This window comes from Pristiophorus japonicus, chromosome 5, assembly GCF_044704955.1.
Source record: "Pristiophorus japonicus isolate sPriJap1 chromosome 5, sPriJap1.hap1, whole genome shotgun sequence".
Taxonomy (NCBI): Eukaryota; Metazoa; Chordata; class Chondrichthyes; family Pristiophoridae; genus Pristiophorus; species Pristiophorus japonicus.
Genome location: NC_091981.1, coordinates 288,845,190 through 288,906,137, shown reverse-complemented (window position 1 = coordinate 288,906,137; position 60,948 = coordinate 288,845,190). Strand labels below are relative to the sequence as shown.

The following is a 60,948-nucleotide window of genomic DNA, read 5'->3' as shown; positions in this document are numbered from 1 at the left end:
CCTCATCGGCGCCAAACCCCGGAACCTCCCTCGGGGGCCGGCGCCTCACAACTTGAGCCGCCTCGGGGAAATCCCCTCCATGCCTTTCAGTTCCGCGCGGAGGGGTTTCTTGTACGGGCTGCTCCTGCACACTTTCAACTTTGCCATCCTCGCCTGCCGTCCGGACACACCATGGTGTACCATCTTGCCGTCCGGAGGAGGCGAGGGTCCCCGATGGAGGGCACTCTACGCAGGGGTCCTCCCACTATTCATCGGGGACTTGGCCTGGAGGGTGGTGCACGGAGCAGTGCCGTGCAACAAATTTTTAAGCCGGTTCACGGACTCCCAGGCCGCCTGCAATTTCTGCGGTCTGGAGGAGTCCGTGTTCCTTGTTTTTATTGAGTGCACAAGGTTGCAGCCCCTGTTCCATTATTTGAAGGGGCTGCTCCTGAAATTCTGGCTGCACTTCAGTCCCACACTCCTGATCTTTGGGCACCCTGTACGGAGGGGAGCGGGTAGGTCCGAGGGCCTCCTTGTAGGACTGCTCCTGGGCACGGCCAAGGGTGCCATCAGCCGGTCCAGGCAGCGGGCGGTCGAGGGGGTCATTAAACCTGACTGCCTGCCTCTCTTCCGCTCTTACATCCGGTCCAGGGTGTCCTTGGAGATGGAGCACGCGGTGTCCACCGGTACGCTTGCGGCCTTCCGCGAGAGGTGGGCACCGGAGGGACTGGAGTGCATCATCACGCCCAGCAACCAAATTTTAATTTGATTTTACGTTTTAAAGTTTAATTTGTTTTAATTGCCGGTGCTTTTAGTGTCCCCTTCCCTTTTATAGGGGGCACTGGAAAAATGTGATTTTAGCGCCCAAAAAAAAAACCCCCCAAAAAATGAAAAACACAAAAAAAAAACAAAAAAAGGAAAAAAGGGCCTTGTAAATGTCTGGTGTGTCACCCAGGTCGGGTGGCACGGTTTAATGTTTTATGTTTTTGCAGGTAGACTCTAAAAGAGTTTCATGCACAAGGACCCCCAGGTCCCTCTGCACCGCAGCATGTTGTAATTTCTCCCCATTCAAATAATATTCCCTTTTACTGTTTTTTTTCCCAAGGTGGATGACCTCACACTTTCTGACATTGTATTCCATCTGCCAAACCTTAGCCCATTCGCTTAACCTATCTAAATCTCTTTGCAGCCGCTCTCTGTCCTCTACACAACCCGCTTTCCCACTAATCTTTGTGTCATCTGCAAATTTTGTTACACTACACACTGTCCCCTCTTCCAGGTCATCTATGTATATTGTAAACAGTTGTGGTCCCAGCACCGATCCCTGTGGCACACCACTAACCACTGATTTCCAACCCGAAAACGACCCATTTATCCCGCCTCTCTGCTTTCTGTTTGCCAGCCAATTCTCGATCCATGTTAATACATTTCCACTGACTCCACGTACCTTTATCTTCTGCAGTAACCTTTTGTGTGGCACCTTATCGAATGCCTTTTGAAAATCTAAATACACCACATCCATCGGTACACCTCCATCCACCATGCTCGTTATATCCTCAAAGAATTCCAGTAAATTAGTTAAACATGATTTCCCCTTCATGAATCCATGCTGCGTCATAGATTATATAATCTAAGCTTGTGTTCCCTGGCACATAGAAGGTTAAGGGGTGATTTGATTGAGGTTTTTAGGCTTTGAAAGGGATCGATAAGGTAGATAGAGATCAACTTTTTCCGCAGTTGGGGGAGGTCTCAGAATAAGGGAACATAACTTTAAAATCAGCCAGGCCATTCAGGAGTGAAGTTCAGGATCACTTCTTCATGTAAAGCGTGATAGAAGTGTGGAACTCTCCCACACACAGCAGTAGATGCCAGCTCAATTAGTAATTGCAATTCTGAGTTTGCTAGATTTTTGCTGGACAATGATATAAAAGGATATGGAGCCAAGGTGGGTGGATCGAGTTAGGAGACGGATCAGCCATGATCTAATTGAATGGTGGAACAGGCTCAAGGGGCTGAATGGCCTCCTGTTCCTATATTCTTTGTTTCATATGAACATACGGATATGACCAAACTGGTCTTTTCTAATCTGTATGTTCATATGGAACAAGGAATATAGGACAGGAGGAGGCCATTCAGCCCCTCGAGCCCTTTCTGCCATTCAATTAGATCGTGCCTGACCTCTATCTTAAGACCATTTGGCAGGTAGATGGGAGTTCAGATTGATGAAAGAAGACACTTAATGGCTGGTCTCAATGCAGAGCACAGTGAAGACTGCAATTAAACAATGTCAAGGGGGGAGGAGACACTGACCAGGAGCTTTACTAATCTCTGTATTGCAATTACTATACACCCAGAGATTCCCGACACATTTAATTACTCAGAGTTTATTTATTGAAGAAAATCTTGATGCCAGAAGATGAATACAGAGCACATCAGAGCATTTTATAGCGATTACTTGGTGAAATGCTTGAAAATATCTGGAGCAGAGGAATCGACCATTAGCACAATCTGTTATGTGGGAGGTCAGTAACAAAAACATAATCTGCAAGTCACCCAGACAGGTCAGTGGAACGGTGAAGAAATCATTTCAGATCAAACCCTTGCATTTTCTTGCGTGTATTAAAGATTCCTCTGTTCTATCAAAGTTAGAGATAACTATTAGCAATATATCAATGGAATATAAAGAGCAAGATCTTCAGGAGCTTACAGCTCCCTCCCCCCACATATTACTAGGAATAATAACCTTTGACCCCGGTGTGAACTATTCTACCCTCTATTCCCAGTGAACCAGGCTGTGATGTAGCTGAGTAAAGTTCCCAGATATCGCAGAGTCTGGGAACAGTCAGCATGTTAGTTGACAAGGTGTTTAGTGGTGTGGGATTTACATATGGCAATGAGTTCCTTTACTTATAAGCACCGTGTTACCCGCGTGCGTCCAGTGTAGAAGCAGTTAGAGCAAATACTGCAGAAGGCAAACCATTCTATTTGAAGCATTGAGCTTGACACTGAGCAGAGCAGGGTTCAAACTCTGCGGGGAACTCGCATTGGATTTCGAGTCTGACGCCTTGGCCATCGCAGTTAGATCTTTCTTCGGCAAGGGTAATAACGGTTACAGAGCCAAGGCGGGTGGATGGAGTTAGGGCACAGATCAGCCGTGATTTAATTGAATGGCAGAACAGGCTCGAGGGGCTGAATGCAATGTTCCCGTTGAGATGTGAGGCCGCACGGCACTCTGGAGTTCCCATGCAGGCCGCTTGCCGGCTTCACAGCGGGAAAAAAACGCACATGCACGGTACTTTGAAATGGGCCGTGCACACCCCCCAAAAAATGAAAAGGAACATTGGATGAATGGCCTCGCCCTGCTCCTCTGTTCCTAAGGCAAATGGTTCCGTGCTCCTGGCAAGGTGTGTGAGCAGGGGCCCGTGCACAGGTTGCTGACTATTGTATTCCATTTAAATTGTGGAGTGGCCAGTGACCCATGTTACTACAGTCAACTGGCGGATGGGCCTTTCATATCAGGTCACTGAACCTCTTTCAGCATTGGGCAGGAGGACAGTGGAGGGGTGCGGGTGGGGGTGCAGTCACTGAGTACCACTGATGGCTAAGGCCTCCTCTCCCCCGCCCCCCCCGCTATCACTTCTTTCGCTGAGTATGAAGCAAGCTCTCCATCCACAGTCGCACATTTAAAACAGTGATAAGGAGGAATTTCTTCTCCTGGAGGAACATAAGAACATAAGAATTAGGAACAGGAGTAGGCCATCTAGCCCCTCGAGCCTGCTCCGCCATTCAACAAGATCATGGCTGATCTGGCCGTGGACTCAGCTCCACTTACCCACCCGCTCCCCGTAACCCTTAATTCCCTTATTGGTTAAAAATCTATTTGTGACTTGAATACATTCAATGAGCTTGTCGTGAATCTGTGGAATTCTGTACCCCAGAGAGCTGTGGAGGCTGGGTCATTGAATATATTTAAGGTGGAGATATATTTTTGAACTATAAGGGAGTCAAAGGTTATAGGGAGTGGGCAGGGAAGTGGAGCTGAGCCCAAGATCAGATCAGCCATGATCTTATTGAATGGTGGAGCAGGCTCGAGGGGCCGTATGGCCTACTCCTGTTCCTAATTCTTAAGTTCTCATCCTTTTTGCACAACCTCCAGGTGGTCATTGTAGACGCTTGGTGCCTGGTATTCCTTTTGCATCGGCTGCTGACAAGGTGTCTTCCATGACCGGTGTAAGTGTAGATGCTGGCTGTGGCTCAATGGCAGTGCTCTTGCCTCCGGGTCAGAAGATCATGGGTTCAAACCCCACTCCAGAGACTTAAACAGAAAAGTCTAGGCTGACACCGCAGTGCAGCGCTGCACTGTTGGAGGTGCAGTCTTTTGGATGAGACATTAAGCCGAGGGCCCGTCTGCCCTCTCAGGTGTATGTAAATGATCCCACGGGCACTATTTCGAAGAAGAACATGGGAGTTCTCCCTGGTGCCCTGGTCAATATTAACCCCACAGCCAACATCACTTAAACAGATTATCACATTGCTGTTAGTGGAATTGTGCTGTGCGCAAATTGGCAGCTTCTACTTCCTAATAGTGCTTCCCCTTTAACACCAACTTGCATTTATATAGCGCCTGTATCTTAGATAAACGTCCCAAGGTGCTTCACGGGAGCTAATCGGACAAAAGTAGCTGGCAAACAAATCAGAAATTAGGACAGATGACCAAGAGCTTGGAGAGGTGGGTTTTAAGGAACATCTTAAAGGAGCAGTGAGGTAGAGAGGTTTAGGGAGGGAATTGCAAAGAAATGGCTGAGGGTTTAAAGGTCTGCAGCAACTCATTTCCTCTCACCTCCCACACCGTGCAACGCAAGTTGGGTAACAAGCTGACTTTGCTCATTCTGACAGGGTCATTGGCACAGGTCAACAGGGAGGAGGTCCTGCTTCCTCCATGCCCCACACACCCCCACGCTTCACTTTCAGGGCACAGAAAAATAATCTAGGACCACCACCCCCAGGACTCCCACACTCAGAACCCCCACCTCAGGGACCCCCAGTCCTGTGGCCACTGCCCTGGCACCCCCCACCCCATGGGATCTCCACCTCCGGAGAACCCCACCCTCAGGATCCCCGCGCCCCGGATCCTCCACACCCAGCACCCCAAACTCTGGAACACCCATCCCTGGGACCCACACCCCCAGGAACCCCACCTCGGACCCACACTCTCGGCGGCTCCACCCCTGGGACCTCACATCCTGGAACCCCACCCTTAGTTACCACCACCCCCACCCCCCGCCAGCTCCAGAGCCCCCAAACCCCAGGAACCCCAGCTCCGAAACCCCCAGCACCGGGTCTCCCCCTCCAAACTCCCCCCGGGCCTTTGTAAATGGTTCCGACAGGACGATGTCTCGCTGCGGTTTGGGGGTTTGGGTGGGGAGGCGGGCAGATCCTCCCGGTCCTGTGGGATTGTCCAGTTGCTGTGAGCACTGGAATACCAGACAAGGTGGTGAGACTCCGCCCCCACCCCATTCCACCAGCCCCTCTACCCCCACCTCCCACCTCTCAAACCCTCCTTCAGCGGGCGTCCCTTGGGCTGGTCCCTTTCCCCCTCGCTCCACTTTCCTGTATGGGGGGGGAGCCTGGCCGACCCAGGGGCAGGAGGAGGAATGTGTGAATCCCGCTGCCCCCGCCCCATTAAATTTGACCATCACCAGGGATACATGTGGCTCAGAGGTCAAAACAGTCGGCGAATTAATTTGGTGGAGGCCAATTTTAACCTCAGCCGCTTGTCGGGAAACTGATGGGATCGGTGCAATGCTGGTTTCACACCCCGCCTGCTTTTATCCAAGTGAAAATAGAGCGATATCAGGCTGGGTGTAAAACTGACATTCCTCCCGAGCCCTTGTGTTTCTTGCCCGGTGAGTCGGGTTAAGATTACCGGCGGGGCCTGCCATTTACCTGTGGCCCAGTGGGTAGCACACTTGCCTCTGAGTCAGAAGGTTGTGGGTTCAAGTGCCACTCGAGAGGCTTTCCAGGCTGACACTCCGAGGGAGTGCTGCACTGTCGGAGGTGCCGTCTTTTGGATGAGACGTTAAACCGAGGCCCCGTCTGCTCTCTCAGGTGGACGTAAAAGGACCCATGGCACTATTTTGAAGAAGAGCAGTTGAGTTCTTCCTGGTGTCCTGGCCAATATTTATCCCTCAACCAAAATAATAATTTAAAAAACCAGATTATCTGATCATTATCACGTTGCTGTTGGTGGGGGCTTGCTGTGCGCAAATTGGCTGCCGCGTTTCCCACATTACAACAGTGACTACACTCCAAAAGTACTTCATTGGCTGTAAAGCGCTTTGAGACGTCCGGTGGTTGTGAAAGGCGCTATATAAATGCAAGTCTTTCTTTTCTTTAATATCTCATTTAACATAGTTTGAGGGAGGAATTGCCCGAACAAGAAAACGCGGGAAACACGGGTTCGGTGAACTTGGTTTGAAATGTGTGCAGGTGTTGCTGCCGCTCAGTGACCTGGTAAAAGGACACTGTCCCAGCTTCGTAATCCAGCTGAACACGGATCCGGCTGATGGACGGGTATTCCCGCAGGAAGGTGTGCTTGTCTTTCTGGCAGGCCGTCAGCAGACCGCGGTAGAAGTACAAACACCAGGACTTGGTGCTGTTGGTGAAGTAAGACTCCAGCCCCCCTCGCTCTATGGTCCCATAGGCCACCCCCACCCCCCAGGTCACCCCGCCGGTCTTCAGGTCCCAGGAGTGGCAGCCAGCGGTGAAGCTCTGCGAGCACAGGATCTGGTGCATGTTCTGAAACATTTTGGAGTTTTGCCAGGAGTTCTCGCCCATGTACCCAAACATCACTGTCTTCTCGTCGTCGGAAATGTTCAGGAGCCAATAGGCTGAGTCTGGGTCCAGGGTCAGCAACGACCACTGATCTAGGGAAAGAGAAAGAAAGAAAGAAAGACTTGCATTTATATAGCGCCTTTCACGGGGGGCATTGTCCTACGAGGAGAGTCAATGAAGTACTTTTGGAGTGTAGTTACTGTTGTAATGTAGATAATGCGGCAGCCAATTTGTGCACAGCAAGCTCCCACAAACAGCAACGTGATAAGGACCAGATAATCTGTTTTTTTTAATGTTGATTGAGGGATAAATATTGGCCAGGACACCGGGGATAACTCCCCTGCTCTTCTTCGAAATAGTGCCATGGGATCTTATATGTCCATCTGAGAGGGCAGACGGGGCCTCGGTTTAATGTCTCATCTGAAAGACGGCACCTCCGACAGTGCAGCGCTCCCTCAGGCCTGCTCTGGGAGCGTCGGCCTAGATTTTTGTGCTCGAGTCCCTGGAGTGGAACTTGAACCCACAACCTTCTGACTCAGAGGTGAGTGTGCTACCCACTGAGCCACAGCTGACAAGGGTCAGGAGCTGTCGTTATGCCTCGCTGACGGGTGGCTCAAGGGTAAAGGTCGTCAGTATTTGTCTATCGCGCTGTTCCCCTCTCCCCTCCTGCCAGAGAGGCATAGTGTACTAGTGGGAGCAGCGTGGCAAATTATCACCAAATAGTGGAAGGAAATTGGAAGAATAAACATCTAGGCCAATCTACACAGAAGTTGAATAATAATTGTGGGAGATTTCAACATCCCCAAGTAAACTGGCAGGAAGATGTAGTGAAAGGAGAAATGGGAATTGGGTTTGTAGTGGGTAATGAACCAGAACAGATTGGAGAGGCAAGAGCAAGAGAGCATCTTGGCAATAGTGATCACATCATAGTAAGGTTCAGAATTAGGATTGAGAGTGACAGAAGTATGCACAGACACGACGGTTTGAATGGCCTCCTTCTGTGCTGTAAATTTCTGTGATTCTATGAAGTAGGACAAAGACTGAGGTAATAGATTGGAAAAGAACAAATGGTGAGGAAATGAGGGTGTAACTAAAGAAGGTAAACTTGGAAAAAATCTTGAAAAACAAAGGAACAGAAAAAGCATGGGGAATCTTTAAAGGCGTAATTAATAGAGAGAAATGCATTCTACTGAATGCTGAAAACAAGAACGCTAATTATGGGGCACCGTGGATGAATAAAGAACTGAGGGGAACATTGACTCTAAAGACAAAGACATAAGAAGTACTGTGATGCTGAAGGAGGCGAGGACAAAGAGAATACACAGAACTTAGGAGAGGTTAAAAAAACCATCAGGAAAGCAAAGAGAAATGACAAAATCAAATGATCAAGGAATATAAAAAAAAATAAAGTGTTCTTTCGACACATAAATAACAAAAGGAAAATGAAAGTAGGAATAGAGCCACTTGAGAATGAGCAAGATAAAGTCCAGGTAATGACAGGGAAATGGTAGAAATATTGAATAACTACTTCACCTCAATTTTTACTGAAGAACGTAACAAAATAGACACTTCACTAGAGGCTGAGCTTGAAAAGAATATTAATACAGTTGCGATAGAAAGGGAAGAAATAATTGACAAACTAGCAAAATGAAAAGAGGATAAAACCCCAGGTCCAGATGGTATGCACCCACACATACTCAAGGAGATTGGGGAGGAGCTAAAAGAGGCACTAGTTTATATATGTAAAAGTTTTATAGAAGAGGGAATAGTGCCAGAGGACTGGTCACAGCTAATATTGTTCCTGTATACAAAAAGGGAGATAGAACAAAAGCTGGGATCTATAGACTAGCCAGCTTAATGTCAGTGATAGGGAAAGTACTGGAATCCATACTAAAAGCAGTGATGGAAGACCATCCGGGGACAGAAAGTTTAATAAGAAAATAGTCAGCATGGATTCTGAAAGGCGAAGTCATGCTTACTAACCTGATAGAATTCTTTGAAGAGGGCATGCAAAGAGTAGAGAAGGGCAATGCAGTAGATGTCATATACTTGGATTTTCAAAAGGCCTTTGATAAGGTACCACACGGCAGGCTCATGACAAAGGTCAGGGCATGTGGAGTCGGGGGACAACTAGCTGAACTGATAGCAACCTGGCTAAAAAAATAGAAAGCAGCGAGTAGGGGTAAGGGTAGTTATTCAGATTGGAGGAAGATAGAATGCAGTGTCCCATCAGTGCTGGGACCACTGTTACTCATAATCTACATTAACAATTTGAACTTAGGAACAAGTACCTCAATATCAAAATGTGCCGATGATCCCCAACTGTGTGTGGGCTGGGGGGGGTGGGGGGGAGAGGTTGCTAACACTGAGGAGGAATGCAACATAATACAAGAAGATATTAGAAAACCTGCAGACTGGGCAGGTAAGTGGCAAATGAAGTTTAACATCAATAAGCATGAGGCGATGGAACTTTGGTCGGAAAAATAGAAACATCACCCGCACCTTAGAAAATAAGAAGCTGAATGGGGTAGAAGAGCAAAGGGAGCTAGAGATACAGGTGAAAAAATCATTAAAAGCAGCATCGCAGGTCAGCAAAGCAATTAAAAATGCTAACAAAGCAGTGGGATTTACTTCTAGGGGTATAGAATTCAAAAGTAGTTGAACTTGTATTGGATCTGGTCAGACCACACGAGGGAGATATTCATTGTCGCCCCGTTTGGGGACGGTAACTTTTGAAAGCCAGACAACTTAGTGCCAGGCGCTGGTGTTTCCCTGCTCTCAAAAAATTGGCTTTCACGTTCCAGGAGGGCACTCCACTTCCTTCTCGGAGCAGTAAAGGACACAGGCGGGGCAGAAACCTCAGCAGTGCTGTACATTGGGCCGTGCAGGGCTGCTACGTACAAAGGGCCCTTCCCTCCCTTAAAAGGAACAACAGTGGTCCCAGCACTGATCCTTGTGGAACACCACTACCCACCTTCTGCCACTGTGAATAGCTACCCTTTACCCCACTTTCTGTTTTCTGTCTTGAAGCCAGCTAGCTATCCATTTTTCTACTTGTCCCCTGACTCTGAATTCGCCAATCTTATTCATCAGTCTATTATGTGGTACCTTATTGAAAGCCTTTTGAAAATCTAAATAAATTACATCGACTGCATTACCCTGGTCTACTCTCTCTGTTACCTCTTCAAAAAATTCAACGAGGTTGGTTAAGCAAGACTTGCCCTTTTGAAATCCATACCGACTATTCATTATTATATTTTTGGTTTCTAGATGTTCTTCTATTTTCTCCTTTAGTAGAGATTCTATTATTTTTCCTACCACCATTGTTAAGCTGACTGGGCCATAGTTCCCTGGACATGTTCTATCCCTTTCTTAAATATAGGTATTATGTTGGCTATCCACCAGTCCTCTTGACATTACAGCTTTCTCTAATGAATTATTAAATATGTAGTAATGCCTCAGTTATCTCTTCCCTAGATTTTTTTAATATGCTTGGATGTAATCCATCCTGACCAGGGGTTTTATCCTCTTTGAGTTTGATTAATTTATTTAATATTTCTCTTTTTATTTTAAATGTGGTTATCTCATTCCTAAAATTATCAACCTGTTCTGTCTCCCTGGTAAATATTAAAGTAAAGTAATGATTTCATATTTCTGCCATTTCACTATTACTGCCTGTGATTTTATCCTGCTTATCCCTTAGTGGCCCTTTTCCCATCCCGACTTTCCTTTTCTAATTTATGTGGCTGTAGAATATTTTGTTTTATGTTCCTTGATAATTTAATTTCATAGTTTCTCTTTGCCTTCTTAAATGTTTTTTGACTTCTCTCCTAATCTTTTCATATTCTCCCTATCTTGCACTCTGCTGCTGCCTATGTACTTAATGTAGGCCTCTTTCCTTACCCTCGTTTTTTCCCTTGTCTTTATTCATCCATGGAGTCTCATTCGTATTTAGTTTGTTCTTGTTTATTAACGGAATGTATTTTTCCTGTTTTAAATGTTTCCCATTGCTGTTCTATATCATTATTTGCCAATATTGGTGTCCATTTTATTTTCCCAAGTTCTATTCTCAGCCCCTCAAAATCGGCTTTTCTCTAATCTATCACCCTGGTCTTCATCATATGTATGTCCTTCTCAGTTATTATTTGAAAACATTATATTATGGTCACTATTGCCTCGATGTTCCCTTACTTTTACTTCTCTTATCTGCCCTGGTTCATTCCCCAGTACTAGAACCAGTAGAGAATCCTCCCTTGTTGAGCTTCTTACATATTAGTTTAGAAAGGAATCCTGCACACATTTTTGGAACTCCATTGCCTTGACCCCTTTATCTCATTCATCTGGCCAGTTCATTTTGGGGCAGTTGAAATCCCCCGTGATTATTATTCTGTTTTTTACGAATTTCCCTAATTTATTGGCATATTTTTTCCTCCACCTCCCGTCTACCATTAGATCGTCTGTAGACTCCCGCATTAGTGCGATTGGTCATTTATTATCTGATATCTCTATCCGCATGGATTCTATTTCTGTCTTACTAATGGCTGTCACATTTTTCTACAGCCATTATGTTATCCCTAATGAGTACAACTACTCCACTTTCCCCTTTTCCCTTTCTATATATCTTATACCCTGCAATGTTTAATTCCCAGTCCTGATTTTTCTGTAGCCTTGTCTCAGTAATCCCTACTATATCTGGTTCCTCGCAATGTATTATTGCCTCCGGTTCCCCTGTTTTATTACGGACACTGTGCATTTGCTGTACAAACAGTCTAACTCATTTTTAATAGCAGTTCCTCTCAATTTATTTTTAATCATCTTTTACTCTCCTGTTCTATAACTTTATTTATTCCCTGCCAATCTATGTCCACCCTAGTTTAGTCTTTCCTATGCTCTCTTTTCCTGGTTAGTTTATATTTAGGCTGGTTTCATTTCTTGTAGATCCCCCTCCCCATTTTACTAGCTCAAAGCTTCTCCAGTCTCTGCACATAACTGAAGTCCCTCTTACCTGGTGCCATTCTAATAAATCTCCTCCTAAAGTGTAGTGCCCAGAATTGAACACGATACTTCAGTGAGGCCTAACCAGTGTTTTATAAAGGTTTAACAAAACGTCCTTACTTTTCTACTCTCTGCCTCTGTTTATAAAGCCAAGGATCCTGTATGTTTATTTAACAGCCTTCTCAACGTGTCCTGTCACCTTCAAAGATTTGTGTACGTGAACCCCCGGGTCTTTCTGTTCCTGCCCCTTTCACCAGTCTATCCATGTCCTCCTGAAGTCTGTTACTGTCTCTGGTTACGTTTGATCTGTTTTGCCACCAGACCCTTGTATTTAGAAAAGCGGCTCTCTCTTACTTGTGGTTCCCAATATGGCTGACTGGTAGGTGAAGGAATTACTCATCCTTTTCTTGATTTGTGCCGGTGCGCTGCACAGATTCAGGGCGAGCTTTGGAGCATCTGGGTTTGGTTGTTTCTGAGTCTCCGCAACTCTGCAGTGAAAGAGGAAATGAATTGCTTTCTTCAGTGACCACATTTCAGTTCAGAAATCCAAGAGTTGTTCCCGCACGAACCCGACACCCGCTAATCCTCACACTGACACCGAGATGTAAAACACTTTGAGGGAGCTGTCCAACTCTCTGCGCTCTCCCCATAGCCCTGGAACCTTTATCCTTTCAACCAAGTCCCTTTTATCCAAGTCCCTTTTGAAAGTTACTGTTTAATCTATTTCCACCGCACTTTCAGGCAGTGCATTGAAGATTACAACAACTTGTTGGGTAATTGTTTTATATAGTTATATAGGATCCGAGGCTGATGTCTGTGTATAGGGTCTGGGACTGGGACTGATGTCTGTGTATAGGGTCCGGGACAGATGTCTGTGTATAGGGTCTGGGACTGATGTCTGTGTATAGGGTCTGGGACTGGGACTGATGTCTGTGTATAGGGTCCGGGACTGATGTCTGTGTATAGGGTCTGGGATTGATGTCTGTGTATAGGGTCCGGGACTGATGTCTGTGTATAGGGTCCGGGACTGATGTCTGTGTATAGGGTCTGGGACTGATGTCTGTGTATAGGGTCTGGGACTGATGTCTGTGTATAGGGTCTGGGACTGGGACTGATGTCTGTGTATAGGGTCCGGGACTGATGTCTGTGTATAGGGTCTGGGATTGATGTCTGTGTATAGGGTCCGGGACTGATGTCTGTGTATAGGGTCCGGGACTGATGTCTGTGTATAGGGTCTGGGACTGATGTCTGTGTATAGGGTCTGGGACTGATGTCTGTATATAGGGTCTGGGACTGATGTCTGTGTATAGGGTCTGGGACTGATGTCTGTGTATAGGGTCTGGGACTGATGTCTGTGTATAGGGTCTGGGACTGGGACTGATGTCTGTGTATAGGGTCCGGGACTGATGTCTGTGTATAGGGTCTGGGATTGATGTCTGTGTATAGGGTCTGGGACTGATGTCTGTGTATAGGGTCCGGGACTGATGTCTGTGTATAGGGTCTGGGACTGATGTCTGTGTATAGGGTCTGGGACTGATGTCTGTGTATAGGGTCTGGGACTGATGTCTGTGTATAGGGTCTGGGACTGATGTCTGTGTATAGGGTCTGGGACTGATGTCTGTATATAGGGTCTGGGACTGATGTCTGTGTATAGGGTCTGGGACTGATGTCTGTGTATAGGGTCTGGGACTGATGTCTGTGTATAGGGTCTGGGACTGATGTCTGTGTATAGGGTCTGGGACTGATGTCTGTGTATAGAGTCTGGGACTGATGTCTGTGTATAGGGTCTGGGACTGATGTCTGTGTATAGGGTCCGGGACTGATGTCTGTGTATAGGGTCTGGGACTGATGTCTGTGTATAGGGTCCGAGACTGACGTCTGTCTGTTTGATCTGGGATTGGTGTCTGTCTGTATGATCTGGGACTGGTGCCTGTCTGTATGATCTGTGTTTGGTGTCTGTCTGTATGATCTGGGATTGGTGTCTGTCTGTATGATCTGGGATTGGTATCTGTCTGTATGATCTGGGATTGGTGTCTGTCTGTATGATCTGGGACTGGTGTCTGTCTGTATGATCGGGGACTGGTGTCTGTCTGTATGATCTGTGATTGGTGTCTGTCTGTATGATCTGGGATTGGTGTCTGTCTGTATGATCGGGGACTGGTGTCTGTTTGTATGATCTGGGATTGGTGCCTGTCTGTATGATCTGGGACTGGTGTCTGTCTGTATGATCTGGGATTGGTGTCTGTCTGTATGATCGGGGACTGGTGTCTGTCTGTATGATCTGGGACTGGTGTCTGTCTGTATGATCGGGGATTGGTGTCTGACTGTATGATCTGGGATTGGTGTCTGACTGTATGATCTGGGATTGGTGTCTATCTATATGATCTGGAATTGGTGTCTTTCTGTATGATCTGGGATTGGTACCTGTCTGTATGATCGGGGATTGATGTCTGTCTGTATGATCGGGGATTGGTGTCTGTCTGTATGATCTGGGATTGGTGTCTGTCTGTATGATCGGGGATTGGTGTCTGTCTGTATGATGTGGGATTGGTGCCTGTCTGTATGATGTGGGACTGGTGCCTGTCTGTATGATCGGGGATTGGTGCCTGTCTGTATGATCTGGGATTGGTGCCTGTCTGTATGATCTGGGATTGGTGCCTGTCTGTATGATCTGGGTTTGGTTTCTGTCTGTATGATCGGGGATTGATATCTGTCTGTATGATCGGGGATTGGTGTCTGTCTGTATGATCTGGGATTGGTGTCTGTCTGTATGATCTGGGATTGGTGTCTGTCTGTTTGATCTGGGACTGGTGTCTGTCTGTATGATCTGGGTTTGGTGTCTGTCTGTATGATTGGGGATTGGTGTCTGTCTGTATGATCTGTGATTGGTGTCTGTCTGTATGATCTGGGATTGGTGTCTGTCTGTATGATTTGGGATTGGTGTCTGTCTGTATGATCTGGGATTGGTGTCTGTCTGTATGATCTGGGATTGGTGTCTGTCTGTATGATCTGGGATTGGTGTCTGTCTGTATGATCTGGGATTGGTGCCTGTCTGTATGATCGGGGATTGGTGCCTGTCTGTATGATCGGGGATTGGTGCCTGTCTGTATGATCGGGGATTGGTGCCTGTCTGTATGATCGGGGATTGGCAGTCTTTTTATTATGTGGTGACTTTAGCACCTGAGCCACTGGGGAAGTTTGAAGCCAACAGTAAACTTGGTTGAAAATTGTCCGTTGCTTGAATTGTAAAGAGAGACTAAACGTTCTGCTAATAACCCTTCTGACAGATGTGGGCGTGTGTTCCCGAGCGGCAGTCGGCATATACTTACTTGGAAAGGAGCTGGCTAGATTTCTGTGGGGGGAAGAAAGGGGAGAAAGTTAGAGCATTGAGTGCACAGGTCAACACAGAGTGAAATACAACAAAGTTAGACTGACTTTAGAGAGTGTGGTGCATCAGGGTGGCTCACAGGGACCCAATCGTCAAACATGAGGCCCCAGCAACAACGCTGGGTGACGTTGGCCAGCCTCTGAGAAAGGCCTCATCCAACTACAACAACAACTTGCATTCATAAATAGTGCCTTTAACGTAGTAAAACGCCCCACGACGCTTCACAGGAGCTTTATCAAACACAATTTGACACTCAGCTGCATAGAATCATAGAATGATACAGCATAGGAGGAGGTCATTTGCCCAGCGTTTCTGTACCAGCTCTTTGGTAGAGTTATCCAACTAATCCCACACCCCTGTCCTTTCCTTACAGCCTTGCCCATTTTTCTTCTTCAAGTCTTTGTCCGATTTTGAGAATTATTATTGAATCTGGTTCTACCGATTTTTTAGGTAGTGCATTTCAAGTAAAGAAAGACTTGCTTTTCTTTTGCACCATTCATGACCTCAGGTTATCCCACAGCGCTTTACAACCAATGAAAAACTTTTTGAAGTGTAGTCACTGTGTAATGTGGGAAACGCGGCAGCCAATTTGCGTACAGCAAGTTTCCACAAGCAGCAATGTGATAATGACCAGATAATCTGTTTTAGTGATGTGTTTCGGGATAAATATTGGCCGGGACACTGGGGTAACTCCCCTGCTCTTCTTCAAAATAGTGCCGTGGGATCTCTTACAGCCACCTGAGAGAGCAGTTTAACGTCTCATCCGAAAGACGGCACCTCCAACAGTGCAACGCCATCTCAGCACTGCACTGGAATGTCAGCCGAGATTTTTGTGCTCAAGTCTCTGGTGCGGGAACTGAATCCACAACCTTCTGATCATAATAACTGTGGCTGAGTAATTTTATGTTACAGTTATATAGAATCTGAGAATGATGCTTCTGTTTTTTTTGCCAATTACCTTAGATCTGTGTCCTCTGGTTACTGACCCTTCTACCACTGGAAACAGTTTCTCCTTATTTATATAGAAACATAGAAAATAGGAGCAGTAGCAGGCCATTCGGCCCTTCGAGCCTGCACCACCATTCAATGAGATCATGGCTGATCCTCTATCTCAACACCATATTCCCGCTTTCTCCCCATACCCCTTGATGCCTTTTGTTTCTAGAAATCTATCTATCTCCCTCTTAAATATATTCAGTGACTTGGCCTCCACATGTTCACCACCCTCTGAGTGAAAACATTTCTCCTCATCTCGGTCCTAAATTTCCTACTCCGTAACCTGAGACTGTGACCCCTTGTTCTAGACTTCCCAGCCCGGGGGAAACATCCTCCCCGCATCCAGTCTGTCAATCAAAATCCTTCATGATTTTGAATACCTTTATTAAATCTCCCAAGGAGAACAACCCCAGCTTCTCCAATCTCTCCACATAACTGAAGGCCCTCAACCCTGGTCCCATTCTAATAAATCTCCTCCACACCCTCTCAAAGGCTTTGACATCCTTCCGAAAGTGTGGTGCCCAGAATTGGACGCAATACTCCAGCTAGGGCGTAACCAGTGTATTAGAAAGGTTTACCATAGCTTCCTAGCTTTTGTGCTCTATGCCTCTGTTTATAAAGCCAATGATCCCGTGTGACTTTTAAACAGCTTTCTCAACCTCAATGATATGTGTACATACACCCCCAGGTGACTCTATCCTTGCACCCACTTTAAAATTGCACCATTTTGTTTATATTGCCTATCTTCATTCTTCCTACATAAGGAGATATTGGGGCAGGTGACCAAATGCTTGGTCAAAAAGGTACGTGTTAAGGAGCGTCTTAAAGGCGGGGATCCAGAGGCGCCGATGTTTAGGGAGGGAATTCCAGAGTTTAGGGCCAAAGCAAGTGAAGGCACGGCAGTGAATGATGGAAATATTCAAATCGGGGAAATGCAAGAAGGCCAAAATTGGAGGAGCACAGTGATCTCGTGGGGTTGTGGGGCTGGGGGAGGTTACAGAGATAGGGAGGGGCGAGGCTGTGGAGGGATTTGAACACAAGGATGAGAATTTTCAAATGGAAGTAATTTGTTGTTTGCTGAAGGTGTACCTGGATAAATGAGAGAGGGTCCATTTGTACCAGATTCTGGGTCTCGTCATCTATCATTTTAATCAGATCCATTCTCGTGATCAATTTATGAGCAAAAGTGGCGCTCCGTGTCAACACGTTGAGCCCTTCCTCTTCAATCACTTTCAGGGCATAGTCTTCGTCTTCTTCTAGGCTCTTCCTCCACTCCGAGAACTTCTTCGATAGGTTTCCTTTCAGCTGATCGATCTGCGTCTGAAATGCCAAACCATGGCCTGGTTACAAGCTGGTCGGTTACCCGGTGAACACGCAGAACTTTACTGAACCATCAGCTTCATGCCAAGCCGCGATCACCGCTTGAAGAGCACACTGGAATCTTCACAGCTTTTTAATATTTAAAGCTGTGTGAATGCTGTGCTCATCGAGGGGAGGGAATGTGAGCGGTTGGAGACCAGAACACTTCGAGATGATCAGGCACTGCCCAGGACAGGTGGATGCAGAACAGAGCTCACTCTACACTGCCCCCATAACTCTCCCCAGCTCTGCCCTCAGGCGACAATCCTTGCTGCACTGTAGTGATACTCTTCAACTTTCTTTTAATTGATTCGTGGGATCTTGGCCTTTATGGTATCTTGGCCTTTATTGCAAAGGGGATGGAGTATAAAAGCAGGGAAGTCTTGCTACAGCTATACAGGGTTTTGTTGAGGCCACACCTGGAATACTGCGTGCAGTTTTGGTTTCCATATTTATGAAAGGATATACTTGCTTTGGAGGCAGTTCAGAGAAGGTTCACTAGGATTCTGGGGTTGAGGGGGTTGACTTATGAGGAAAGGTTGAGTAGGTTGGGCCTCTACTCATTGGAATTCAGAAGAATGAGAGGTGATCTTATCGAAACGTATAAGATTATGAGGGGGCTTGACAAGGTGGATGCAGAGAGGATGTTTCCATTGATGGGGGAGACTAGAACTAGAGGCCATGATCTTAGAATAAGGGGCCGCCCATTTAGAACTGAGATGAGGAGGAATTTCTTCTCTCAGAGGGTTGTAAATCTGAAGAATTTGCTGCCTTGGAGAGCTGTGGAAGCTGGGACATTGAATAAATTTAAGACAGAAATAGACAGTTTCTTGAGTGATAAGGGGTTATGGGGAGCGGGTGGGGAAGTGGACCTGAGTCCATGATCAGATCAGCCATGATCTTATTGAATGGCGGAGCAGGCTCGAGGGGCCGTATGGCCTATTCCTGCTCCTATTTCTTATGTTCTTATGTTCTTATGTGGGTGTCACTGGCAAGGCCGGCATTTTTTGCCTATCCCTAATTGCCTCTTTGAGAAGATGGTGGTGAGCTGCCTTATACAACTGAGTGGCTCGCTAGGCCATTTCAGAGGGCAGTTAAGTGACAACCACATTGCTGTAGGTCCGGAGTCACATATAGGCCAGACCGGGTAAGGACGGCAGATTTCCTTCCCTAAAGGACGCTCGTGAACCAGATGGGTTTTTATGACAATCCGGGTCACCATTACAGATAGTAGCTTTTTATTCCAGAATTTTTTAATTAACTGGATTTAAATTCCCCAGCTGCCGTGCTGGGATTTTAAGCTCATTAGTCCAAGCCTCTGGACTGCCAGTCCAGTAATATAACCAGTATGCCACCATTCCTGTACAATTTCCCACAGTCCGACTGAGATGTATTGAGCACACATTCGTGTGTGCATGCATGTGTCACAGGGAAAATTAGGGATTTTGACTTTGCATTATGAATCTGCTTGGTTGTTAGGGAATCTCTTCATTATGTTGTTGCTTTTGCTGCCTCTCCTTTACGTTTTCTCTCTCTCTTTCTCTACCCTCAGTCTGGCACAAGATTCAAATGTGTGTTGTTGAAAGCAACTTTTATTCACAACTGAAGTGATCTCACTGAATTGAACACGCTACAAGATATTTATTCATGAGGGCGTCGCTGGCAAGGCCGGCATTTATTGCCCATCCCTAGTTATCTAGTTGTCCTTGAACCAGTGGGAGTGGCTCGCTGGGGTCACTTCAGAGGGGCAGTTGGGGGTGTGTGACTGGAGTCGCACACAGACCAGGTAAGGGTGGCAGGTTTCCTTCCCTAAACCAGATGGGTTTTTAACGACAATCCGACAGCTTCTCGGACACTTTTGCTGATACCGCTTTTTATATTTCCAGGTTTTGTTTTGAAAGTGAATTCCAAACTTTCAAACTGGCCATGGTGGGATTGAAACTCCGGATCATTAGTCGAGCAACATTAACCAGGCCACTATCACCTCCTCCGTAAAACGAGTGGACGGATAGAAAAGAGGACCCCTCTTAACAAATTAAAAATGACAAATATTAATGAAAGGAACAGAAAGTACTGGAAACACACAGCAGGTCAGTCAGTATCTGCGGAGAGAGCGGGAGAATTAATGCTTGGAGTGGGCACCAGTCTTCAGAACTGAAACATAGAAACATAGAAAAGTAGGTGCAGGAGTGGGCCATTCGGCCCTTCGAGCCTGCACCACCATTCAATAAGATCATGGCTGATCATTCACCTCAGTACCCTTTTCCTGCTTTCTCTCCATACCCCTTGATCCCTTTAGCCGTAAGGGTCACATCTAACTCCCTTTTGAATATATCTAACGAACTGGCCTCAACAACTTTCTGTGGTAGAGAATTCCACAGATTCACAATTCTCCGAGTGAAGAAGTTTCTCCTCATCTCGGTCCTAAATGGCTTACCCCTTATCCTTATCCAAACACAAGAGGCAGATTAATAAGGAAAAGGGAAAGGGGAACATGTAAATGTCACGAATGATGTGGTATAATAGAGAATCTCAGTTCAGTTACAGACAGAAGCGTTAAGACATTAACAACGTACATTTATATAGCGCCTTTAACACAGTAAAACATCCCAAGCTGTTTCACGGGAGCGTAATCAGACAAAAATTGACATTGAGCCAAAGCAGGAGATAACAGGTGACCAAAACTGTGGTCAAAGAGGTGGGTTTGCAGGAGGTTCTTAAAGGAGGAGAGAGGTAGAGAGAGTTAGGGAGTGAATTGCAGGGCTTAGGGCCTGGATTGCCGAAAACACAGCCACCAATGGTGGGGTGAAGGAAGTTAGGTGACGCGTAAAGGGCCAGAAATGGAAGGGTGCAGAGATCTCAGAGGGTGTGCAATGGAAATGGAAGGCATGGGGGAATGGGAGGAAGTGGGTGGACATGGAACACCCAGGGATTGATAATGAGGAGGCAATTGAATTCTGAAGGTTCATTCCCTCCTCAATACAGCAGGCGAAACAAAAAGAGCGAGCTGCTCACTTCTACAGGGGTTCCAGGGTGTAATGTATTTGCTTCATGGGTTCTTTGCTTGAGAATTCATAGCAACACATTGCTATTAAGAACTAGTTGGTTTATTAACAAAGGTTTAACAATCACATGACACATTGCCAGTTCATCCACTAGGCTCACAACTGCATACCTCATCGTGGATGACCCAGACCCAACTGGCTGGGGTTTTATTGAGTCTTGTGAACATCACGTGACTGGCTAAGCCACTCACAATGCAACAGCTCTACAACTATTTTGTTGTCTCTGTAAACAAGTGCTGTCTGGTTAAAGGGTGGGTGGGGGGAATCACACTCCAAACACTTTCAAACAAGTGCCCCCTTGTTTTTTTTGTTTATTTTCTGAGGGCACTAAAAACACAAATTATACAAGTGCCCCCTGGCTAAGAGGGGGGAGGGGGCACTAAATCTGACAAACTTAAACAAATTAAACTTTAGATATTGTGGTTCAAATTAAAATTTGGTTGCCGGGGGTGATAATGCACTCCAGTCCCTCCGGTGCCCACCTCTCGCGGAAGGCCGCGAGCGTACCGGTGGACACCGCGTGCTCCATCTCCAGGGACACCCTGGCGCGGATGTAGGCACGGAAGAGAGGCAGGCAGTCGGGCTGAAGGACCCCCTCGACCGCCCGCTGCCTGGACCGGCTGATGGCCCCCTTGGCCATGCCCAGGAGCAGTCCTACAAGGAGGCCTTCCGACCTGCCCATTCCCCATCGCACAGGATGCCCAAAGATCAGGAGTGTGCGACTGAAGTGCAGACAGAAATTGAGGAGCAGCCCCTTCAAATAATGCAAGAGGGGCTGCAACCTCGCACATTCAATATATATGTGGAACATGGACTCCTCCAGAGGCAACAGCTCTACAAACCTGCCAGCATGCTCACATCACACAGGGCAACTGGCGGAGCGCACAAAGCAGTCAAATCCCCAGAGGGAAACCCTCATGTGATTCTCCACCCGTTAACATTGATAGTCAGAACATGACTGGCTGCTCTAAGCCGAGGTGTGTGCCCAGTGGGAGCTCCTGATCACAGACACACACCCCCCAATCCCACCATCACAGTATAAGTAAGCAGCTCGTTCCCACGTTCAAACATCCAGCTCGAGACAAGCCCCTCTTTAAACCCATCCCCAGGCTGTGTACTCTACCTTTACTTCAGATTCTGAGATCTCCAAGTCTTGGTGTTTGAAATGGCAATTCTGCTGAATTATCCGGAGATTCTCAATTTCTTTTCTCAATTTTTCCTACGAAGAAAGTATAAATAATTCAACGAGCAAATGATTGGCAGCGTGAATCAAAAGGCATTCCAGGGAGTGCAGTCGTCCGTGGTTCAGGCACAGCACTGTCTGTTCACTTATCACAACTATCAGCTTCTCAGTAAAGAAGCAAGAGGACTTGCATTTATATAGCGCCTTTTGCCACCTCAGGATGTCCCAAAGCGCTTCACAGCCAAGGAAGTACTTTTGAAGCATAGTCACTGTTGTAATGTAGCAGCCAATTTAAGCATAACAAACTACCACAAACAGCAATGAGATAAATGGCCAGGTCATCTGCTTTGATGATGTTGGTTGAGGAATCAGTCGTGGCCAGGACACTGGGAGATGCTCTTCGAATTAAGTCATGGGACTGTTTATGTCCACCTGAGACGGGAACTCAGTTTAACGTTTCATTCAAAAGACGGCACCTCCAACAGTGTAGTACTCCCTCAGTACAGCACTGGGAGTTACAACCTGGATTATGTTCTAAGTCCCTGGAGTGGGACTCACACCCACAACCTTCTGACTCAGAGGCAAGAGCGCTACCCCCTGAGTCACAAGGATTGATGCAGCCGCTGCAATGGCCCAAGAACCTGTTTCTGTCTGTCTGACGGGTTGGAGAGAATCTCCAGTGCGCAGCTGAGCCATACAGGAAACTCCTAGGTTCTTGTGGTGACGTCGCTCAGGGCCACAGTTCACCTCAGGGCACCTGGGTAAGGGGGGGAAGCACCCAGAATCACCACTGCCCTTGAGCAGCACCTGCTGGGACCGTGCCTGAGTGTGTACATAGAGTGAGGAGCGGAGGGGGGGGTTCCCCGGGTGATGGTGGGGGGGGGGGGGTGTGAGGGGCGATGTTGGGGGTGTGAATGGAGGGCCTGGCTGTCCCTGGGATGGAGGGTGCTATGTGTCCCGGGATAGGGGGGGGGAGGCGATATCCCGCCAATGGGGTGGGTGTCCTGGGGGTTTGGGGGGTTTGTCCCGGTGTGGTGGGGGAGATGGAGTGGGTTGGGTGTTCCAGTGATGGGGGTTGGGGGGAGAGTGAGGCAGGGTGTCCCGGGTTGGGTGTCCCACACTCCTGCCTCCTCCGGATGGTACAGCGCACTGGGATTCCATGGCTCTATCCCAGGTCCCCACACCGCGGGTCTCTGAGATTAATGGAGGTGTGAGTGGGAGGTGCAGAGCAGAGCGGAGGGACAGTCGCCCTGGGGCACTCTCAGCTTCCTGCGTCCTCTCGGCGAGAAGAAGGAAACAACCCATTGGCAGTGGCCTCAGCCCAGCCCCGCCCTGCCCAGCCCAACCCCAGCCCAGCCCCGCCCCAGCCCAGCTCCGCCCCAGACCAGCCCTAGCTCCGCCCAGCCCAGCTCCGCCCTGCCCAGCCCAGCACCGCCCCAGCCCAGCTCCAGCCCAGCACCGCCCAGCCCAGCTCCGCCCCAGCCCAGCACCGCCCAGCCCAGCCCCACCCCAGCCCAGCACCGCCCAGCCCAGCACCGCCCAGCCCAGCCCCACCCCAGCCCAGCACCGCCCAGCCCAGCACCGCCCAGCCCAGCCCCACCCCAGCACCGCCCAGCCCAGCACCGCCCAGCCCAGCCCCACCCCAGCCCAGCACCGCCCAGCCCAGCCCAGCACCGCCCAGCCCAGCTCCGCCCCACCCCAGCCCAGCCCCACCCCACCCCAGCACCGCCCAGCCCAGCCCCACCCCAGCCCAGCACCGCCCAGCTCCGCCCCACCCCAGCCCAGCACCGCCCAGCCCAGCACCGCCCAGCCCAGCCCTAGCACCGCCCAGCCCAGCTCCGCCCTGCCCAGCCCCACCCCAGCCCAGCTCCGCCCTGCCCAGCCCCACCCCAGCCCCACCCCTAGCACCGCCCACCCCAGCCCAGCCCCACCCCAGCACCGCCCAGCCCAGCTCCGCCCCACCCCAGCCCAACCCCATCCCAGCTCCGCCCTGCCCAGCTCCGCCCCACCCCAGCCCAGCCCAGCACCGCCCAGCCCCGCCCCACCCCAGCCCAGCTCCGCCCTGCCCAGCTCCGCCCCACCCCAGCCCAGCTCCGCCCGGCCCAGCTCCGCCCCACCCCAGCCCAACCCCACCCCAGCTCCGCCCTGCCCAGCCCCGCCCCACCCCAGCCCAGCTCCGCCCTGCCCAGCTCCGCCCCACCCCAGCCCCACCCCAGCTCCGCCCTGCCCAGCTCCGCCCCACCCCAGCCCAGCACCGCCCCACCCCAGCCCAGCCCCACCCCACCCCAGCCCAGCACCAGCCCAGCCCCACCCCAGTCCAGCACCGCCCACCCCAGCCCTAGCACCGCCCAGCCCAGCCCAGCTCCGCCCTGCCCAGCCCCACCCCAGCTCCGGCCTGCCCAGCCCCACCCCACCCCAGCCCCACCCCAGCCCAGCCTAGCCCAGCCCTAGCACCGCCCACCCCAGCTCCGCCCCACCCCAGCCCAGCCCCGCCCCACCCCAGCCCCACCCCAGCCCCACCCCTGCCCAGCTCCGCCCTGCCCAGCTCCGCCCCACCCCAGCCCAGCCCCACCCCAGCCCAGCTCCGCCCCACCCCAGCCCAGCCCCACCCCAGCCCAGCTCCGCCCCACCCCAGCCCAGCTCCGCCCCAGCCCAGCCCAGCCCCAGCCCAGCTCCGCCCTGCCCAGCCCCGCCCCACCCCAGCTCCGCCCTGCCCAGCTCCGCCCTGCCCAGCCCAGCCCCACCCCAGCCCAGCTCCACCCTGCCCAGCTCCGCCCCAGCCCAGCCCCACCCCAGCCCAGCTCCGCCCAGCCCCGCCCAGCCCAGCCCCACCCCAGCTCCGCCCTGCCCAGCCCAGCCCAGCACTGCACACCAGCCACAACATGTGCGTGTCAGAGCTAGGTCTTGGTCCAGTGACGAGGGTTAACCAGGACGACTGGAGCCAGCTCTGCTGCACGGACCTAGTGAGCGCACATATCGCAGTGTGGGCTGGCCCGTGCTGCCCCATGCTGCCCCTCTTCTGGGCCCCGAACTTGCGCCTCCCCTGGGCCCCTTCATGCTGTTTCAAGGTCCGTGCAGCAGAGCTGGAGAGCGACGGCTGTGAAGTGGGCAACTGGATTGGATTGGAGTACATACCCATGATCACTACTCTCTGTCATCTACCTCCTAAACAATACTCTACGCATGTCAAGAGCTTGCCTATACTTTCATAAATTTTCATTTTTGCTAACGGTCTCTTGTGTGAACATAAGAAACATAAGAAATAGGAACAGGAGTTGGCCATTTGGCCCCTCGAGCCTGCTCCGCCATTCAGTAAGTAAGGCTGATGTGATCTTGGGCTCAGCTCCACTTCCCTGCCCGTGTGAAGCCTCATGGAATGCCTTCTGGAAGTCCATATAAATAATATCCATAGACATTCCCTTATCTACCACATTAGTAACCTCCTCAAAAAAGTGAACTAGATTAGTTAGACATGAGTTACCCTTTACAAATCCAAGTGCTCAGTTTCTCTGTCCCTAATAACAGATTCTAGTTAACAGCTGATGTTAAACTAATAGTTCTATAATGTCCTAGTTTCTCTCTCCAGCCCTTCTTAAAATATGAAGTGACATTGGCAATTTTCCAATCCAAGGGAGCAATTCCTGAATCAAGAGAACTTTGGAAGATCATGACTAAAACATCAACAATTTCCTCACCTTTTAATGTCCTTTGGTGGAAACCATCAGATCCTGGAGACAATCTCATTATTTTACTTATATTAAATCTAGTTAGTTCCTCCCCTCGATTTACGTTCAGTTTCACTGTATCGACTGTGAAGACCGATACAAAGTGATTATTCAGTAAGTCTGCCAACTCCTTATTTTCAATGACAGTATCACCTGTGTGTGTCTTTAAGAGGCCCACATGACCCTCAGCCACCCTCATTCTCTTAATATTGTCCTTCACACCCCTCGCAAGTTTTTTCTCGTATTCCCTTTTTGCAGCTCTCACTATTTTCTATGCAGTTCTGTATATCTCTCCCAGACTGCGGGATCTCCACTATTCTTTATATTTATACAAGCCCTTTCCTTTAGTTTTATATCAGCTCTCCCTTCCCTTTTTGATTGAGGTTTACATAAGAATATAAGAACAAAGAAATTAGGAGCAGGAGTAGGCTATTCGGCCCCTCGAGCCTGCTCTGCCAGTCAATGAGATCATGGCTGATCTTCTACCTCAACTCCACTTTCCTGCACTATTCCCAAATCCCTTGATTTCCTTAATATCCAAAAATCTATCGACCTCAGTCTTGAATAGACTCAAAGACTGAGCCTCCACAGCCCTCTGGGGTAGAGAATTCCACAGGTTCACCACCCTCTGAGTGAAGAAGTTTCTCCTCATCTCAGTCCTAAATGGCCGACCCCTTATTCTGAGACTGTGACCCCTGGTTCTGGACTCATCAGCCCGAGGAAACATCCTCCCTGCATCTACCCGGTCAAGCCCTGTAAGAATTTTGTATATTTTAATGAGATCACCTCTCATTCTTCTAAACTCTAGAGAATATAGGCCTAGTCTAGTCAATTTCTCCTCACAGGACAATCCTCCATCCCAGGAATCAGTCTGGGGAACCTTTGTTGCACTCCCTCAATGGCAAGTATATCCTTCCCTAGGTAAGGAGACCAAAACTGTACACAGTACTCCAGATGTGGTCTCACCAGGGCCCGATATAATTGCAGTAAGATGTTTTAACTGCACAAGTCGAGCTCATGCCCATTGCAAGGTGTGAGCAGGTCTTATATTGTAACCCAAAGCGCTCCTTCAACCTTGATCCGACCATTCCCATTCCCGCCACTCACCTTAAGTTCAACTTGTGCCTTCACCAGGCTCATCAGTGTATGGGATTTGTGTCTGCCTGTTATTGTACAGGGGCCGCACACACATTCTCCATCGTCTTCACAGTAAAACTCCAGGACCTCGTTGTGCTCGTGGCACTGTGTCTCTGGGAGATCGCCCGTGGCCTCGATGGGAGCGTCCCCTTTGCCGGCCTCCTGTGGGTCTCCTCCGGCCGAGGGAAGGTCGGCAGCGGGGGCAGGGTGGGCAGCCACCCCCACCTCCGGTTCCTCGGGCTCGGCCGGGTCACACAGCCCGGGGCTCGGCCCCAGGCCGGGCTCGGAGGCGAAGGTGACTCCGCACCCCGGGCAGCCGAACTCGTTCTCGCCCGTGGCCTGGGCCTGGACCTCCTCGCTACACTTTGAGCAAAGGCTGTGGTCGCAGGGCAACTGCACGGCGTCCGGGGACTGCGAGAGGCACACCACACAAGCCTGCTCCTGCGATGAAGCCCAGCCCTCCATCCTCACCGGGACCTTGCGGAGAGGTTCGGCACGGCACGGCAGAGAGCGTGCAGTCCAGAGCTGGGGAAAGGTCTGCGGCTTACAGGCAACTGACTGGGAGGGACTGGAGACCGGCTGTTACAGTTTCAAGGTTCGCTCTGGCTGGAGATTAACCCTTTGTCGGCTGCAGGAGATAGAGCAGACTGCGATCTCACAGCTCCCCCCCCATTCCCCCTGCACAATGGCTCCCTGGGACTGGTACAAATTTAAAGGGGGTCCAGGAACAGGGAGACCTGGGAGTGGCAGTACACAAACCTCTGAATGTGGCAAGACAAATTGATAAGGCTGTTAAAAAAGCACATGGGATCCTTGGCTTTATAAATAGGGCACAGAGTACAAAAGCAAGCAAATTATGCTAAACCTTGATAAACCACGAGTTAGACCTTAGCCGGAGTATTGTGTCCAATTCTGGGCACAACACTTTAAGAAGAATGTCAAGGCCTTGGAGAGGGTGCAGGGGAGATTTACTGGAATGGTTCCGGGGACGAGGGACTTCAGTTACGTGGATAGACTGGAGAAGCTGGGATTATTCTCTTTAAAGCAGAGATGGTTAAGGGGAGATTTATGATCTAATTGGGTAGCTCTTTCAAAGATGCAATACAGGCATGCTGGGCTGAATGGCCTCCTCCTGTGCTGTATAATGTCATGATTTTGATGGTTTTGTTCCTGGTGATGGAAGTCAGGGCTATGGGCGGTGCTGTCAAAGTGCTGCTCACTGATCAAACAGGGTACCTGATGCATCAGTCAGCATGGCGTGACCTTGCCTCTCCCTCCCACCGCACTAAGCCTCACGGAGCTGCATCCCTGGGTACGAAAGGCTGCTAGATCCCCAACCTGGACGTCAGTAGGTGACCACGCTTGTGGCTTGATATAGATTCATAAAATCTTGGAATGGTGCAGCACAGAAGGAGACCATTCGGCCCATCGTGCCTGTGCCGGCTCTTTGACAGAGCTGTCCCATTAGTCCCACTCCCCCTGCTTTTCCCCCACGGCCCCGCACATTTCTCCTTTTCAAGTAATTATTCAATTCCCTTTTGAAAGTTACTATTGAATCTGCTTCCACTTTCAGGCAGTGCATTCTAGGTCGTGACAACTCGCTGCTTAAAAAAAATTCTCCTCACCTCCCCCTCTGGGTTTTTTTGCCTTCAATCTGTGACCTCTGGTTACTGATCCTGTTTCGCCTTATTTACTACCCTGGTGTATCTCCGGAGGGGCCCTCCCAGAGTGACATGTGCCGAGGCGGTTTCACCAGCTCCTCCTCTTCCCTGCCAGTCTGAACTGCTTCACTGACATACCGACACAGGCTTGGAGCAAACTCTAGTCCTCCAGCGTTGCAATGGTCTTCAGAGACGTTTCCAAACGTGGGTCCTCCAGCGTTGCAGTGGTTTTCCTGGAACATCATGGGCCGCCCCGACCTGTGTGAGAACACTACCGAGCTGGAGCGCCGGGCCCTGGAGCATCGTGGGCGGAGGCGCGGCGAATGAGGGTACGGGGCCCAGAAGAGGCGTGGGCCCAGGGGCAGCACGGACCAGCCCACACTGCGATGTGTGTCTGTGCAGCAGAACTGGTCTCCAGTCGTCCTGGTTAACCCTTGCCGCTGGATAAAAGCCAAGCTCAGTCAAGCCCGTGTGGTGGCTGATGTGCAATGGTCACCACACGTTAAAAAATTCCAGACACAGGCATCTTCCACCCCCCCTCAATTGGAGTTCAGGACCTGGAACATCTCGTCCTTCATTGAATCATCTGTGAACACATGTGGAAGCAAGTCTTCCTCGTTCGAGGGACCACCTATGATGATGATGATTTACTCTATCATCACCGGGGTTCCCCTCTCAGTGACAGTGGAGCGCCAGATTGTCTGGAACACAGAGCTTCTCCCGCTCCCCCATTGGCGGTGGGGTGGGGGAGGGGATTAATCCGACAGCTCAAAGCAGGCTTCAGTGTCGCTTATGTTGCGTTGGAGAACAAACGATGAGAACCATTTGCTGATTCCCTCTGTGAAGACGATGCCCATTAACCGTTGACAGGAATGTTCAGTGTTAACCCCCGCACGGAGAGGTCAAGGCCCTGATTGCAAAACAAATGACTTTCATTTCGCTGGAGTCAGCAGAAAGCTGGGCGAAGTAACACTTTGGCCCGAGACACTATCTGAGCCCCTGAAACAACAGCAGCATCTGATAGCACAGTGAAACATTTATCAGGCCCAACAGTGTCCTGGCACTGGTCTCCTCCAGAACACACAACTCTGATAAGGTGCCACAGATTTAGTTTGTAACGTGTGAGCGGACACACAACACTCCCCGCATTCTTCATCTTTACAGATGCTCAGCAGTGGCCCGGAACTGGTTCAGTACTTGGGGCCCGAGTGATGGTTCCACTGCCTGGGTCCTAAGCTTTGGAATTCCCTCCTTAAACCTCTCCACCTCGCTCGCTCTTACTTTAAGATGCTCCTCAAAACCCACCTCTTTGACCAAGCTTTTGGTCACCTGCCCTAATATCTCCTTCTATAGCTCGGAGTTTTACTACATTAAGGCAAGTTGCTGTTGTGTAGTTAACTTTGATTCTGAAGGTTAAAAGACTCTGGTGCCCATTACCTTTCATTAATGGATTCAATGGTGTGCCAACCTCAGCCTTGGATCACTAGTTTTATATAAATTCACCAATAACACAATAATTTACTCTACCAGAGTGATTGCAGCTCATCTAAGAGGAGAATAAATGAAAGTAGTGAGCATGAAGAAAGCTGTAGACTGCAGGAAGATATCGATGAACTGGTCAGGTGGGGAGAACAGTGGCAAATGGAATTCAATCCGGAGAAGTGTGAGGTAATGTATTTGGGGAGGGCTAACAAGGAAAGGGAATACATATTAAATGGTACGACAATGAAAAGTGTAGAGGAACAGAGGGACCTTGGAGTGCAGGTCCACAGATCCCTGAAGGTAGCAGGCCAGGTAGATAAGGTGGTTAAGAAGGCATACGGAATGCTTGCCTTTATTGGCCGAGGCATAGAATACAAGAGCAGGGGGGTTATGCCTGAACTGTATAAAACACTGGTTAGGTCACAGCTAGAGCACTGCGTGCAGTTTTGGTCACCACATTACAGGAAAGATGCAATTGCACTGGAGAGGGTGCAGAGGAATTTATGAGGATGTTGCCGGGAGTAGAGAATCTTAACTATGAGGACAGATTGGATAGGCTGGGTTTGTTCTTCTTGGATCAGAGGAGGCTAAGGGGCGACCTTATTGAAGTGTATAAAATGATGAGAGGCCCAGATCAGTGCTGGATCCCTTGCTTTTTGTTATGTATGTAAACATTGTAACTGTGTAAGACTTACCACCAGAGGGCGCAACAGTTGGAGACCCAAGGGTCACCTGCACACCTCGTGCAAAGGAGTATAAAAGGTTGTCTGCCAAGCTGCTTAGGCACTCTGGAGCTGTATTAAAGAGACTACGGTCACATCAGTTTTAGCTCACAGTACTCAGTCTTGTGGAGTTCTTCCATACTTAACAATTGGCGACGAGTAACAGATTACGAACTTTCATGCGGTCATGGCTGCTGTTGGTATTTTAGAGAGATTTGTAGAGGGTGATGATTGGGAAGCCTTCGTTGAGTGTCTCGACCAGTACTTCGTGGCTAACGAGCTGGAGGGAGACAATAAAGCGATCAAGCACAGGGCGATTCTCCTCACCGTGTGTGGGTCCATAATATACGGCCTCATCAAGAATCTGCTAGGACTAGAGAAACCAGCGGAGAAGACATATACAGAGTTGTGTACGCTGGTTCGGAACCACCGCAAGCCAAAGGAGAGCGTCTTAATGGCCAGGTATCGCTTCTACCGCTCTGAGGGCCAGGACGTGGCGAGTTATGTCGCCGACCTGAGACACTTTGTGGGAACTTGCGAATTTGCTGGATTTTGGGGGAAATTCTGCGGGACATTTTTGTGCTTGGCATCGGCCACGAGGTCATTCTTCGCAAGCTGCTGTCCACCGAATCCCTAGACCTGAGCAAGGCCATCACTACAGCCCAGGCATTCATATCCACGAGCGATAATACCAGACAGATATCTTCCCAGCATCGAAGCTCACCGGCAATTACTGTGCATAAAATAACTTCGCTAGCAGGCAGAACTACATATGGCAGGGCCTACACGTCTGCAGGTGCAAGACCTAGGATGACTCAGAATCCGCCATTGGGCATGAATGCAAATCTATTAGCACCAAGTTGGCTTTGCGGAGGTAATCATCGAGCCCATTAATGTCGATTCAAGCACTATGTGCAAAGGCTGCGAAACAACGGGGCCCCTCCAGCGAATGTGCAAGTGCGCAGCGACTCACCACATGGCAGAGTCGGCAGAGGATGATCGATCCGGCGCGGATCACGCAGAACAAACAAGAGAGGCAACTCAACCCGAGGACGAAGTGTATGGGGTACACACCTTCACCACCAAGAGCCCTCCTATTATGCTGAAAGTCAAATTGAATGGTATTCCGGTATCAATGGAGTTGGACACGGGGGCGAGTCAATCAATTATGATCCAGAAGGCTTTTGAGAAACTGTGGGACAACAAGGCACTAAGGCCCAAACTGAGCCTGATTCAGGCAAAGCTGCACACCTACACCAAAGAGCTCATACCAGTCATTGGCAGTGCGGCAGTTAAGGTATCGTACGATGGAGCTGTGCATGATTTATCACTGTGGATTGTACCAGGCGATGGCCCAACGATATTTGGCAGAAGCTGGCTGGGAAAGATTCGATGGAACTGGGAAGACGTTAAAGCACTATCTTCAGTGGATGATGCCTCGTGCGCCCAAGTGCTGAGCAAGTTTCCGTCGCTATTTGAACCAGGCATCGGCAACTTCACAGGCGGCAAGGTGCAGATCCATCTAGTCCCCGATGCAAGGCCCGTTCATCACAAGGCTCGAGCGGTTCCATATATGATGAGGGAAAAAGTCGAGATCGAACTGGACAGACTTCAACGAGAGGGAATCATATCGCCAGTTGAGTTCAACGAGTAGGCCAGTCTGATTGTTCTGGTGTTGAAAAGCGATGGCACGGTCGGAATCTGCGGAGACTACAAGGTAATGATCAACCGAGTCTCGTTACAAGACCAGTACCCGCTACCCAAGGCGGATGACCTGTTCACAACGTTAGCAGGTGATAAGTCGTTCACCAAGTTGGACCTAACCTCCGCTTACATGACACAGGAGCTGGCTGAATCTTCGAAAAGGTTGACGTGCACCAACACGCACAAAGGGCTGTTTATATACCACAGGATTCGCTCGGCTGCTGCCATCTTCCACAGGAACATGGAGAGTCAGCTGTGATTGGTTCCATGCACCATTGTGTTTCAAGACATAGAAACATAGAAACATAGAAAATAGGTGCAGGAGTAGGCCATTTGGCCCTTCGAGCCTGCACCACCATTCAATGAGTTCATGGCTGAACATGCAACTTCAGTACCCCATTCCTGCTTTCTCGCCATACCCCTTGATTCCCCCTAGTAGTAAGGACTACATCTAACTCCTTTTTGAATATACTTAGTGAATTGGCCTCAACAACTTTCTGTGGTAGAGAATTCCACAGGTTCACCACTCTCTGGGTGAAGAAGTTTCTCCTCATCTCGGTCCTAAATCCTTAGACTGTGACCCCTGGTTCTGGAATTCCCCAACATTGGGAACATTCTTCCTGCATCTAACCTGTCTAAACCCGTCAGAATTTTAAACGTTTCTATGAGGTCCCCTCTCATTCTTCTGAATTCCAGTGAATACAAGCCCAGTTGATCCAGTCTTTCTTGATATGTCAGTCCCACCATCCCGGGAATCAGTCTGGTGAACCTTCGCTGCATTCCCTCAATAGCAAGAATGTCCTTCCTCAAGTTAGGAGACCAAAACTGTACACAATACTCCAGGTGTGGCCTCACCAAGGCATCCTGATCACCGGTCGTGACACCACCGAACACCTGCACAACCTGGAAGAGGTTCTAAGTCAACTAGACAGAGTGGGATTCAGGCTGAAACGCTCCAAGTGTGTTTTCCTGGCGCCAGAGGTCAAATTTTTGGGGAGAAAGATTGCGGCAGACGGCATCAGACCCACCGACTCAAAGACAGAGGCCATCAAGAATGCACCCAGACCACAGAATGTGACAGAGCTGCGTTCATTCCTGGGACTCCTCAACTATTTTGGTAACTTTCTACCCGGGTTAAGCACTTTGCTGGAACTGTTGCACATGTTGCTACGTAAGGGTGATGACTGGGTTTGGGGTAAATCTCAAGAGACAGCCTTTGAGAAGGCCAGAAACCTACTTTGATCTAATAAGTTACTTGTACTGTATGATCCGTGTAAACGATTAGTGCTAGCTTGTGATGCATCTTCATTTGCTGTGTGTTACAGCAAACCAATGTATCGGGCAAACTTCAACCGGTTGCATACGCGTCTAGAAGTCTGTCTAAGGCTGAAAGAGCCTACAGTATGGTCGAGAAAGAGGCGTTAGCATGTGTATATGGGGGTTAAAAAATGCACCAATACCTATTTGGACTTTGGTTGGAGCTTGAAACCGACCACAAACCGCTCATTTCGCTGTTTTCAGAAAGCAAAGGTATAAACACTAATGCTTCGTCCTGTATCCAAAGATGGGCACTAACATTGTCTGTCTATGACTATTTTATCCGCCACAGACCAGGTACAGAGATCTGTGCTGATGCCCTCAGTCAGCTACCATTGCCCACTACCGGGGTGTAAATGGCGCAGCCCACAGACTTGCTTCTGGTCATGGATGCTTTTGAGAGCGAAGGGTCACCCGTCACTGCTCACCAGATCAGGACCTGGACCAGCCAGGATCCTGTGCTATCACTAGTAAAAAGTTGCGTCCTCAATGGGAGCTGGTCGGCTATTCCCGGGGAAATGCAAGATGAAATTAAGCCGTTTCACCGACACAAAGATGAAATGTCCATCAAGTCAGATTGCCTCTTATGGGGTAATCGTGTGGTTTTGCCAAAAAAAGGCAAGGAGACGTTTACAATACCCACCCAGGCATAGTCATGATGAAGGCTATAGCCAGGTCGCATGTTTGGTGGCCCGGCATTGACTCGGACTTAGAGTCATGCGTACACCAGTGCAACACGGGCTCACAATTGAGCAATGCACCAAGGGAGGCTCCATTGGATCCAACTGGATCGACTGGGCCTGCATTCACTGGAGTTTGGAAGAATGAGAGGCGATCTCATAGAAACATATAAAATTCTGATGGGATGGGACAGGTTAGATGCAGGAAGAATGTTCCCGATGTTGGGGAAGTCCAGAACCAGGGGTCACAGTCTAAGGATAAGGGGTAAGCCATTTAGGACCAAGATGAGGAGAGGCAGCGGGAGATCGAGCAGCGTCGGTGAGAGAGCGTGGGGAGACCTATAAAAAGGCCCAGCGTGGTGAGTTCGGCGAGAGGCGTGCTGGTGCAGCAGGGAGAGAAGGCAAAAAAGAAGTAGAAGGAAATCAAAAGGTGACGTCACAGCCAAGGGGGTAAGTGATTGGCTGGTGATTGGTGAGTAGTTTTTCTTCTTTTCTCTATCAGTAAGTAACATTTAGCATTGTTGTTGCCAATTTAAGTTAATCTAAGGGTTAAGACATGGCAGGAGAGCTCGGACACGTGTTATACTCCTCCTGTACTATGTGGGAAGTCAGGGACGCTTCCGGTGTCCCTGACGACGACATGTGCGGGGAGTGTATCCGCCTCCAGCTCCTGACAGATCGCATTGTGGCGCTGGAGCTGCGGATGGATTCACTCTGGAGCATCCACGATGCTGAGAATGACGTGAATAGCACGTTTAACGGGTTGCTCTCATGGCAGGTAAAGGGTACACAGCCAGAAAGGGAATGGGTGACCAACAGGAAGAGCAGTGCAAGGAAGGTCATGCAGGGGTCCCCTGCGGTCATCCCGCTGCAAAACAGATACACCGCTTTGGGTACTGTTGAGGGGGATGACTCATCAGATGGGAGCAGCTAAGTTCATGGCACCGTGGGTGGCTCTGCTGCACAGGAGGGCAGGAGAAAGAGTGGGAGAGCGATAGTGATAGGGGATACAATTATAAGGGGAATAGATAGGCGTTTCTGCGGCCGCAACCGAGACTCCAGAATGGTATGTTGCCTCCCTGGTGCAAGAGTCAAGGATGTCTCGGAGCGGGCGCAGGACATTCTGAAAAGGGAGGGTGAACAGCCAGTTGTCGTGGTGCACATAGGTACCAATGATATAGGTAAAAAAAAAACGGGATGAGGTCCTACAAGACGAATTTAGGGAGTTAGGAGCTAAATTAAAAAGTAGGACCTCAAAGGTAGTAATCTCTGGATTGCTATCAGTGCCACGTGCTAGTCAGAGTAGGAATCGCAGGATAGCTCAGATGAATACGTGGCTTGAGGAATGGTGCAAGAGGGAGGGATTCAAATTCCTGGGACATTGGAACCGATTCTCGGGGAGGTGGGACCAGTATAAACCGGGCGGTCTGCACCTGAGCTAGGGGGAGTGTTTGCTAGTGCTGTTGGGGAGGAGTTAAAGTAACATGGCAGGGGGATGGGAACCTATGCAGGGAGACAGAGGGAAATAAAATGGAGGCAGAAGCAAAAGATAGAAAGGAGAATAGTAAAAGTAGAGGGCAGAGAAACCCAAGGCAAAAAACAAAAAGGGCCACATTACAGAAAAATTCTAAAGGGGCAAAGTGTGTTAAAAAGACAAGCCTGAAGGCTCTGTGCCTCAATGCGAGGAGTATTTGGAATAAGGTGGACGAATTAACTGCGCAGACAGCAATTAACGGATATGATGTAATTGGCATCACGGAGACATGGCTCCAGGGTGACCAAGGCTGGGAACTCAACATCCAGGGGTATTCAACATTTAGGAAGGATAGGCAGAGAAGAAAAGGAGGCGGAGTGGCGATGCTGGTTAAAGAGGAAATTAATGCAATAGTAAAGAAGGACATTAGCCTGGATGATGTGGAATCGGTATGGGTGGAACTACGGAATTCCAAAGGGCAGAAAACGTTAGTGGGAGTTGTGTATAGACCACCAAAAAGTAGTAGTGAGGTTGGGGACAGCAACAAACAAGAAATAAGGGATGTGTGCAATAAAGGTACAGCAGTTATCATGGGCGACTTTAATCTACATATTGATTGGGCTAACCAACCTGGTAGCAATGCGGTGGTGGAGGATTTCCTGGAGTGTATTAGGGATGGTTTTCTAGACCAATACGTCAAGGAACCATCTAGACAGCTGGCCATCCTAGACTGGGTGATGTGTAATGAGAAGGGACTAATTAGCAATCTTGTTGTGCGAGACCATCTTGGGGAAGAGTGACCATAATATGGTAGAATTCTTTATTAAGATGGAGAGTGACACGGTTAATTCGGAAACTAGGGTCCTGAACTTAAGGAAAGGTAACTTTGACGGTATGAGGCATGAATTGGCTAGAATAGACTGGCGAAGGATACTTAAAAGGTTGACGGTGGATAAGCAATGGCAAACATTTAAAGATCACATGGATGAACTTCAACAATTGTACATCCCTGTCTGGAGTAAAAATAAAACTGGGATGGTGGCCCAACCATGGCTAACAAGGGAAATTAAGGATAGTGTTCAAGCCAAGGAAGAGGCATATAAATTGGCCAGAAAAAACAACAAACCTGAGGACTGGGAGAAATTTAGAATTCAACAGAGGAAGACTAAGGGTTTAATTAAGAGGGGGAAAATAGAGTAGGAGAGGAAGCTTGCAGGGAACATAAAAACTGACTGGAAAAGCTTTTATAAATATGTGAAGAGAAAAAGATTAGTGAAGACAAACGTAGGTCCCTTGCAGTCGGATTCAGGTGAATTTATAATGGGGAACAAAGAAATGGCAGATCAATTGAACAAATAATTCGGTTCTGTCTTCACGAAGGAAGACACAAATAACCTTCCGAATGAACGAGGGGACAGTAGGTCTAGTGAGAAAGGAGGAACTGAAGGATATCCTTATTAGGCGGGAAATTGTGTTAGGGAAATTGATGGGATTGAAGGCTGATAAATCCCGGGGCCCTAGAAAGTGGCCCTAGAAATAGTGGATGCATTGGTGATCATTTTCCAACAGTCTATCGACTCTGGATCAGTTCCTATGGACTGGAGGGTAGTTAATGTAACACCACTGTTTAAAAAAGGAGGGAGAGAGAAAACGGGGAATTATAGACCGGTTACCCTGACATCAGTAGTGGGGAAAATGTTGGAATCAATCATTAAAGGTGAAATAGCAGCGCATTTGGAAAGCAGTGACGGGATCAGACCAAGTCAGCATGGATTTATGAAAGGGAAATCATGCTTGACGAATCTTCTGGAAATTTTGAGGATGTAACTAGCACAGTTGACAAGGAAGAACCAGTGGATGTGGTGTATTTGGACTTTCAAAAGGCTTTTGACAAGGTCCCGCACAAGAGATTGGTGTGCAAAATCAAAGCGCATGGTATTGGGGGCAATGTACTGATGTGGATAGAGAACTGGTTGGCAGACAGGAAGCATAGAGTCGGGATAAACGGGTCCTTTTCAGAATGGCAGGCAGTGACTAGTGGAGTGCCGCAGGGCTTAGTGCTGGGACCCCAGCTCTTTACATTATACAATATACATTAATGATTTAGATTAAGGAATTGAGTGTAATATCTCCAAGTTTGCAGATGACACTAAGCTGGGTGGCGGTGTGAGCTGTGAGGAGGATGCCAAGAGACTGCAGGGTGACTTGGACAGGTTAGGTGAGTGGGCAAATACATGGCAGATGCAGTATAATGTGGATAAATGTGAGGTTATTCATTTTGGGTGCAAAAACACAAAGGCAGAATATTATCTGAATGGCGGCAGATTAGGAAAAGGGGAGGTGCAACGAGACCTGGGTGTCATGGTTCATCATTCACTGAAAGTGGGCACGCAGGTACGGCAGGCGATGAAGGCGGCAAATGGTATGTTGGCCTTCATAGCTAGGGGATTTGGGTATAGGAGCAGGGAGGTCTTACTGCAGTTGTACAGGGCCTTAGTGAGGCCTCACCTGGAATATTGTGTTCAATTTTGGTCTCCTAATCTGAGTTCTTGCTATTGAGGGAGTGCAGCGAAGGTTCACCAGACTGATTCCAGGGATAGCTGGACTGTCATATGAGGAGAGACTGGATCAACTGGGCCTTTATTCACTGGAGTTTAGAAGGATGAGAGGGGATCTCATAGAAACGTATAAGATTCTGATGGAACTGGACAGGTTAGATGCGGGAAGAATGTTCCCGATGTTGGGGAAGTCCAGAACCAGGGGTCATAGGCTTAGGATAAGGGGTAGGCCATTTAGGACTGAGATGAGGAGAAACTTCTTCACTCAGAGGGTTGTTAACCTGTGGAATATCCTGCCGCAGAGAGTTGTTGATGCCAGTTCATTGGATATATTCAAGAAGGAGTTAGACATGGCCCTTATGGCTAAGGGGATCAAGGGGTATGGAGAGAAAGCAGGAAAGGGGTACTGAGGGAATGATCAGCCATGATCTTATTGAATGGCAGTGCAGGCTCGAAGGGCCGAATGGCCTACTCCTGCACCTATTTTCTATGTTTGTATGTTACTAAACTTCTTCACTCGAGAGTTGTTAACCTGTGGAATTCTCTACCGCAGAGAGTTGTTGATGCCAGTTCATTAGATATATTCAAGAGGGAGTTAGATATGGCCCTTACGGCTAAAGGGATCAAGGGTTATAGAGAGAAAGCAGGAAAGGGGTACTGAGGTGAATGATCAGCCATGATCTTATTGAATGGTGGTGCAGGCTCGAAGGGCCGAATGGCCTACTCCTGCACCTATTTTCTATGTTTCTATGTTTGTATAAGTATGAGGTAATGGGGAGGGCTAATAAGGAAAGGGAATATACATTAAATGGTACGACACTGAGAAGTGTAGAGGAACAAAGGGACCTTGGAGTGCAGGTCCACAGATCCCTGAAGGTAGCAGGCCAGGGAGATAAGGTGGTTAAGGCGGCATATGAAATGCTTGCCTTTATTAGTCGAGGTATGGAATACAAGAGCAGGGAGGGTTATGCTTGAACTGTATAAAACACTGGTTAGGCCGCAGCTGGAGTACTGCGTGCAGTTCTGGTCACCACATTACAGGAAAGATGTGATTGCACTGGAAAGGGTGCAGAGGAGATTTACGAGAATGTTGCCTGGACTGGAAAATTTGGGCTATGAGGCAAGATTGGAGATGCTGGGTCTGTTTTCTTTCGAACAGAGGAGGCTGAGGGGAGACCTGATTGAAGTGTGTAAAATTATGCAGGACTTGGATAGAGTGGATATGAAGGACCAGTTCCCCTTGGCAGAGGGGTCAACAACCAGGGGGCATAGATTTAAAGTAATTGGGGAGGAGGTTTAGAGGAGATATGAGGGGAAATTTCTTCACCGAGAGGGTGGTGGGGGTCTGGAACTCACTGCCTGAAAGAATGGTAGAGGCAGGAACCCTCACCACATTTAAAAAATACTTGGATGTGCACTTAAAGTGATGTAACCTACAGGGCTACGGACCAAGAGCTGGAAAGTGGGATTAGACTGGATAGCTCTTGGTCGGCCGGCGCGGACACGATGGGTCGAAATGGCCTCCTTCCCTGCTGTAAATTTCTATGATTTTATGATGGAGTTGTTGAGTAATTATAGCAATCTGCCTTTATCAATTAGTCTACAGTTGATTGCTAGGGGCTTGGAGTACAAGAGTAAGGAAAATACAATTGTACAGGCTCTGGTGAGGCCACACCTGGAGTACTGAGCACAGTTTTGATCTCCGTACCCGAGGAAGGATATACTTGCCTTGGAGGGGGCAACGAAGGTTCACCAGATTGAGTCCTGGGATGAGAGGGTTGGCCTATGAGGAGAGATTGAATAAACTGGGCCTATACTCTCTAGGTTTAGAAGAATGAGAGGTGATCTCATTGAAACATAAGATTCTGAGGGTTCCTGAAAAGTTGTTTCCCCAGGCTGGAGAGTCTAGAACCAGGGGTCACAGTCTCAGGATAAGGGGTCGGCCATTTAAGACTGAGATAAGGAGACATTTCTTTACTCAGAGGGTTGTGAATCTTTGGAATTCTCTGCCCCAGAGGGCAGTGGATGCTCAGTCGATGAGTACTTTCAATACAGAGATCCATAGATTTTTCCACACGAAGGGAATCAAGGGACATGGGAATAGTGCAGGACAGTGGGATTGAGGTAGAAGATCAGCCATGATCTTATTGAATGGCGGAGCGGGCTTGAGGGGCCGAATGGCCTACTCCTGCTCCTATGCTCATATGTTCTTATGCTCTTATGTATCAGACATGGGCGAGGAAAAGCCCAGTGATGGAGAGCTTTGCAAACCATGGGTCCAAAACTACCTGTTCTTCCGAAGCATGTTACACGTGCCACATGTCATGTCTCAAGTTACTCACATTCTATATCCCAAAATATTAGTTTGGTTACATACATGTTTAACATTTTAATGTTACCTTAAAAAAAATTGTTTTCACCTGTGAGTCAGAAGGTTGTGGGTTCAAGTCCCACTCCAGAGACTTGAGCACAAAATCTAGGCTGACACTCCAGTGCAGTACTGAGATGCTGACTTTCAGGTGAGACGTTAAACCGAGACCATGTCTGCCTTCTCGGCTGGACATAAAAGATCCCACGGCACTATTGCAAAAAACAGGGAGTTCTCCCCAGTGTCCCGGTCAATATTTACTCCTCAACCAACATCACTAAAAAAACAGATAAGAAATAGGAACAGGAGTAGGCTATTTGGCCCCTCGAGTCTGCTCCGCCATTCAATAAGATCATAGAATTATAGAATGGTTACAGCACGGAAGAAGGCCATTCGGCCCGTCGAGCCCATGCCGACTCTCAGCTAGTCCCACTCCCTTGCCCTGGCTGATCTTTAACCTCAACTCCACTTTCCTGCACTATCCCCATATCCCTTGATTCTCTTAATATCCAAAAGTCAGTCGATTTCTGTCTAATATACTCGGCAACTGAGCCTGCACAGCCTTTTGGGATACAAAGATTCACCACCCTCTTTGTGAAGAAATTTAGAACATAAGACCATAAGAATTTCTCCTCATCTCAGTCCTAAATGGCCAACGCCTTATTCTGAGACAGTGACCCCTGGTTCTAGACTCCCCAGCCAGGGGAAACATCCTCCCTGCATCTACCCTGTCAAGCCCTGTAAAAATGTTGTATTCTTCAATGAGATCACCTCTTATTCTTCTAAACTCTAGGGACTGTAGGCCTAGTCGATCTCTCCTCATAGGACAATCCCCCCATCCCAGGAATCAGTCTGGTGAACCTTTGTTGCACTCCCTCAATGGCAAGTATATCCTACCTTAGGTAAGGAGACCAAAACTGTACACAGTACTCCAGGTTCGGTCTCACCAGGGCCCTATATAATTGCAGCTAGACATCTTTACTCTTATACTCAAATCCTCTTGTAATAAAGGCCAACATACCATTTGCTTTCTAATTGCTTGCTGTACCTGCATGTTAACTTTCAGTGATTGTGTACAAGGACACCCAGGTCCCTCTGAACACCAACATTCTCCAATCTCTCTCCTTTAAAAAATTACCTGGTCATTATCACATTGCTGTTTGTGGGAGCTTGCTGTGTGAAAATTGGCTGCCGTATTTCCTACATTACAACAGTGACTACGTTTCAAAAGTACTTCATTGACTGTAAAGCGCTTTAGGATGTTTTGAGATCATGAGAGGCGCTATATAAATACAAGTCCTTTCTTGACTGTTTGCTAGGTTACTGCTTGTGCTACTCGATGTTATATTTAAGCGACCATGTCTGCCAGCTATTTTCTGTTGTATTGTTACATTTGGGTAACATTTGCCTGTAACCCCTTGCTACATTTGGTTTGCTACATTGAGGGACAGGTTATTCTAGTTATTTGCTACATTTATGTTTGCTACATTTGAGGGCCATCCGGTCGGTGCCAGTTAGATTGGATTTCATGCTGAGAGATAGCTTGGGCTGATAAAAGAGAAAAGGTTAAAAGTTCTCCCAATGGCATCATGGAACCCTCACCTCTGAGTCAGAAGGTTGTGGGTTCAAGTCCCACTCCAGAGACTTTAGCACAAAAATCTAGGCTGAATGTACTAATGCAGTGCTGAGGGTGTGCTGTACTTGGAGTTGCCGTCTTTTGGATGAGACGTTAAACTGAGGCCCTGTCTCTTTCAGGTGGACATAAAAGATCACATGGCACTATTTTGAGGAAGAGCAGGGAAGTTATCCCCGGTGTCTTGGCCAATATTTATCTCTCAATCAACATGACTAAAACAAATGATCTCATTATCACATTGCTGTTTGTGGGAGCTTGCTGTGTGCAAATTGTCTGCACGTTTCCTACATTACAACAGTGACTGCTCTTCAAAAATTACTTCATTGGCTGTAAAGCACATTGGGACATCCGGTGGTCTATAAAGGCGCTATACAAATGCAAGTCTTTCATTCTTTCGTTGGAACGATAGCCTGGGCTATTTGGCTTCCCGGCCCTACAAGAGTAATAACATAAGGGCCCATTTTGTGACTGCACACCCCCAGGGTGGAACTTCACCCGTCGGGAGTGCAGGTCGGGAAGTTATTGACTGTTCCGCATAGTATTCCCATCATTAATGGATAGAAAATCGTCAGGAGCCCTTAATTTCCTGAGATGTGCTCCCAGCGAGACAAGGCGCCGACAGGGAGCGCTGTTATGAATGGCCAGCTCTGTAATTAGGGGAGATGCTGAATGCAACACTGAGGTAGGCAGTGCTTCTAGACCCCCTTGTTTCTTCGCGAGATTAAACCACCTCATTGCTAAAACCAACTGTAAGCTTACGTTTGCACACAGCACTGGTACTTCAGTTATGTGGAGAGACTGCAGAAGCTGGGATCGTTCTCCGTAGAGCAGAGAAGGCGAAGGGGGAGATGTAATCGAGTAGACCGGTGTAAGGTTCGAAAATCCACAGCCGCATTTTTATTGGAACACCCTAAGGACAAGAAAACTAAGATGGGATCGTTCTATACATTTTAAATGAACATTTTTGGCCAAGTAAAATCCTCAGACCAGGCAGGCTGGGAAACGTCTGGGCGGATACAGACATTGTGGAGTCTGGCTCACAAGCGAGACAGAGGCACTGGCCAATGGGGGAAAAGTGCATTCTGGCCGGCCAATCAGGGGTCGAGTCGGGCCTGAAGCGGGGAAACCCTCAACCAATGGGGACTACCCGGCCCAGTTTGAAAATATGACACACCCCTAATGAATGTGGACCATCATCTACCTAATGGCCCATCAAAGGGGAGGCCCAAACCGATTGACTCCCAGGACTGTTACAATGGACCAGCAGACATTGAGGCACCAATGTCCTCACACCTACCTGTACCTGTGACATCTTCTGATTAAATATTCAAAGCTATCTCCCCGCCCAAACTTACACAATGGACCATTAACTGAGTTTGAAGGCGAAAAGGCCAGAACTAAATTAGATACAAATATAGGACCTTCTGGATCAGCTGTGGGAGTCAGCTTTTGGAGCAGTTGGAGAGTCAGCTTTTGGAGGTTGGAGTCAGCTTATGGGAGTTGAGTCAGTTTTTCGCAGGGCCCTCGCTCTGGGGAAGGTGTGCTTAACTCCAGCAGCTTTTTGCTTAGGAGCCAACCGAAAGGCAAAGAGAAGAAACCGACACAACATCGAGGAGGAAAACCGAACCGACCAACAACGTAAAACCCACCCCAGAGGGACCACGAGCTGAAATAAGTGCCCCCCAGAACCCCGGAGTTGAGTGGATTGTGAGTATAGCTCAAATCCCCTCACAGACTCAATTTAGGATAGGAATTGGTAAGAAGGGTGGAAATGGGAGGTGTGGTTGTGTGTGAGTGGAATGTTTTAACCTCTTATTTTCCCCTTCCCTGTTGCGAGGTTTTTTCGTGTTGTTGAGTGAGATTGTGCCATTACTGCTATTTATGACCTCTTCCTATGCCCTCTATCTTGGTGTTTACTATTCTAAATAAACAAAATTAGCCGTTTTGTACTCTTACCCACTGTGTCTGGTGCCTCATTACTCACCCATCCTCAGAAATCACACGTACAGAACCCCAGGGTGGTGTGGATTCGAACCCACACTCCAAGCTTCCCTTACAATGGCGACCACGAAGAAGGGACATGCGTTGAGTGAGGGTGAAGAGACAGTCAGTCTTGGTGGAGAGGAGTATAAAATGGAGGGTAGGATTGCTCGGTATGTAACAGCAAGGATAAACTGCTCGAGGAAGTGGGTGCAGGCGCTGCTGAGGGCTGAACGGCCTGAGGACACAGCACCCAGGTGGACCCAGAGTAAAGATCATAAAAGATCAGTGGAAAAGGCAGTGTGGCTGATTTGCTTTCAGAAGCAAATACAGGTCTTGGACAGAGTTAGCTGAGCAGAGAGAGGAGCTAGTAAAGACCAGCAAAGAAAGGGAAAAGCTGGATCAGGATTTAAAGTGGGAGAGGCAGGAACGAGAGAGGGATGGAGAAAGCTATCACAACCACAGGGAGTACCTTCAGTCCCAGGTAACTGAGGGAAAAGGTCACATCAGGGGACTGCAGGAGGAACTGGCCCAGGCTCAGAACCAGGGAAGGTTGGGAGAGGGTAAGAGTCTCCAGCTACAGGCTGCACTTCAGGCGTGCCACAGCAGGGCAGAGGTGGATCATCGTTCCTTTCAGGGACAAATCGATCGGCTCACCCTGGCTCTGGCTGAAGCCAAAGCAGCCCTTGTTCTAGCCGGAGCAAAAGCTCTGGAAGTGCCCGAGACTCGAAACCCCACCCGGCCCAACACCAAAGCTCTGGCCCTAGCTGAGGCAAAAGCCCTTGGATGGGCTGAAAGCCAGGCACCCAGTAAAGGAGTGGTGTGCCTTATCAGCCCAGCCGAGGTGCGGAAGGGGGAGCATAGTGAAACAGGCTGTGGGGAGGAGGATAGGGAGGAAGAATCCTACAGGCCCTCTCCCACAGCCCCAGTGGGGATCCCGGAGGAGAGGCAGGGTGAAATGCTGGAATCTAAACCTCCGGGACCAGCCCCAATGTGCCCCATCAGGCAGAGTAGATTGGGACCACCCCCAGTGGGTCAGGCTGCGGGTCCCCTGCAGAACCAGTACGTGGTTCCCCACAGTGTGACCCAGCTGCGGCAGATGGTGGCCCATGTGAATAAACTTACCCGAAAAGGGGACCCCTCTGTCCACTTTATGGAAGTAGAGCAGGTAGGAGACATAAATGACTGCGATGAGGCCAAACGGAGCAAACTGCTCCTGTTCTCACTGGACCCAGCCCTGTGTCAGGCTCTCTCTGCTGAGAGCAAGAGGGGTCAGCGAACAGTGGCCGCTCTCCAGGAGGATATCCTGGAGGCCATGGGGTTGAACGACGGCTGTCCGTTCGACCGGGTACAGGCCACTGTCCACAGACCCGGGGAGACTGATCGACTGTGGCCAGTGTATGAGGAAGCCAGGGGGGGGGAATTTGGACCGAACCCAGCTGGATGCACACCGACATGGTCGCTGGCTGCGTGCACTGGTGGCAAACAGCCTCCCGGAGTTGTGCGCCCAGGCCAACCTGTGGTTCGATTTCAGAGACCCCCAAGCCACAGAGGGGACAGTGCTGAGGCAGCTGACCTTTTCTTTTCGCAATGGCAGAATCGGGGGGGGAGAAACCCACCAAGGGGTAGGTGTGTGAGATCCGCCCCGGCTCTGATAAGAGAGAGTGGAGGCAAGAAGGGAATTGGCAGGCAGGCAGAGAGGTGGTTTGCTACGGTGCAGGGGACATGAGGAGGGAATGTCGGGCTCTGAGGCAGGAAAAGAGAGATCCACAGGCCCCAACCACAGCCCTAGTACCTGCGGCCGCAAACCCTCCCAAGCCAGCTGTGCCCAGCCCTGCCGCCCCACTCGAGGGTCTCCTCGCGGCTCTGCAGGCACTCCTTACCCAGACTGGGAAGGTCGCAACCGAGACTGGGGGAGAAGTCCCTCAGGTCCAGACCAACACCCCCCAATGACTAGACCCCGAGGAACCCGTGTACCTCTGCCCGGTCACCTAGATGCGTGGAGCAGACCACGTGTCATGACGGGGGTTGAGGGGGTCCGGGGGGGAGTATCTGCTGGACACAGGAGCCTCGTGCACCCTGGTTCATGTAGACGACCCGATCACCTCACCCCTATCCAGTGGGATCCCCTACTGCCTAACCAGCTCCACTGGAGAAGAACGCGAGGGCTTCTTCTCCAAACCACTGCAGATACACATAGGCGCCCTCCACACCATGTGGAAGTGTGTCCTTCTGCCGTGGGAGGGAGAGGGTAAAGGCATCCTCGGGGCAGATTTCCTCAGCGGCCAGAAAATTCTGGTCGACCTGAGGAACCACTGTCTGTGGGGCACAGCTGACACCGGGGAGAGGGAAGGGACAGCAGTCATCCAGGGGAAGCAGGGGTAGGGTTTCCTCTGCACTGTAAAGCCGAAGGAGGGATATGACCTCGGCGCTCTGGTAGACGGCACCCCGATGATCTATCAGGCTTTTGTGCGGGCCAACCTGGCCACATTTGCCAGGCATAAGCACGACTGTGGACGGGTAAATGGGGCCGAGGTCAGAGTAGATGGGGACCCCATGTCTAAGCCCCAGCAGCAGTATAATTTTCCCAGGGAGGCTGAGGCAGACCTAGAGGTCGTATTGGGATCTCTAGTCAGACAGGGAATGTTGAGACCAATAGCCACACATGTGAACTCTCTACTTTGACCGGTTAGGAAAACGGACAATTCTTGGAGGGCCACAGTGGACTACCGAGTCCTCAACAAAAATATCTCTGCCTGTGCGCCCACAGTGGCAGCTGTAGCCAACCTAGTCACAGCCATCCCCGCGTCCGCAGCCGTCTTTACGGTGCTGGACATCTCGAATGGGTTCTGGTCCATCCTGCTATGGCGGGAGGACCAGTACAAATTCGCCTTTACATTCAAAGGACAGCAGTATACCTGGAACTGTCTTCCCCAGGGCTTCCACAACAGTCCGAGCATTTTTCATCAGCGTATGGCCAACTGCCTGAAAGAGTTGAGCAGACCCAGACAGCTAGTCCAGTACGTGGACGACCTGCTGCTATTCTCCGATTCGGAGAAAGAGCACGGTCCCCTGCTGGCAGAGCTGTTGGGACTGCTGCACGAGGAGGGTTTTAAAGTAAGCCCTAAGAAAGCTCAGATCGGCCAGACAGAGGTAAAATTCCTGGGGCTGACTGTGCGGGCAGGGGAGAGAGCCATTGATGAGGCTAAGAAGAGGGCAGTTCAGGAGTTACTGGCCCCGACTACAGTTACAGGGGTGAGGTCGTTCCTGGGTCTGACCGGTTACTGCAGGGACTTCATTGAGGATTAGGCAGCCATTGCAGCCCCCCTACTCCGGCTCCTGCGCAAAGCTGTGGAGTGGGAGTGGGATGAGGACTGTGATGCAGCGTTTACCCGCCTCAAGGGAGACCTGCAGAAAGCTCCGGCCCTGGGAGCGGTAGATGAGGGCGAGGAATTTTTCCTGGAGGTAGCAGCAGCGCACGCATTGCTCGCTGGACCCTCCTGCTCTCACAGATGGATTTGAGAGTAAAAGGGATGTGTGAGCCCCGACTGGCAGCCAACATGCTGTACCCCGGGAAAGCCCACCGTTGCTCCGTTGAGGGGGTCTGGGATGTGGACATAGGGCTCCGGGCGGGGATCCATCCCCACGGCCGGGAGATCTATGTTGACGGGTCCAGCACGGTGGTGGCGGGGGAAAGGCTCACAGGGTGCGGGATTTATGATCCCCAGGCAGACATTGCCAGGGCCATAAAGCTCCCAACCACCATGAGCGCCCAGCATGCTGAACTGTCGGCAGTCATGTGTGTAGTCACCCACCCCGACGAATTCCCAAGGCCTGATACTATCTGTTCAGATAGTATGTTCACCTGCAATGCCTGCACGGAGTACCTAGCCATCTGGTCCCGTCGCGGGTATACATCTGCAGACGTTAAGCCCCTGGCCATAAAACCCCTACTACAGCACATCATGCAGGCAGTAGGGACCGGGGCAGACATTTACATTCACAAAGTAAAGGCCCATAACAAACATGAGCCCAGGGCTGCAGGGAACCAAAAGGCAGATCAACTGGCCAAAGAGGGAGCCCGAACGGGAACCAAGTGGAACCCGCTATCTGGGGCGGACAGGAGACACAAGGGAGTACAGGGGTGGCTTTGGCCCCGGACCTCCAGTAGGTACAAGCGCGAGATCCCGTCCTCAAGTCCGTCATTGTGAGTATAGCTCAAACCCCCTCACAGACTCAATTTAGGATAGGAATTGGTAAGAAGGGTGGAAGTGGGAGGTGTGGTTGTGTGTGAGTGGAATGTTTTAACCTTTTATTGTCCCCTTCCCTGTTGCGAGTTTTTTCGTGTTGCCATTACTGCTATTTATGACCTCTTCCTATGCCCTCTATCTTGATGTTTACTATTCTAAATAAACAACATTAGCCATTTTATACTCTTACCCACTGTGTCTGGTGCCTCATTACTCACCCATCCTCAGAAATCGCACGTACAGAACCCCAGGGTGGTGTGGATTCGAACCCACACCCCAAGCTCCCCTTACAGGGCCCATTTTGTGACTGCACACTCCCAGGGTGGAACTTCACCCGTCAGGAGTGCAGGTCTGGAAGTTATTGACTGTTCCGCATAATATTCCCATCACTAAGGGATAGAAAATCGTCAGGAGCCCTTAATTTCCTGAGATGTACTCCCAGCGAGACAAGGCACCGACAGGGAGCGCTGTTATGAATGGCCAGCTCTGTAATTAGGGGAGATGCTGAATGCAACACTGAGGTAGGCAGTGCTTCTAGACCCCTTGTTTCTTCGCAAGATTAAACCACCTCATTGCTAAAACCAACTGTAAGCTTACGTTTGCACACAGCACTGGTACTTCAGTTATGTGGAGAGACTGCAGAAGCTGGGATCGTTCTCCGTAGAGCAGAGAAGGCGAAGGGGGAGATGTAATCGAGTAGTCCAGAATTATAAAAGGTTTTGACAGAGCAAATAGGGAGAAACGGTTTCCATATACATCATATGCACTGCCCTTATCAACCCTCCTGGTTAGCTCCTCGAAAAATTCAATCAAGTTAGTCAGACACAACCTTCCCCTTAACAACTCCATGCTGGCTGTGCTTAATTAATCCATGTCTTTCCAAATGAAGATTTATCCTGTCCCTCAGGATTTTTCCAGTAATTTTCCCACCACTGAGGTTAGGCTGACTGACCTGTAATTACTCGGTCTATCCCTTTCTCCCTTTTTAAACAAAAGTACAACATTAGCAGTCCTCCAGTCCTCTGGCACCAAACCTGTAGCCAGAGAGGATTGGAAAATGATGGTCTGAGCCTCTGCTATTTCCTCTTTTGCTTCTCTTAACAGCCTGGGATATATTTCATCTGGGCCTAGGGATTTATCCACTTTCAAAGCTGCTAAGCCCCTTAATATTTCCTCTCTTACTTTGTTTATCTCATCTAATATTTCACACTCCTCCTCCCTGATTGCAATGTCTGCATCACCCCTCTCATTTGTGAAAACGGGTGCAAAGTATTCATTAAGAATCATACCCACGTCTTCCGCCTCCACACACACATTTCCTTTATGGTCTCTAATAGGCCCCACTCTATCTCTAGTTATCCTCTTGCTCTTAATGTATTTATAACACATCTTTGGGTTTTCCCTGATTTTACTTGACAACATTCTTTCATGCTCTCTCTTTGCTTTTCTGATATCTTTTTTAATTGCACCTCTACACTTTTTATACACCTCTAGAGTTTCTGTAGTATTGAGTTCTCGGTATCTGTCATAAGCTTCCCTTTTATTCTCCATTTACCCTTTTATCTGACAGGAAAGGCAGTGGAATCAGACGTTGGGGGAGTTCTAACTGCAGTTGGATGCTGGGCAGGGAGAGTTAGTTATAGTATCAAAGGGGCGAGCTTCAATAATAATAATAACTTTTATTTATATAGCGCCTTTAACGTAGTAGAACGTCCCAAGATGCTTCACAACAGTGTTACAGACAAAACAGGTAAATTTGACACCAAGCCACAGAAGAAGAAATTAAGGCAGATGACCAAAAGCTTGTTTAAAGAGGTAGGTTTTAAGGAGCATCGTAAAGGAGGAAAGAGAGGGAGAGAGGCGGAGGGGGAGTTCCAGAGCTTGGGGCCCAGGCAGCTGAAGGCACGGCCACCAATGGTTGAGCAGTTATAATGAGGGATGTTCAAGAGGGCAGAATTTGAGAAGCTCAGACATCTTGTGGAGTTGTGAGGCTGAAAAATATTACAGAGATAGGGAGGGACAAGGCCATGGAATGATTTGTAAACAGGATGAGAATTTTGAAATCGAGGCGTTTAACTGGGAGCCAATGTAGGTCAGAAAGCACAGGGTTGATGAGTGATCTTGACTTGGTGCGGGTTAGTACACAGGCTGCTGAGTTTTGGATGACCTCAAGTTTATGTCGTGTGAAATGTGGAAGAACCGGCCAGGAGTGAGTTGGAGTAGTCAAGTCTAGAGATAACAAAGGCATGAATGAGGGTTTCAGCAGCAGAAGAGCTGAGGCAGGGGCGGAGGCGGGCATGTTACAGAGGTGGAAAAAGGTGGTTTTAGTTATGCCGCGGATATGTGGCTGGAAACTCATTTCAGGGTCAAATATAACACCGAGGTTGTGAACAGTCTTGTTCACCCTCAGATTGATGCGAGGGAGAGGGACGGAGTCAGTGGTTAGGGAACACAGTTTGTGGTGGGGACCAAAGATAATGGCTTCGTCTTCCCAATATTTAATTGGAGAAAATTTCTGCTCATCCAGTACTGGATGTCAGACAAGCAATCTGACAATTTAGATACCAAGCAGGGGTCGACAGAAGTGGCGGAGAGGTAGAGCTGGGTGTTGTCAGCGTACATGTGGAAACTGACTCCGTGTTTCCGGATGATATCGCCAAGGGGAAACATATAGATGAGAAATAAGGGGAGACCAAGGATAGATCCTTGGGGGACACCAGAGGTAACAATACGGGAGTGGGAAGAGAAGCCATTGCTGGAGATTTTCTGACTACGATTAGATAGATAAGAATGGAACCAGGCGAGTGCAGTCCCACCCAGCTGGACGATGGTGGAGAGGCTTTGGAGGAGGATGGAGTGGTCATCCGTGTCAAAGGCTGCAGACAGGTCCAGAAGGATGAGGAGGGATAGGTTACCTTTGTCACAGTCACAAAGGATGTCATTTGTGACTTTGATGAGAGCAGTTTCGGTACTGTGGCAGGGGCGGAAACCAGATTGAATTCATGGAAAGATGATCATGGATTTGGGAGGCGACAACACGTTCAATTACTTTGGAGAGGACAGGGAGGTTGGAGATGGGGCAGTAGCTAGCAAGCAAAGTGGGGTCAAGAGTTGGTTTTTTGAGGAGAGGGGCGATTTGAGGGAGAGGGAGACAGTACCTGAGGACAGAGAACCGTTAACAATGTCGGCTAACATGGGAGCCAGAAAAGGAAGTTGGGTGATCAGCAGTTTAGTGAGAATAGGGTCAAGGGAGCAGGAAGAGGGTCTCAGGGACAGGATGAGTTTGGAGAGATTAAGAGGAGAGATCAAAGCAAAACTAGAGAAGGATGTGAGTTTAGGGCGAGGGCAGGTGGGAGTCTCAGTTGAAGTTTGGCCCTGTGGGTTAGGTGAAGGAAGGGAATTGGGAGAGGCAGCTGATCAGATGGTCTCAATCTTTGAGACAAAGAAGTCCATGAGCTCCTCACACTTGTTGTTGGAGGTGAGTGTGGTGGAGACAGGGGAGAGGGGTTTAAGGAGACCGTTAGCAGTAGAGAATAGTAGCCGGGGGTTATTTTTGCAATCCAGAATGATCCTGGAATAGTGAGCAGTTTTTGTAGACAAGAGTAGGAACCGATAATGTTTTATGTGTTCGAGCCAGATCTGGTGAATGGCCTCACTAAGGGTTAAATTATGAAGAGAGATTACATAAACTAAGCTTGTAGTCCCTGGAATATAGAAGGTTAAGGGGTGATTTGATTGAAGTTTTTAGGATTTTGAAAGGAATTGATAGGGCAGATCGAAACTTTTTACACTTATCTGCCCTGACCCCTCATAATTTTATACACCTCAATCAGGTCCCCTCAGCCTCCTCTGTTCCAAAGAAAACAACCCCAGCCTATCCAATCTTTCCTCATAGCTAAAATTCTCCAATCCAGGCAACATCCCCGTAAATCTCCTCTGCACCCTTTCCAGTGCAATCACATCTTTCCTGTAATGTGGTGACCAGAACTGCACGCAGTACTCCAGCTGTGGTCTAACCAGTGTTTTATACAGTTCAAGCATAACCTCCCTGCTCTTGTATTATGCCTCGGCTAATAAAGGCAAGTATTCCATATACCTTCTTAACCACCTTATCTACCTGGCCTGCTACCTTCAGGGATCTGTGGACCTGCACTCCAAGGTCTCTTTGTTCCTCTACACTTCTCAGTGTCCTACCATTAAATGTGATTCCGAGGGACTGCCTATGATGATTTAATGTGTATTCCCTTGCCTTGTTAGTGCTCCCCAAATGCATTACCTCACACTTCTCTCAATGAAATTCCATTTGCCACTGTTCTGCCCCCCTGACCAGTTGATTGATATCTTCCTGCAGTCTCCAGCTTTCTTCTTCATTATCAACCACACGGCCAATTTTAGTATCATCTGCAAACTTCTTAATCATACACCCTACGTTCAAGTCTAAATCATTGATGTATATCCCAAAAAGCAAGGGACTTAGTACTGAGTCCTGGGGAGCCCCACTGGAAACAGCCTTCCAGTCACAAATAGAGTGATCAAAGACAGACAACTGCGACATGTTTCTGACGGCAGCAATGAAGAGGGAAAGAGCCTTTGCACAGATCAGTGAAGTACTGAAGTGATAACGTCACAGAGCCGTAGGGCTCCTTCTCTGCAAACTCCACACTCCAATAACAACCGGGCGGATGGCATCATCAGACAAGGTTAAAGTTCAAAAAGAACACAGGAGGAGGCCATTCAGCCCATTGAGCCTACTGCAATCACGGCTGATCTGTACCTCGGCTCCATTTAGCCACCGTTGCTCCTTATTAAAGGCAATCGGCAGCAGCCTGATATTGAGCAAGAGTAAATGAGCTGCTCAAAGTGCTCAGCGGTAATTGAGAGGCAGTGAGTGAGCAGTAGTTACTGAGATCTCTGGTCGAAGAAGTGGGAGAGTGGAGAAGAGAAAGAGATTCTAACCACTGCTGGAGAAAATAGGTCTCCACCCAACACTTAGCATCAAATGGAAAGCTATGATTCACCCAGTGCCAGCATCACAGGAGCGACAACATCTGACTGGCTGGTTTGTTATCCCACTGTGTAGCATACCCCCACCTTGTGGCTGTAAGAGCAAGTGCACCTTGTGGCTATAGGAACCAGTGCACTGAGAACTCAGAGGCAGAGGAGGTGATTTTTTTTCATTCTTGGGATGAGGGCGTTGCTGGCAATTTATTGCGTGTCCCTAGTTGCCCTCTTGAACCGCTGCAGTCCGTGAAGGTGAAGGTACTCCCACAGTGCTGTTCGGGAGGGAGTTCCAGGATTTTGGCCCAGTGACAGTGAAGGAACGGCGATATATTTCCAAGTCGCGATGGTGTGTGACTTGGAGGGGTAATTGGAGGTGATGGTGTTCGCTGCTGCCCTTGTCCTTCCAGGTGGCAGAGGTCGCGGGGTTGGGAGGAGGCTGAATGATCACCACCATGTACTTCTTTTTTAGATGGAAAAAAACCGCAATCCTTCAAAAAGGGCAAAGATGTCAGTTTAAGAATCGAGAAATAAACGGATCACAGAGGGTATTGTCGGCTACGGCAGCTTCTGGTCTAGCAATCGCGTGCAGCAACACTCCTAGTCCACTCCTGGTGTACAACACCAAAGGCAAGCTGTAGCTCTGGGAGTTGAACATAAGAACATAAGAGCAGGAGTAGGCCGTTCGGCCCCTCGAGCCTGCTCCGCCATTGAATAAGATCACGGCTGATATTCTGCCTCAACTCCACTTTCCTGCACTATTCCCATATCCCTTGATTCGCTTAATATCCAAAAATCTATCGATCTCTGTCTTGAACATTCTCAAAGACTGAGCCCCCACAGCCCTCTGGGGTAGAGAATTCCAAAGGTTCACCACCCTCTGAGTGAAGAAGTTTCTCCTCATCTCAGTCCTAAATGGCCGACCCCTTATTCTGAGACTGTGACCCCTGGTTCTAGACTCCACAGCCAGGGGAAACATTCTCCCTGCATCTACCCTGTCGAGCCCTGTAAGAATTTTGTATGTTTCAATGAGATCACCTTTCATTCTTCTAAACTCTAGAGAATATAGGCCTAGTCCACTCGATCTCTCCTCATAGGACGATCCCCCCCATCCCAGGAATCAGTCTGGTGAACCTTTGTTGCACTCCCTCTATGGCAAGTATATCCTTCCCTAGGTAAGGAGACCAAAACTATGCACAATACTCCAGATGTGGTCTCACCAGGGCCCAATATAATTGCAGTAAGACGTCTTTACTCTCTTCACACAGGGATGTCGAGCGCTGCTGTTATTGAAAGGGCCGTGGCAGCAGAGTTCCGCGAGGCGAGGGTCGGGGGGGGTTGGGGGGGGGGGGTCGGAGGAGGGACTGTTTCTTGCTATAACCGTGGCAGGAGTTTCCACCCCCACCCCCACCCTGTTCCGCCCCATCAGCTGCACTTCTATGTGTTTCTTTATTGGGCCAGTCATACTGAAGTCACAGGTTACATTATGCAACTGGTGACAGACAAATTACAGCTGGCACATTGTGGGCTGCCCGACCTGTGTGAGACCACCACCGCAGGTCGGGGCTACAAATAGAGCTGGAGCACCGGGCCCTGGAGCATCGTGGGCGAAGGTGCATCGAATGAGGGTACAGGCCCAGAGGAGGTGAGGGCCCAGGGGCAGCACGGACCAGCCCACACTGCGATATGTGTGCGCACCAGGTCCGTGCAGCAGAGCTGGTCTCCAGTCGTCCTGGTTCAACCCCTGCCATTGGATAAAGGCCTAGCTCGGTCAAGCCCGTGTGGTGGCTGGTGTGCAACGGGCACCACACGTTAAAAAAATCCACACACAGGCATCTTCCACCTCCCTCAACTGGAGTTCAGGACTGGAATATCGGGTCCTTCATTGGAACATCTGTGAACTCTCGTGGAAGCAAGTCATCCTCGTTCGAGGGAGTGCCTATGACTGACAGCTGGCACATTATGCAGTAGGAAGGAGCAGTGTGGCTGCCTAGCCCAGCAGTGTGTGCGATCCCGGCCTGCAAGCACCACCGGAGCAGGCCAGGGAGCGGAAGGAGCAGCGTGGCCTAGCCCAGCAGTGTGTGTGACCCCCGGCCTGCGACCACCACCGGAGCAGGCCAGGGAGCGGAAGGAGCAGCGTGGCCTAGCCCAGCAGTGTGTGTGGGCCCCGGCCTGCGACCACCACCGGAGCAGGCCAGGGAGCGGAAGGAGCAGCGTGGCCTAGCCCAGCAGTGTGTGTGGGCCCCGGCCTGCGACCACCACCGGAGCAGGCCAGGGAGCGGAAGGAGCAGTGTGGCGGCGTACCACTCCAGGGAGCAGCACGTGCTGGAGCAGGAGAGCAACGACAGTGAAGAGGGACGTCACCAAGGTCCAGGTCGGTGATTGGAGCGTGGGCAGGTACTGCAGGAGTGGCGAGATCGGGGCGAAGGAGTGGCGAGAGATTGCGGAGGGACGTGATCAGGGCCCAGGAGAGGCGAGGGCCCAGGGGCAGCACAGACCAGCCCACACTGCGATATGTGGGACTAGGTCCATGCAGCAGAGCTGGTCTCCAGTCGTCTTGGGTAACCCTTGCCACTGGACCAAGACCTAGCTCGGTCAAGCCCGTGTGGTGGCTGGTGTGCAACGGTCATCACATGTTAAAAAAATCCACGCACAGGCATCTTCCACCATTCAAGTTTTAGTTTGGACCTGGAATTTTAGGTACATCATTGAAACACCTGTGAACTTTTTGACGTGGAAGCAAGTCATCCTCGATCCGAGGGACTGCCTACGACGATGATGATATGCAGTAGGAGTAATAAATACAGAAACAAGAAAAGAGATTACCCTGATTCACCCGCGTTAAAGAGCGACCATTCGGCGGGTCGCTCTGTGCTGTGATTGATTCTGAGTTAGAAACAGTGGCATCCAAAAGGAATCTAAGTGTCCGGGTCCACAAATCACTGGAATGTAGTGGTCAGGTTCAAAAATAATCAAAATGTCTCATGGAATGTTCGCCTTTATAACTAGAGGGTTAGAGTGTAATGGGGAGGAGGTTTTGCCATGAAGCCCTGGTTAGACCACACCTGGAGCACTGTGAGCAGTTCTGCGCACCACACCTTAGGGAGGATATATTGGCCTCGGAAGGAGTCACCATTCACCAGATTGAGCAGAATGTTACCAGGGCCCCAAGGGTTTAATTATGAGGAGAGACACATGAACGAGGCTTGTGTTCCCTGGGATATAGAAGGTTAAGGGGTGATTTGATTGTGTTTTTTAGGATTTTGAAAGGAATTGATAGGGTAGAGAGAGAGAACCTTTCTTACGCTGGTGGGGGATGGGGGGAGTCCAGGACAAGAGGACATAATCAGAACCAGATCATTCAGGACAGAAGCTAGGAAACACCATCACACAAAGGGTGGTAGAAGTGTGAAACTCTCCCACAAAAAGCAGCAGATACTAGCTCAAGTAATCATTTTAAATCCGAGATCGCTAGATTTTTGCTCAACAAGGGTATCAAGGGATATGGAGCCAAGCGGGAACTCATTGAATGGCGGAACAGGCTCGGGGGGCTGAATGGCCTGTTTCTGGTCCTATGAGTGTTGTGCATCTTCCGATTCATGCAAGTGATTTGTTTGCACAAAGGGAGCGATTTGAATTGAGGCCGAGATTTATTTTAAAAGCTGCCTCAGTGAGTTACGAATGCAGTCAGGAACCAGTTACAGGAAAAATCTTTCCTGAGGTCCCCTAATAACTTATAAATAAAATTAATTGGTTTCCGTAAAGGGTGGGTGAGGGGGGGAGAAGTGTATTGAAACCAGTAGGGAGCGTGCCACCATAGAATCATTCTCATAGAATCATAGACTTAGAGCACAGGAGGAGGCCATTCAGCCTGTGCCTGTGCAGGTTCTTTGAAGGAGCAGTCATGTTTAGTCCCACACCTCCACTTTTTGACCATATCCCTGCAACCTCCCCATCCTCAAGTCCCCGTCCAACTCCCTTTTTAATTATTGACAGAATCAGCTTCCATCACCTTTTCAGGTCGAGCGTTACAGATCCCAACAACTCTCTGGGCCCAATTTTCCCCAAACCTTTTTTTTGCCGTACTTGAAGAGTTACGCCCGATTTTTGGGGGGCCCAAGCACGGCAAAAAAATAGTTCTAAGTTTCCCCGTTGGATTCCTTCATTCTTCAGCCGAACCCGACCTTTAGTTTTGGAGCTGGAGCCTTGATCTGCGCCAAAAAGATCGGGTTGCCACGGTAATCAAGGACACAATGCGAGCTGAGGGTGGAAAGTGAAACATGCAGCCAGCTCCCGACACATTAAAACACATCGCATCAACTTAAAAACACATTAAAACACATCGCATCAACTTAAAAACACATTAAAACACATCGCAGCAACTTAAAAACACATTAAAACACATCGCAGCAACTTAAAAACACATTAAAACACATCGCAGCAACTTAAAAACACATTAAAACACATCGCATCAACTTAAAAACACATTAAAACACATCGCATCAAATTAAAAACACATTAAAACACATCGCATCAACTTAAAAACACATTAAAATATATTGCAGCAACTTAAAAACACATTAAAACACATCGCATCAACTTAAAAACACATTAAAACACATCGCAGCAACTTAAAAACACCTTAAAACACATCGCATCAACTTAAAAACACCTTAAAATATATTGCAGCAACTTAAAAACACATTAAAATTGTTGTGTATCTGTAAAGCATGCACTCCCATGTTCCGCCACCAGGGAGCTCATCCCCTGAAGTCCCAAGGATCCCAGCATCCCTTGGGAGCACTGTATATAAGCCGGCCCCTGAGGCCTGTTCCTCACTCTGGAGTGTCTTATTAAAGACTGAGGTCACTGTTACTTTAACCTCTCTGTGTGCAGTCTCATCTGTGTTAGGAACACAACAACTGGCGACGAGTATACGAATCCAACGCAAAGGTGCAGCAAACTGTGGGCATCCTGGAGAAGTTCTCGGAGGGTGAGGACTGGGAAGCCTATGTCGAACGGCTAGACCAGTATTTGTAGCCAACGAGCTGGACGGAGAAGGAAGCGCTGCAAGAAGGAGAGCGGTCCTCCTCACAGTCTGCGGGGCACTGACCTACAGCCTCATGAAGAATCTTCTGGCTCCGGTGAAACCCACAGATAAGTCATATGAGGAGCTGTGTACACTGGTTCGGGAGCATCTTAACCCGAGGGAGAACGTGCTGATGGTGAGGTATCGGTTCTACACGTGCCAGCGATTTGAAGGTCAGGAAGTGGCGAGCTACGTCGCTGAGCTAAGGCGACTTGCAGGACAATGGGAGTTTGATGGCTGCCTGGAGCAAATGCTCAGAGACTTTTTTGTACTGGGCATTGGTCCCGAGACCATCCTACGAAAACTTTTGACTGTAGAGACACCGACCTTCAGTAAGGCCATTGCGATAGCACAGGTGTTTATGTCCACCAGTAATAAAACCAAACAAATCTCTCAGCACACAAGTGCTAGCAATGTTCATAAATTAACTGGAACTGTGTTTGCGAGCAGAAATATACAGGGCAGAAACCACGAGTCTGCAACTGCCAGCAGGCCTCAGGTGACCCAGATGACTCAGAGTCCCCAACAAAGGATGAATGCACGGCAATTCACACCTTGTTGGCGTTGTGGAGGCTTCCATTCAGCCTATTCATGCTGCTTCAAAGGGTATGTTTGCAAGAGCTGTGGAACAATGGGGCACCTCCAACGAGCTTGCAAACGAGCTGCAAGCTCTGCAAAACCTGCTAACCACCACGTGTCAGAGGAAGATCGGTGCATGGTGGATCAAAGCAATTTCGAGCCTCAGAGAGAGGAGGCAGATGCTGAAGTACACAGGGTGCACACATTTTTGACGAAATGTCCACTTATAATGCTAAACGTAAAATTGAATGGCTTACCTGTAGCCATGGAACTGGACACTGGCGCTAGCCAATCCATCATGAGTAAAAAGATGTTTGAGAAACTGTGGTGCAACAAGGCACTCAGACCAGCCCTGAGCTCCATCCACACGAAACTGAGAACGTACACCAAAGAGCTTATCACTGTCCTGGGCAGTGCCATGGTCAAGGTCACCTACGAGGGCACGGTGCACGAATTGCCACTCTGGATTGTCCCGGGCGATGGCCCCACACTGCTTGGAAGGAGCTGGCTGGGCAAAATCCGCTGGAACTGGGATGACATCCGAGCGCTATCACATGTCGATGAGGCCTCATGTACCCAGGTTCTTAACAAATTTCCTTCCCTTTTTGAGCCAGGCATTGGAAACTTTTCCGGGGCGAAGGTGCGGATCCACTTGTTCCCAGAGGCATGACCCATTCACCACAAGGCGCGAGCGGTACCTCACATGATGAGGGAGCGAGTGGAAATCGGGCTGGACAGGCTGCAATGCGAGGGCATCATCTCCCCAGTGGAATTCAGCGAGTGGGCCAGCCCGATTGTTCCAGTACTCAAAAGTGATGGCACGGTCACGATTTGTGGCGATTATAAAGTAACTATTAATCCTTTCTCGCTACAGGACCAATACCTGCTACCTAAGACGATCTATTTGCGACGTTCACCAAGCTCAACCTGACTTCGGCCTACATAACGCAGGAGCTGGAGGAGTCTTCGAAGGGCCTCACCTGCATCAACACGCACAAGGGACTGTTCATCTACAACAGATGCCCGTTTGGAATTCGGTCGGCTGCAGCGATCTTCCAGAGACACATGGAGAGCTTACTCAAGTCGGTGCCACACACGGTGGTTTTTCAGGACGACATATTGGTCACGGGTCGGGACACCGCCGAGCACCTACAAAACCTGGAGGAGATCCTCCAGCGACTGGATCGCGCAGGGCTGCGGCTGAAGAGGTCGAAATGCGTCTTCGTGGCAACAGAAGTAGAGGTTTTGGGGAGAAAGATCGCGGCGGACGGCATTCGGCCCACATACGCCAGGACAGAGGCTATCAGGAACGCGCCCAGGCCACAGAACGTCACGGAGCTGCGGTCGTTCCTGGGACTCCTCGACTATTTTGGTAACTTCTGACCGGGGTTAAGCATCCTTTTAGAACCCCTACATGTGTTATTGTGCAAAGGTGAGAACTGGCTATGGGGAAAAAAAACAAGTAATTGCTTTTGAGATAGCCAGAAACATTTTATGCTCCAACAAGCTGCTTGTATTGTATAACCCGTGTAAAAGACTTGTGCTAGCATGTGACGCGTCGTCGTACGGAGTCGGGTGTGTATTGCAACAAGCTAACGTTGCGGGGAAGTTGCAACCTGTCGCCTATGCTTCCAGGAACTTGTCTGAGGCCGAGAGGGCCTACAGCATGATTGAGAAAGAGACATTAGCGTGTGTGTTTGGGGTAAAGAAAATGCATCAGTACCTGTTTGGTCTCAAATTTGAGCTAGAAACCGATCACAAGCCCCTCACATCCCTGTTCGCTGAAAAC

General features: G+C 49.2%; 1 protein-coding gene across 1 annotated transcript; it reads right to left on the bottom strand.

Moving 5' to 3' along the window:
* Positions 1-5,526: 5,526 nt before the first annotated feature.
* On the bottom strand, positions 5,527-27,349 carry LOC139264026 (E3 ubiquitin-protein ligase TRIM7-like). Its single transcript, XM_070880130.1, has 6 exons — positions 26,632-27,349; positions 21,740-21,835; positions 17,282-17,512; positions 15,138-15,160; positions 12,163-12,296; positions 5,527-6,905 (listed from the first exon to the last, which is right to left on the bottom strand). The coding sequence occupies exons 1-6, from the start codon at positions 27,124-27,126 to the stop codon at positions 6,385-6,387; spliced, it is 1,500 nt and encodes a 499-aa protein (XP_070736231.1). The 5' UTR covers positions 27,127-27,349; the 3' UTR covers positions 5,527-6,384.
* Between the last annotated feature and the right edge of the window lie 33,599 nt (positions 27,350-60,948).

Coding starts and splice junctions, on each gene's coding strand:
- LOC139264026 (XM_070880130.1), bottom strand. CDS start 27,126: ATGGAGGGCTGGGCTTCATCGCAGGAGCAGGCTTGTGTGGTGTGCCTC. Junction 17,513..21,739: donor TCTCAGAATCTGAAGTAAAG/GTAGAGTACACA, acceptor TTGGCATTTCAG/ACGCAGATCGATCAGCTGAA. Junction 12,297..15,137: donor TCTAGCCAGCTCCTTTCCAA/GTAAGTATATGC, acceptor CTTTCACTGCAG/AGTTGCGGAGACTCAGAAAC.